We start from the raw sequence: 69,402 nt of genomic DNA, 5'->3' as shown, positions 1-69,402 counted from the left end.
CACAAGCATGAGTGTGACCTTGCACGTAAGCCTCTAATCTTCTTAGGGAGGAAGGCTTTCTCACACGACCCACTGGAGCAGAGATGTACTCTTGGGTCACAACACATCGTGTCTGGTTTCGTGCACAGGAATCTCCTGGAAAGACCTTGTTCCAATGCACGTTCCGGCCCAGCAGGCCAGGGGTGCTGTGTATGATTGGCTTCCTGATCATAGGGCTGGGGGACAGATGTGGGCATTTACGTGGCACCAACTGTGGAGCTGCCGTGGGTCTCAGTGCCTTGGTGTCCCCAGCAGCTTTTGGAGGTGGACACTGTTTTGCCCTGTATGAGCTGAAGCGGAAGGCCAGCTGTTCGTGCCTGGTGAGGGCTCCACAAGCCACCGAGCTCAGCCCAGACAGGTGGCAGGCCCAGCTTTGTGCCCACAGGGACAGCCCTGCACCTCGCCTAGGTGAGGACCGGTGGCACGCTCAGCTCTGGCAGGGTGGCCGGCCCCTTGGCTTGGGGCTGTGAGGACACAGCAGTCATGCAGCTGGGCATGTTAGAGGCCTTCCTCTGCCCCTTAAAAGTGATCCTCTAGAGCTGCGCTGGCGAGGACAGAGGTAGGGAGCTGCGAAAGGAGAAAACCACAGGCAATGGGCGTGGTGGCGCGAGCCTGTGAACCCAGCACTTGGGGAGGCCTAGGCAGGAAGATTGAAAATTCAAGCCCCGCCTGGCAATTCAGCAGCTTAGACCCTGCTTTTAAAAAAAGAAAGAAAGAAAGGAGGCTAGGGCTATAGCTCAGTGTGAGGGCCTGGGTTCAATCTTCAATACCACACACGCACACATACACAAAGGGCCCATGGACTCCGGGCCAGCTGGTATGGGTGGCTCTCGGGACCATGCTTAGAGCTCTCAGCGGCCCCCCTACTTCTGCTCCACCATCTTTCAGGGTCTAGAGCTGTTGCAATGTGTCCCAGAGCCAGGCAGCCACCCCGCTTCCCTGGCCGAGCTGGGGCGCCCGCCAGCTCAGTCCCTGGGGCCGTCCCTCCTCTCACGCTGTGCTCCTAGGCTGGGCCTGCAGCTCTCAGTGCCCACGAGGCACACATTTCCGGTGAAACCGGCGAGATCCCCATCTGGTTACAGAGAACATTCCTCTCCTGGATGCCTTGCATGCTGAGGCATCTCTCGGAGACGCGGCCTGTCCTTACCGAAGCTCTGCAGGAAGCGGCCGTGGGTGTGTGCAGGCCTGCACTGGGCCCTTCGTGGGACCCAGGTGCCCGTCCACCAGCCTGGGTCATGATGACTGTGATATCAGGGGTCCTGCGCTCCTGCAGCAGTGCCATCTCACTCAGAGGATCTGTTGCTATCTCAGCGTGTCCCGCCCTGTCTAGAGAAGGGCTCCATCCATCCATCCATTCATTCATTCATTCCGAAAGGGTTTGGCGGTGCTGGATGTGGAGGGCAGGTAGCAGTGCACAGCCTGGTCACTGTCGCTCTGCTCACTGCTTGGGGGCCCAGACGCTAACCGGGCTCCCTCTGTGCCGCAGGCGTCATGTCCCTCCCTTCCAAAGTTCTTTTGTGTATGAAGTGACATTGGCATGATTGAATCAGTGTGTGGCCAGGCAGGATGTGGTTCTGGGTGGCTCCCAGCTTCCGGCAGTCCATGGTGGTTGTTTGTTTTCAGTTGCCTCGAGCGATGCAGACTGCCCTGCATCCCAACAGTAGGCCCTGCGGAGCCCTGCAGGGGCGCCCTGGCCCAGGGAGGAGAGGCTGAGCTCTGGAGGCTTGGTAGCCGTGCTGGTTACTCAAGGCCGTGAGGCGGGGCGAGCTCTGAGCCTCTGCAGACCCCTGGGAGCACAGCCTCACCTGCAGGAGAGCTGGAGTGTTGTGGGAGAACCAGGTTTCTGGTGTGGCTGTGCTTCTGGGTCTTGGCTGGCCCGTTACTTTGCGGGGCAAGGCCAGCGGGAGGTGAGGATGTCAACGGGCTTTCTGAGACCCCGCCGTGTGCAGGAGGGAGGCAGGGGTCCAGCCATGTGGTCTACGCTTGGGTTAGACACAGATAATACTTGAAAATATTTGGGATGATTAAAGCATTACACAAACCACAAAGACTTGCTCAGACTCGTGGAGCTGTAGCCCGGGCTGAGAAATGGAACTGCGTCTTTAATTCTGAGGCCCCCAAACTCCTCCCCTCTCTCCCTGTCTGATGCCTTCCCTCCCTCCCAGAATGGCTTTCATGCAACTTCAGCATGGAGGGTACTCCTCCTCTTGAGTGTCGTGATAGTTGTTCCCATGCTCGATTTTTGCTTTAGCACACTGGGTTCTGTCCCAAGCAGTAGGGTTTGTTTTTGTGTTTCTAACTTTTATAGAAATTGGATCCAGAGTGTTTGTAGGTGCCCCCTCTCCCAGCCTAGAGCCGGGCTGGCCCAGCAGCCTTCCTCTAATGAGTAGAAATCATCAAAGTGGTGATGCCCCTGTGTGAGTAGGTCACGTGACATCATAGCATCTTCCTTACCGCTTTGCCGGCTTTGGCAACTGACACAGCTGCCATGAAAGAAGCTCCGATGCCAGAGATGAAGGTGGCCACGTACGAGCCGCCAGCACACAGCCGATGCCCTCGGCCCTCAGCCCATAGGGCGATGCCTGCAGCCAGCACCTAGGTGGCTGGGAGGAGTATGAGTTCCCACCCAGTCAAGCCACGCATGGATTCCTGAGCTACGGGCAGCAAAAGAAATGCTGGGCTTCTGTTGTCCGTCATTTGCTGTGCAGCACGAGGTACCTCGCCTGCAGTCTCCCAGGAGTTCCTGTTGGCTGAACATCATGTTCTTGAGGTTGGCGTGTGCGGTGTGCGTAGCTGGCATCTGTGCGTCCCCTCTGACGTGGTCCCACTGTGTGTAAGCAGCTGCTTACCATCCTGTACTGCCACAAACCTTGCGTGCCACCCGTGCCAGCCCAGGGTGCACGCTGTCGGTGGGAACTGGCCTCCACTCCAGCTGCTCTTCCACCTTGCCTGCTTTTCCACTGGGGGTGTAAGATGGTATCTGATTTATTTTCACTTTAGGTTTTCCTGTTTCCCATAAGCCGATGTTTATTGGCTTTTCTGGGTTCTGCTGATAGGAAGATCCTTTTCATGGTTTTGATCTATTGAATTGCAGGAGTTCTTTGAACTTTCTGGGAAATAAGCTGGTCCTAACAGCACCTGCCCATTTGTCCCTGCCTCTGAGCCTTTAAAGTCAGCAAAAGACATTCTGAATCAGTCTGTCCCGGGGCGGGCAGTGACGTGCAGAATTCCCTTTCCATGCCATCCCTGGGGTGGCCTGGGTGCCCGGCTAGGCCTATGGGCATGGCTCCTGTCTGTCTTCAGGGGACCTGACCCAGCCTTCCTAAGGCAGAGCCTGTGGCTTCCCCAACCTGGAAGCCCTTTGCTGGCCCACAGGACCCACGGCCCGGCCCAGACCCCCCTGGTGGGGTGATGAGCGGGTGCGGGCGCTTTCGGCTGTGGAGGTGGCGGCAGCCAGGCACAGGAATGTGGGTGTGGGCGTGTTCAGAACCCATGCATTCCTGGAGGAAGTTAAAATTAGAAAAAGCTGCTACATTTCCTGCCATTGAGCCGCAGAGGGCTGGTGTTTGTTTGCACAAGGATTCTTTGGTAACAATCTGTAGTGGGTTGCAGAGGAATGCGAGGTGAAGTCATGATTTCGGGATGGAGGTGAGCAGTGTCCATGGCAATCTCTGTTGTGATCATCACTGCTTTCTGAGTCCTCCCAGAATGATTCTGGAATGGAAAAATATTGAAACAATCGCTTCTGATTGTTAGCAGAAATTTTTCTTACTTGTGTATTTAGAAAGCAGCTCTTTAAGAGGAAGTACCGTGGAGTGGGCCTTGTAAGTCCGGCTGCCAGTCCCCCTCCTGACTACTCGGGAGCAGGGGCCACCTCCTGTCACTTCCCATGAGGCTGGACCTCTTGGGGGCCAGGGTTAGCAAGTACAAGTGGAAGACAATCAGGTGTATTTGGGACATATACTAAAGAGTTGCTTGTCTTGTACCCTCAATTCAAATTGAACTGGGCTTCCTGGTTTCATCGGGAGATTGCAGCCTCCTGGACTGCACTTCACGGTCCTGGGTCTCGGGCTCAGCGATGAGTCTCACCCGGGAGAGGAGGGGTGTGGCCCGATCTTGCTGGCTGGTGGCCCCGTGGGGACAGCTGTGATTCCGCTGGGTCTGTCCACTTTCACATTGGAGTGAGCTGGTGGCTCTCACTTAATGCAGAGCAGCACGTAGTTTAAGGGTGGCTGGAGTGAAGGGAGTTGGCAGGGGGTGCTAAGAGGGCCAAACTGGGGAGGCCTTCCACGTGGGCAGGGAGACCTGGCCCCGAGGGGTGAGGGTGGCAGGAAGAAGCGCAGCCTTTGTGTTCGTGCCCAGGGTACACTGCCCTGAGCCTGGGGAGTGGGACTGCCGGGCTGGTGCAGATATTCAGTAGAGACCAGCTGGGGGGCGGGCGACCAGCTGATCTGAAACTGAGCTGGATGGAGGTCTCCAGTCCTTGGTTCCTGGTCCCCAGGGAGCTTTCTCTTCTGTCAGGTAACAGATGCTCTCAGTGCAGGATGTCTGTGAGTCAGGCACAGGCCTAGGGGCTGGGACAGGTTATTGGCTGAGGCAGGTGGATTCCTGCCCCTGAGAACCGCTGAGCTCATTGAAATGACGCTGGCTCCTTGGGAAGGGTCTACAGTGACCCCTTCAAATGTTTCTTCTGCCCACCCTGCTGGGGTTTGAGGCCCCGAGTTTGCACCCTCTTATCTTCACCCGCCTATGTCATGGTTCCTCTAAACGTCATCTGTTAACACAGATTCATTGAGTGCTTGCCAGGCTCCAGCTGGTGCCAGGTGCTCAGGTGCACAGCACAAAGATCTTCCCTTCGTGGGCAATTATTTGGGCGGGAGAGAAAGGGAACAAACACGTGATAGATCAAGAGTGCCGAAAGTGGCAGGGGAAGCTAGGTCAGGAATGGGGCAGAAAAGGTGTGCAGTTTTCAGTGGGGTTTGTGGTCAGCCAACTGATCTCCCCCAGAGAGCTGTCACATCCCAGCTCCTGCGCTTTTGGATTGAAGGATCTTGATGGAGGGATTACCTGGTTTCCTTGTGCCCTGTTGCTGTAATGAAATACTGACGGCATGGTACTTGATAAAGAAAAGAGGTTTATTTGGCTCACGGTTCTGGAATATCAAAGGCATGGTGTGGAGGGCCTCTGGCTGCATCACAGGCATCGTGGTAGGAGTTTGGGAGGGTTGCGTGGTGAAACAGGAAGCTAGAGATTCAAGGACCTGCCTTGCTCTTTTTGTCATTTACTCTGGTGAGAATGCGTTAACCCCTTTCAAAGCCAGCGTCCCTGCAGCTTGGTGACTGTCCACTAGGTCCGCTGTTAAAAGTCCTGCCACCTCTGAGCCTTGCCACTGTGGGTTCCAAGCCTCCAGCACACACCCTTGGGGTTACGCTCAAGCCCTGCCCAGCCCTGGTCGCCTAAATCGGTCCTCAGTGGAATCACAAGAGTCTTCGTAGAGGGGAGGTAAAGAGATCGGACCATGGAGGGGAAGGCTGAGTGGGGCAGGAGCAGGTTGGAGTGCTCCGCTTGAGGCTGGAGGGCCACAATCCAGGGACATGTGGCCCCTGGACACTGAAAAGGTCAGGCAAAGGGATTCTCCCGTCACTGTACCGAGGCATTGGCCTGCAGGGCTGCAAGGGGTGAGGCAGCGCCGCAAGCCACCGTTCGGTGACAACACAGGAGGAACGGGGAAGCAGCACAGATTCGAGGGATCCGAGGAGGTGATGTCCACGCAGACCCGGCACGGCAGTGACACGGGTGCTTTGTGGGGGCTGCATCCGGCCTGGAGCGGGTGACAGTGGGTGCCGGGCTGGCCTCTCGGCCCCACGCGAGGATCAAGGCCCAGCCCACAGCCCCAGGTCCCCTGGGAGTAGTCCAGGCTGAGTCTGTGTACTCTTGATATAAAAATGCCCACTGGGGTACAAATACCTTTTGTGAGTTTTTCCCAGATTTAGCTGAGTATAAATGTATCCTGTTAATGGAACAAAATACTCGGTTGGCCTTCTGAGTGGGGACTTTCTGACAATGCAAAGTGGCTGGCTTTGACCACCACTGACCAAGAGGGCCCCTTCCCATCACTCAGCCGCTTGTCCGAAGCTTGGCCCAAACCCCTACTTTGCATTTACCTTCTGTTCCGGTTTCTGATCCTTAAAAGCAGAGTGGGGTCCGAGGACGGGGGTGCTGGTGCTTTGGAGGACAGGGCTGATGGCAGCAGGTGGGAGGAGGGACCGGGAGGGGGAACTGAGGAAAGAGGAAAAGCAGTGCTCCAGTGAGTGGTTGGCCACCAGGAGCTGCAGGGTCCCTCAGGACTGGGTCTTAGAACTCTCCTGGCATCAGGGGGCGCAGGGTCCTCTGCAGCGCATCCAGGACTCAGCTCCTGGAGAGCTGGGCTGGGCGCATCAGCGGGTCAGCAAGGTGACAACCCTTACTTCCTGCCGGGCCCCTGAGGGTTGTGAGACAGGGAAGTCCTTCGGCTCCATCCAGCAGGCCCTGAACAAGGGTCCACCTTCAGGACTGCCGTGCCTAGAATGTTGGGCAGGTTAGGTAGAGGGCAAGCGGAGGAGGAAGAGGCACGCGGGCGTGGTGGTGCCTCAGCTGCACGGGAAGTATTACCCGCCTTGTGCCTGGCACCCTCCCTGCCCAGATGGCTGAGCTCCCGGGCGGCCCCTTCTCCATGACCCCTGCAGGAACTGCTGCTTTCTGCGCTATTCTGTGCATGAGCAACTTGGTGTCTCGCTGTCTGCTTCATTGACGGAGTCTTTCTTGGAGTGCGGCGCTCACGCCTTTCTTAGTCGCACCAGCCGCGCTGGCTTCCTAAGAGGGGGCTGGAGGGGACTGGAGGGGCACGTGTGGCGCTTCACGGCTGTAAGTTGACATTCTTTAACCTCACTTCCCTCGGAGCCCCGCGAGCCCCCGCCATGGGAGGAACGCCGGGTTTATAGCTGTGCCGACCTTTCATGCCTCATTTCGGGTCAGACTGAATGGAGATCCAGGACGCTTGCGGGCGCAGAGGCTAATCACAGAGGCTCGGGCTCCCTTGGGTGAGGGACGAGACAAACCTCGTGTCCCCTTGTCCCCAAAGCCCGCGGGCTGGCGGGGCTGACCAGGACCCTGCTCTGTGCCGCCTCAACCTGGCAGTGCAGGAGGTTGTGCAGTCACCAGGGAGATGCACCTGCGCCCTCGGCCAGCTGTGCTCGTGGGCTAGGGGATATTTGGAAGTAAAATAAAGAATAAAGTATTCAGGTTTTGTGCTTCAGCAAACATTTTTGGCCAGTGATTCTCCTCTGGCTCAGTTTCCACATCTGATTTGAGCACCTGTGATCTGAAGGGGGAGTCTGTGGTGTGTCCTCAGATTAATGGATTACAAATCATTTGCTGCTCTTATGAAGTAATTTCCACTCTTTCTGTGTTTGTGTGATGGTGAGGATTCAACCGAGGTCCTTCCCATTGAGCTACACCTCAGCCCTTTTTATTTTTTATGTTGAGACAGAGTCTCACTAAGTTGCCCCAGCGGGGCTCAAACTTGGAATCCCCCTGCCTCAGCCTTGCAGAGTGCTGGGATTACAGGGGTGCACCTGGCTAGGCTTTCTAAACTGTGAATGTCCCCATAGTCCAGCTGTAAGAGGAGGCCCTCTGCTGCTTTGCAAAGCTGAGGAGAGAAGTCCCAGTGTCAGGCATGGGAGGAATTTGGATCCCACTGAAAAGCTGCCCTGGGTGTCCCTAGCTGCATTTTTCTTCTCTTGCCTCTTTCACTGTTCCTAAAGTGAAGATTTGACTGACAGGAGGGAGGACCCCAGCGCTCTGTCCCCGTGGTCCTGGTGGTCCTGGTCAGGAGCAGCTCTCCACGCTCTCAGGGGTGACTGTGTGGAAGAAGAAGGCAGCACCTGGTGGGCCCCAGTGAGCTGAGGGTCCATGGTGGTGTGGACCTCGTCTCATCAGCCAGCTAGGAGGTCCAGCGACTCCCCAGCTCCAGCCTGGGCAGAGCCAGGATTTGAGTCTGACTTTTCTGAATTGTTTTCAGCCTCTTCAGCCTTGGTTGGAGGCGGAAACTCTTCCCCGACTTGTGGCCATAAGCTTCCTTCATCTGCTTCAGGCAGGATATCTGCCTTCCTCCAACTTCTGGACTTGCGGATTTTGTAGTCCGTTGGGGAGGAGGGGAAGGAGGAAGGAGGCGCAGCCCTGGGCCCCAGCCTAGTGTTCTGCAGCCCGCTTTGTCTCCAGGTTGTTTCCTCTGTGGGCCATTCCTCTGCTTATCAAGGCCATGGATGCTGGCTTTACAGGACACTGGGTCATGATCTGGGCAAGGCCATTGGAGTGCTGTTCCTCTCTGCCAAGGGGGCCGGGTGACACCTGTCTCACCCACCCCACAGGTGTGTTGAGGAAAACAGTAGAGGGGCCCATGCAAAGGCACCTTATCAAAGAGCACTACAGCGTGTTACCCCCAGGGGTCCCTAGTGTCCCCAGGGCACATGTTAGAAAGGCGTCTGCTGGGGGACTCAAGGGAGGGCGCAGCAGTCCGTGCAGGAAGTTGTCCAGGCGACTTGGTCCATGCTAGTATTCGAGAACCACTTCCTTACTCAGTGCAACAAATTAAATTCCTAACCTCGATGTCACAAGAGTTTCCTTAGGGTTCTGCTGTGTGTTTGTCACCAACTGTCTGATATTTGATGTTTCAAGGAAGAAAAAGACAGTGTCCTTGCCCTCTGAATGGTCCGTGGGTGAATAGAGAAGGGAAAAGAAGGAAAACCCACACTGGATATATTTTTATAGAGATCCCTCTTTTACACTCCAAAAACCAGGGCCTGGAGACCTTAGGTAATTTAGACAAGGTCACAAGACGAGTCTGAAATGTGAATTATTGATGAACTCGAGACCCCCCCATTTACCAGGCTGCCTCCTAGCTCAGGGGCAGCTGGCTCCTCCTTGAAGGTCCCCAGTTGTGGTGCTGCCCCACTGATTCCCGAGAGAAGGTTCAGTGTCAGACTCAAAGCACACAGCCCTAGGGGAAGCATGTCTTCACCAGCTTTTAGGTGGCAGTTATCCAAATGTTAGGTCAAAACCTTCAGCCCACTGGTGGAGCCCAGAACTCTGAACCAGGCCCCATTGTGAAGGCCCAGAAGTGATTGGCCAGTAAATTGAAAACGTTAGTCTAAGCTCGGGAGAATAAATAGCTTTTTTTTTGAAACGGAAAAAGCAAATGCACCTTATCTACCGTCTTCCTAACTGCTGGGTGCAGGTCTTTCCTGAGGTGAATTTGGCTCCAAAGGATGCAGCATCTTTGGTTTCCAGTTGAAAGCAGAGCACAGAGATGACAAAGTGACAAAGCCCAAATCCAGGAGAGTTTGTTTTTTCTTCAGATGCTTCTTGCTCAGTTTGAGCACAGTTTTAAGTGACTCACCTTTACTGAGTTTTTCTAAAATTTTCCACTTGAGTTGTCATGGAAGCCACTTCGCTCGCTCATGACCACTAGTTTATGTAATAATTAATTTCATAGACATTTCCTTAACAAGTGCCACCAGCTCCACCCTGTGAGAACAGAAGCCCAGGGGGAAGGAGGAAGGAGCCACAGGTGTGGCCAGCAGGCCTGGCACCATGAGGGCAGAAGAGGGGGCACCAGTGCACGTACAGATGCCAGGAAGGAAAGGCACTCAGAGAGGGTGGCTGCAGGTCTTAAGAAGCCGTCGCTAGATCCTACCCAGGTTCCAGGCAGAGGCTCCCCACGTGCAGAACCACAGGGTGGCCATGCAGAGGAAGTGGACCTCGGCCAGTTGTTTCTTGGTATCTTTTGCCTGACTGTACTTAGTGTTCAGTATGGGCTTAATGCGAGAAAGAGAAAGATTACATCCCACTCCTCATCCCATTCTCTGTACGATGTGAGTGTAGGACAGGTGAGCAAACCAGTTCTATGTTTGAGTGTAAGAGAAATGTAACTGTGCACATCAGTTGAGATTTCATTCACTTTCTCTTGGCTGTCTCATCCATCCCTTGCATAAATACATTTTGAGTGTCAGTTCTGAGAGTGTTGATGGTTATTTTCTCAGTTTTGTGGAACAGTCTTTTCCTACGAACAATGAGAAACGTGGGGTTAAATCCATTGCAAGGCTGGAGAACCCCAGTCCAGCCTCAGATGTCACCTGCTGGTCACCCGGTTGAGCTGGCCTGCATTTGGCAAGGTGCTGGGAGCCACTGTTCTGCCCAGAGATCAGGAATGGCTCTCCTCTTTGGAGGTCAGAACCAGCTCTAGATAGAAGCTTAGAAGCGGATGTCAGGTCTATTCCTGCCTCCGCCTCTGACCTCACCCTCCATACTTTACATTCCTCCTTCCATTTCTTTTCTGATTCCCTTGGCCACCATACTTGGCCAGCCTTCTGTGCTGGTGAGTGGATACTGCTGCCCTCTGGCTTGAACCTGCAGCCGCCTGGCCCATGGCCATTGTGTAAGTGGAACCATCACAGAATGGTGCCCACAGACCTGTCTGTAAAAGGCAAGGGAGCAAATATTTCCAGCTTTGGGCCTCTAGCTCCTTGAAGCTGTTCTGGCTATGGCACAAAAGTAGCTCAGAGAAGATGCAAAACGATGGATGTGGCTTGTACAATAAACTTAGTTATAGACTGCAGTCTGAACTTTACATAGGTCTCATATTATGAATTAATCTTTCGATTCCTGTCCTCACTCTCTTACTACTTAAAAATGTACAAACAGTCCTTGTTCACTTGCTTGACAAAGACAAGTAGTCAGATTGGATTTGGCCCATAGGCCACAGCCTACCTCTGCTACAGGACAAGACTTCATTTAGTTGTACTCCAGCACTTGTGGATGGGACAGGTGGGGAGGAAGGGGACTCAATTCTTGCCACAGAGAGGTTCCAATCCAGGTGTCAGCAGATGCAGAAGCGACCTCTTTGATGGATCCGTCAGTGTCAACTGCAGTGACTGTAATCTAAGGAGTGGACCAGTGAGCTTTGCAGGTACCCAGGGCTGCCATACAGTTGCTTCATCTCTGCCTCCAGGATCTCTGGGGATCAAGCCATGGCCACGTTCAGAGAGTGCTGGCTAAGACTGGGAAGCCACCCAGGTCCTACCTGAAGAGTCGTTTGCAGAGCACTTTCCTTTAGCAGTCTTGGGAACTGGCAGGCCCATACACGTTCCTTTCCTATTTTGCAGACAGGAATGAAAGGTATGATGTATTTGTATCATAGGACGGTCTGAACAGAGAACCACAAACTTCCTCATGGCTTGGACAACAGAAATTTCCTTTCTTAGCAATCTGAAGGTGAGAAGTCCAAGATCAAGGGGCAGGCATGTTAGTCTCTCCTTGGGGCTGTGAGAGAGAATCTGCCGCTCCTGGTACATGCCAGTGGCTCCTGGTTCTTGAGCCATGGGAGCATCACCCACCGCTGTCCATGTTCATATGGTCTCCTGTCTGTCTCTCAGTGTCTGTTTTTTACCAAACCACTGAGTCACGCTGGACTAGTCCCCTATTCTCACTTCATCCTGGTCACTCCTTCAAAAGCCTTTCCCCAGAGAAGGTTCTGTTCATGCTGAGGTCCTGGGGCTTAAGACACCAACAAGAGGGACTTTTCAGGGACACAATTCAGCCCATAGCTTGGGAAATGGAGGTCCTGGCTGAGTATCTTGGTGGTCACTGTAGTGGAATGAGGATTTGGGAGTTGCCGTCTCTTTTTGTGAAGTACCTTCCTATCTGAACATGGAGGTGAGGACCCTGGCCTCCTGTCATTATCCATCCAGCTTTCCAGTCCTCAAGGCTCAGGTAGGACCAGCTCTGCAGCTTTGCATCTGCTGAGACCATAAAAGCTGGTGTTGAGACGGCCACTATGAAAGGTACACAGGGGCCATAAATGCCTCTTCCGTGGGGCTGTGGCAGAAGACACCAGTGCTTTTAGACTCCTGTAGTCTTCTTGGCAAAGTGGTTTGTGGAGAGTCCCCTGGAAAGTCTGGCTAATGACAACACAGAAACAAACACATAATCAGAGAATTAGGCATCTCAGACCATGTGCTAACTTGGTCCTCCTGCATTAAATCTCATGGTTGACTTTGGGGGCTATAGGGGCTGGTAGGGTCTCTGGGGTGTGGAGGCTTCCCGGTGTGCCCTTTCTTCTCAGGAGAGCTGGTCCCTGTCCAGCGACCTTGGACTTCAAGAGATGGAGCAGGAACTGTCATACAGCCCCATCTAACATTGAAGTCCCAGCCAGCTGTCCCACACTCCTCCAGCCCCTGCCTAAGACCTATGGGTGACATACTGCATAGGGACTGTGGGGCCATAAGGAAAGGTCTCTGCCTAGAGAACCTGATTGTTTCTATGGCCCTTGTCCAGAGATGCTGAGAGTCAGCACTTAAAGCAGCGGTGCACACAGCGTGGTAAATGCGGCTGTAGAAAGAGTATGGATGTCTCACTTTGTCCAGATAGAAGCCTGGCCACTCTTCGGACTTGAGAGCAGGTGGCACTTGGAGTTTTTCAGCAAATGCTGACTTTGAGCCTAGCCAAGGGAGCTGACCAGTCCCAGAGGAGTCTAGGCTGAGACAGCTGACCACTGTGGATCACAGTGCCATGGGGTGCTCTCCTAGGGACTCTGGCCCATCGCCCCCATAATTGATGGCTGTTGCTTCATAGAGTGGAGAGCTGGGGCTGCCGGGTGGACCCTGGCGGTGAACAGGCCTCTCTCTAGGCACAGTCCCAGGGCCATAGCAGGCTCTCCCCACCTCACACCCACCTCCTCCAAGGTTTCTCTGGGATGGAAATCTTGCGTCACACTTGCAAATGTGTTTCCTCGTGTCTGTGTTGTAGCCCTTTTCTGGTGTGCACTGACGACAGCCGTGCGTCTCCTGCACCAGTGTTGTCACACATCCTGTGTGTTTAGGAGGCTGGTCTCCATCCACTGTGAACCTTTTCCTACGGGACCGTGTTGGGGTCCCGATGGGCGAGTTCCCTGCATACCCTTCTGAGCATCCTGAAATCACTTCCCAGTTGGGCATGAGCTGCAGCCCCAGGGGACAGACTGTCCTGGAAGCTAAGCAGCTGCCCAGCACCCCAGGGCGCAGCTGTTGCCTTCTTGGGGATCTGTGATGCTCTTAAGTCACTTGTTAGATGCCTCACAGATGCGGGTCTAAGCGGACTAGGGCCTTGCAGATGGAGTGGCCTCAGGGACAGGAAGGTTCCAGAAGGAAGCTGCCCCCTTTCCCAGCCTACAAGGTCCCGGGTGCCTATGACAGCCACAAAGGAAGTCGGGCTGGGGGTTGGGGGCTCCTGGTGACAGCCTCCTTCCATCCTTCCCTGTCTGGCTGTTGGTGGTCAAATCTGCTTTCAAAATGTCAGCTCTGGAGCCGTGTAGACTTTCGGCGGACACGAGCCTTCTCCCAGGGTCTGAGGAGGGGACCTCACCATTCCCCCGGGCCTGGGTTTTGCACTAACATTGCCAGGTGGCAGGAGACGGGGGAAGCGGGCAGAATAAGCTGCTGTCACAGAGCCAACTGTGACGGACCAAGCTGGTGGGGAAGTTAGGGGATCGCCAGGACGGCGGCCACCTGGGGCGCTGGATGGGCTGCTGCAGCCTCCGCAAAGCCCTTCGCCAGCCCCACGGCAGCTCCGGCCTAGGACGACTCTGCAGAGCTGTCCCGAGCTGGATGTGGGGTGAGCAGGGACCTTGGTCCAGTGCACTGGTCATGGGCTCCGGCACTGACACAGGCTGGCAGGGCTGCTGTGCCCTGGAGTGAGGGCTCCTTCCAGCAAGGTGGGCCAGGAAGGGGCCACTATGGAGGCCGTGCTGCCACTGCACCCACCAGCGGGGCCAGGCAGGGGCCTGGGTGTCACACGGAGCGCCCTCCACCGTCCTGTATGCCTCGGAGCAGGGTCCCCTCCCTGAATCTTGCTCACGCTGCCCTTCCCTCTCACAGCACCTCCCTCCTCTCCTGGACAGACGGCCGGATCCTGGGGCTCCGCTCTGACTGACGTCGGGAAGCGACGGCGTCCTCTCCAAGGTAGGTGATGAGTGGTGGTGCCATCGTGGTGCTGGGATGTGGTGTGGTGCCCCTGCGCCCTGCCGGGCCTGAGCGGGTGACAGGTCCCACGCATGCAGAAGCAGGAGAAGTAGCTCCGGGGACACCTCGGCCTTTTACAGTCGCTGCAGGCAGCTCCCTCTTGCTATCTTCAGCCCCCGATGCGTCCCCAGCCTGGGAAGGTGGGTCCTTGCCCACGAGGCGGCTGGGAAGCCGGCACCTGCGTGTGCCCGGGGCGGCCCCTCACTTGCTTACTTGAGGTGAATTCCAGTCCTCATTCTGCTGAGAAACCTGACCAGCAGCCTGTCCCGCCTGTCCACTCCCTGGCAGCCAGGACAGGGCCCAGGTTGGCTGTCCTTGTGTGTTTGCACAAAGGAGCTATTGTCCCCACAAGGAAAGAGGTTGTGGGAGCTGCCTGACAATGGCACCCAGTGAAGAGAGAGCTCCATGCCGCCCAGCAGTTACGGGTCACCCCTGTCCCACCACCCCGGGGCTGGAGGTGGGGGGCGGGAGGACACTTGTCCTTGAAACACAGCGTCAGAGAACGTCAGGAGGAAGTGTTAGCTGGTGTGCTCGAGGAAGGTGCTGGTGCAGTGATCTTGGTTATGCCAGGCTGTTGTTGACCTTGACTCTTGCCTGGCGGTAGTGGGCACGCTGCCATGTCAGCGGGCAGGGGTAGGGTTGCCCACCCGTGCTGCGCCACCTTCATTTAAGAGCCCCCCAAGGAGCCCCTGTCCAGGTAGACAGGGTTGAGGCAGCTGAGCTCGGCACTGGGAGCTGAGCTTGGAGGAGAAGTTGAGAAGCAGTTGTGAGGCAGGTTTGAGTTTCTGAAAGCCCTTCCAGACAAATAAAGCAGACAGCCACGGGGGTTGTTGCAGGGTTTACTTTAACCCTGACTGTCCTGCTACGCTGAGGGAGACTCACTAGGATTTGTTCTCTCCCCATCTTTTACAGCTGGGCTGTGTTCCCCGGCGCAGTGTCTCCAAGGTGGGTGCCTGGAGAGGTGAGGAATTCAGGGGCTGGCTGGCACCAGGGCCAGGCCTCAGCCACAAGGCCCCTGGGGTTTGAGAGACTTGATCTGGGAAGCCACCAGCAGCAGACCCTTGCCTTATAAGTGCAGTCCCTGCCTGGAGGGCTGTCTGTTTGGGTTTCGGTGAAGCCTGCTGAGAGCCGTCCACATTCCTAGCATTCTTCTGGCCTGGCACTCGGGGCCAGAGAGTGGGGTTCCCGAAACCCACGGACAAGTGCTGCAGCTTGCTTCTCCCGAGAAACGTGGCAGGTTCCTGGACAGTGCTGCCAGGAATGGTCTTGCCTCTAGAATCTGGGCCAGGGTGGACTTCAGTGGAGCGGGCCCTGTTCTGTGCCAGGCAGAGGAGAACAGAGGGACCCCTCTCTGGCTCTGCAGTTCCCTGGGTGGCATTCTGTGCTTTGCTTTCTTTGGCCCTGTGCCAGGATTACTGACCCAGCAAGGCGCCTGGGAAGAGGAGGCTGGAGGGAGGCTCTGCCTGCTGTCTGTGTCCTGGGCGTACCAGCTTCTGGGAGCCTCCCTTGGTGCCCTGGGACAGCAGGTGGACCACAGGCGGTCTCCAGGTGCCTGTGAGGGCGAAGCTCAAGGCCTTCACTGCATTTAGAAAGACTCCCCACAGCCTTCCAAGCAATTTTTTCCCCTAGACATAACTGAGTGTGTTTTGAGTGCTTCTTAAGTTCAAGGCCCGATTTCCCCCAGTCACCTCGAGGGGCTCTCTTCTCTGGGTCTGGTTCCGCATCTGGAGCTTTGCTGGGGCCTGATCTTGGGACTGGTGTGTCATTCCTGCCGTGTGGGTTCTGGGACTCATTGGTCCCGCTGTGAGCACGACAGAAGTGCATGGATGTCGCTGGGCACAGGGATGGGCCAGGTGTAGGGATCACCTGGCTTGGTTCCCACACAGCTGGGCAGGGAGAGTCAGCCAAGGAGCAGGTGGGAGGCCGAGGCCGCAGACAGGTGCAGAAGACCTGACCCCGAAATTGTTCCCACCGTACTAAGATGCCTGGGAGGGCTGAGCTCCAGCCCAGGGTGGCTTCAGTAACCCCCCTGTGGTGGCTCAGAACACCTGCACGTCCTGCCCACTTGACAGATGAGCTCCAGAGAGAACCTCAGTCCAGTCCAGCCCGAAAGGCTGTTAAGGAGCCACGCCCAGGCCTGGACACCCCAGGCCACCCTTCCCGGGAGGGTGACAACCCAAGAACAGACACTGTGTCACCAAGTCCTACATAGCAATGATTAAGGTAGAGAGCCACAAATGTGAGCTGTGGAAACATAGAAATAAACAGGTGAAGTTATGTTTTTGGAATGGTAAATGTATTTGAAAGTTCAGTACAGAACGAAGGATTGCATTGGACAGTCTGAAAGGAGGGTGTATAAGCCGTGGTAGCTGGACTCCACACTTTTCCCAGGGGACCAGGCACCGCCTGCTTGGACCTCGCCGGAGTCACCAGCAATTCTGACTCTGCTGTACCTGGGATTTGTCTCCCTGCCCGCTCCATACACACCGAGGCTCCCGTGAGGAAGCCTGGTCCTTCGCCCACAGCACTGTGGGGTTTGGTGGGCTGTTAACAGGTGGGCCCAGTACAGGGAAGTGGGTCACTGGGGTGTGTCCTTGGAGGGGAAACTGGGACCCCAGCCTCTCCTGTCTGCTTCCCAGCCACCTTTTGGTCAGTAGCTTTTTCTTTTGCGCTCCTGCTATGCCACCCCAGGCCCAGAGCAACAGGGCCAGAGGACCCCGGGCTGAAGGGCTCTTTGAGACCACTAAGATAAACCTTTTCTTTACAAGTTGACTCTCGCAGGTGTTTTGCCACAGTGACTAAAAGCTAAAACACTGAATTTGGGGACCACGATTGGACTGGGAAATGTCACACTTTCCTGTGTGCCTCCTTGCTTGGTTTTGGGGTGAAATTCACATAATATCCAGTTAACCATTCGGAAGTGTGCGGTCAGTGGCGTGTCCAGTGTTGTGCTCTCCGGAGTCGCTGGGGGAGCAGGCCGTGCCCTAGCCCCTGGTGCCCCCCTTGGCTGACTGTGGAGCTGTGTGCTGGCCTTGGATCCCAGGGCCTCACATCTGTGGGGAGATCGGCTTTCAGACGTCCTTGGGACATAGCAGCTAAAGCTGGTGGCCTTGACAGTGTGGCCTCCAGGCTGGTTTGGACAGTCTCCAGCCAGTGACCAGCAGTATTAACCGTGCCTGCGGTCCCAGCGGGCTCCGGGTCAGGGAACCTCAGTAACCAGCAGATGGCCCGGGCAGGGAAAGGAGAACGGCCGCTGAGCGTGAGGCTGTGAGCAACGTCTCTGAAAGCCTCTGCGCCCACCGAGTGTCCCTGCAGCCCACGCTGGCTCGGTCAACACAGGGCTGGGGGTGGGTGAGGTCAGCAGCCAGTGAGGTAAAGCCTGGGAATGTGGACGGATAGAGAGGGAAACGAGCCGCATCTTCGATTCTGAAAGGGCCTGCTCCCCTCTCAGAAGGAACAGCCTTCCCCTCCTCCTCCTCCTCCTTCTGGCAGGCTGAGGACAGATGAGGCATTTTTAACATTCCTGGGGGCTGGGGGATAAAAGGTGTGAGTGAAGAAAGATTCCACCATTGTTTATTTCAAGAGCCTTTGCAGAGCAGTACTTGGACTTTGAAGACCTTTTCAATCTAATCAGCAAAGCTCTCCTTTTCCTATCTGTGCACCCGGGGCCTCTCGCTTTGTTAGCTTGTTATTTAGAGTTGACTGGGCAGACTGCCCTTCGGGACAGGGCAGGGACGCCAGGACCCCTGGGACACCAGAACCCAGGTTTTCAGATGCAGTTTGCTCATGTCCTCCCATGTACTTTACAGCATCTGTAGCTTATTTAAAGTACTAATAGCATAGGTTCTGTGTACATAGTTGTCGTGCCGTGCAGTTTAGGGAATACAACGAAGAGAAGGTCTGCTCATGTTCAGTACTCACGCTGTATTTTTTTCTCCGCATATTTTTGATCTGAGGTTGGTTGAGTCCATGGACAGAGAATCTCACTGGGACCATGTACTTCATTCTTTTTTTTGGGTCAGAAAAAGATCTATGCAAAGAGCTGGTTACTTTGATCCTCTCTACGAACAGAAACATTTCAATTCTATGGACGAATAGCATTTTGCATAAATTAGTTCCCTTGGATCTCAACCTTTCCCGGTCAGTGATGATGGAGCCAGCGTCTCCGCAGGCTCTCAGAGACGGAGACGGAGAGGGAGAGGCATGCTCAAGGAGAATCAGGAGGAGCGGGCGGGAAAGGCCAGAGCCCAAGCACAGGATTTCCGGGGAAATGAAGCTGCCCTTCAACAACTGCGTGTCCCCCCTCCCTGCGCCTCTGCTGTCACTTGGCCCCTGAATGTCAGTGAGCCAGCACACAACTGTCCTTTGTGCGACCTGCCCCCGCGAGGCTTGCGAGTTTCTTGGTTCTCAGAAGCTGTCCTGGCCAGCTGGCCCTTCTCTGAACCTGTGGATTGGTTCACCTGGACGTGGCACCTGTTGCTGACCCATCAGGGGAGAGCAGGGCCACAGGGGCGTCTGGGCTGGCATGGGCCCCAGGGACTCGGAGAGGTGGCCTGCACCCTTCCTCAGCTGGGCTCCTAGCAGGCTTCCCTCCCCTCCCCCTTCTTTCTTTCCGTCCTTCCTTCTGTCAGAATCCGCCAGAGCCCGTCCTTTAGCCCCTGGGGCTTCCCTTTCCTCCTGTATGGGTTGGAGGCCTCCAGCATGGGACTTCTCTGTGAACATTTTTGATGCTGAGGATGGGGTCTTTGACCCCTCATTCCAGGCTGTTTTCACATTGCCCTCCTGACCTCGGGCTGCCTGCCCTCTCAGACTGAAGGGCCACTAAGGTCAGAGGAGAGCTGGCCGGAGTCAATACCTTGGGGCCCCCTTTCTGAGAGGTGAGCAGCTGGCCTCCAGAAGGCTCAGCAGTAAAGCACAGTACAGGCCTCGGGGTCTGTGGGGCAGGTCTTTTGTCTCCGAGCGTGCGGCGCAGGGCACCCAGCTACAGGGCTCACGTTTCCATTGCAGGGAGGCAGGTCTCCAAGGCAGGTATGGGTGAGGCAGATGTGGGCGTGCCAGGAGGGGTGCGGAAGGACGGGAGCCAAGTGCTGCACTGGGCAGAGGAAGAACTGGCGGCCGGCCCAGGTCTCACTGTACCCCTCCTGTCACTCACCATGTGCTGCCAGCAGCTGGTTGTGCCCTCCCTCCACCCAAGGTGCTTACAGGTGAGGGTCACCTCATTCTGACCCTTCTTACTCCCTGCCTGCATCCCCAGGCAGCCTTGGACTTTGCCCTTAGCAAACACAACCTGGATTTTTTCTTTCTTTTTTTTTTTTGGACTCAGTCATTGCCCAGGACCCCTCTACCCTGTGGTCCCTTCGTGTCTGAGCCTCACCTGTGTTCAGCATTTGATGGGATGAATCATAAAAAGCACTGCTGGAGGATATCTTGATGCAGTACCACGGAACACGGGTGCAGCTGGGGCCTGAGGAGCGCAGCTTTTGCCGGTAGAAAGCCGGTGTGCACCCCCTGCACCCTTGAACCCGGCAGGCACGGCTTTCCCTGGGACTGGGAGACCCTGAGGTTCTATGCAAACCGCTACACGTGTCTCGATTGCCAACAGGGACAGCTCAGAGCCTTTATCAGATTCCGGAGGGATCCACACCCTCAAAAAAGGCAACTGCCGCTGACTTGGAAGAAGACCTAAGACAGCCCGTGAACATGGAGATAGAGAAGCGAGGACCACGGTGCTCAGCTGAAAGCAGAACACAGGTGGAGACCAGTGGGGCGCCCTTCCTTCCTCCGCCGGCTTTAATTTCTCTGCTTTTGTTAAGTGCAGCTATCGATACCCTGAGCGCCCTTTCAGAATGGGGAATGCCTGGCTTGCAAACACCTGGATTGTTGTTGAACTTGGGCTTCCTCGGAACTCTTGGGAGTTGCAGGTGCTTCCCAGATGCTTCATACCAGCCCAGGGCCAGGCCCAGGTCACTAAGAGGGAGGGCACAAAGCAGACTGGGTGGACAGACGGTCCTTGTGAGTCACACGAGTGCTTTGGTGTCTGAGGCTGAGGCGGCCTTCCATAGGAATTGTGCGCGGCGGCTCCCAAAGGAGGCCGGGCTGTGCACGATGCGGCTCTGGGGCCACGGCCAGGCTTGGCACTGGCAGAGCCTCCGCGGCGGCAGTGCCCAGTGTTTGAAGAACCCTTCTCCAGGTTCATTTCTATTTAAATTTGCACGGTCGTTTGCAGTTGGCAAAGCTGGCGAGGAGATTTATCTCCCTTGATCTTCCCAAGGACGGTGGGCGGAGCCGGTGCTCATTAGCACCCTCATTTTACAGATGAAGACACTTGTGCCTCCGAGGGGTCGAACAGCAGTCGAACCAAGGTCAGAGCTGGCAGGGGCGGGCCTGGGAGAACCGTCGGATCTCGGCACCTCACAGTGCGTGTCCAGAGTTCACGGTAGGCTCGGAGGACGGAAGGCCAAGGAAGCTTCTAGAACCATGCAGCTGAGGAAGGAGCTGCTGAGAGTGGCGGAATCCAGGCAGGGTCTCGTGAGCCTCTCACAGGAATGCGGGGTGCCCTCTTCTTTCGACCTCTTGGTTTCAAAAGGATTTGATGTAGCTGGAGGTGCATCTGCAAACGGCTCCCTGTGAAATGGGGTACCCAGCGCGGGGCACCACGTTTCTGTGGAAATCTTTCACGTGCTCCTCGTGAATAGGCTTGAAGCTGGTGCGTGGAGCCTCCTGTCGACCGGCCACTTCCCCTGTGGTCACTGCGTGCCTGTCCTGCCCTGAGTCTGCCCAGGGGCTGGGGTCCAGCCCTCAGTCGCTGGATGCCGCAAGTACAGCCCAGCTTATGCGTGGACAGCGCCTGTCTCAGTCACTTTCTGTGTCCCTGGGACAAAATACCTGACACCTGCAGCATGGAGCAGGCGAGGTTTGTTCTTGCTCTTGTGTTAGTCTGTAGTGCGCGGGCCTCTGCAGTCGCCCTGCCTTGTAGGCGACAAGGACCCGGTGTAAAGAAACAACCTGCCGCGGCCGCAACCCAAGCTGGAGGAGGCCGCGTCAGCGTGGGCACCGGGTGGTTCCCGAGACGGCCTCCTGGCATTCCTGCCACTGGATCCGGTCCCCAGCCCACTCCCGCTGCAGCTTGGCCAGTTTGAAGCTTGCAAAGCACCCACAGAGCCCCCAGGCACCCGTGCTTCCTCTTGGCCAAGACATGGGCGAACTGGGCCTCAGCTTCCCCTGGTGATGGCTCTTCCCTGCCCCGCTGACTAGCACAGTGCACTTTGTGACTCAGGACAGCGATGTATTTTCAGTTTTAAAATAAAGCGATCTTTTCCGACTTCTCCATGCTTACCCGCAGTATCCCAGGGCTCGTGGAGGTGACTCTGCTATATTACCAGGTTCGCTGTTTCATTTTTTTTTTTTTTGTACCAGGAATAGAACTCAGGACCTTGCGCTTGCCAGGCAGACACCTATGCTACTGGGCTATATCCCCAGCCCCAGTTCACTGTTTCTTCAATTGCTGTTGAGACGACGTTTTTATGCTGTAATTGACCATTTTGCAGTATTGGGATTCAGTGAAATTACGTATATTCCCAAAGTTATGTGACCCACCTCTGTCTGGTTCCAAAACGTTTTACTCCCCGGAGAGGAAGAGGAGCCGCTTGAGTAGTCCCTGCCAACCCCCGCTCCTGGCTCCCACAGCCACGAACCTGTTCTCCTTCCTGGGTTTCTCTGCCTGTTGTGAGTATTTCTCAGTACAGAAGACCCCCGACTCAAGATGCCTGATGTTGTCGTTCTTGGACCCTGTGGTGTGTTCACTGGAATGCACCCCATCGCAAATCATGGAGCATCTAGACTTAGCATGGGTCTACTTACAGTGTCTTCAGTTCACAGTGAATTTATTGGGACGTCCTAAGTCAAGGAACATCTGTAAACTGAGTCATACAATATGTGACCTTTCCTGTGTGCTTGCTTTCATATAACATGCTTTCAGAGCTCATCCATGTAGCATAGGTCAGAATTTAATTCCTTTTTATGGCTGTATAATATTTCGTTGTGTGAACAGACCACCTCTTGTTTATCTGCTCATCTGTTGGCCATTGGGTTGCTTCTGCCTTTTGGGCAACTAAGGTTGCTTGTATTTTGTTCTAATTTTATTCTAAGAGCAGCTTCCCCCATCCCTAAATTCTTGGAGAGACCCCTGGCCTTTATCCCTTGCTTCTTGCCCCGTGCCTGTCTCTGATGTCTCACGAATCTTCAGGAGCCAGGGCTTGATGTGGTGTTGGGCTCACCAGGTGTGATGAGCATGGACCCTGGCCAGCCACACGGAGTCCCTGCAGCCCCCAGGTATCGATGCCAGGGAGGCTGCCTCTGAGAAAGTGATTCCGCCTGAGAGCTTGCGGGGGCTTCCGGGGCCTCCCGTGCCCTGACCTGGCCACACCCATGGTGACAGCCAGGGTCGTGGGACATGACTGTCTGGAGATAGAGGAGGCAGAGGCAGGTACCTCCCTGCCCTGCAGAACTGCCTTGGGCTGGACTCCAGTTATCTAGACAGGGGGTCTCTGTCCCCCATCTGGTTTTTGCAGCCCCCTCCCTCTGCCATTCCCCCAGAGCATCCCCACACCCACCCTTGATTGGCCCTTTCTGTGGCTACCCCAAGTGGTCTCTGACCTGTCCCTACCAGCCCGTTCCAAAGCAGAGTCCAGGACCTGCATCCCACAGGCTTCGGCCCCCTGAGCTCCTGTGCTGGGCTGCGCTCCCTTGGGTTGGCACGCCGATGGCTTCTCTTCGTGTTCACGCTGCCCTAACAAGCTTCGAGGAGCGGGAGCTTTGCTGACCCCTCCTGGGATGTGGGAGGGAGAAAGGGGGTGAGTGAGGGCCAGCTGGCTGGGGAAGGCTGAGCCCAGGGGATGGGAGCCAGCGCTGCGCCTCCGGCCTGCCTGTGGGCCCCTCGCACCCGAGCACTTAGCTCCATTTAGCCCCACAGTCTGAAGCCTGGCGCTGCATCCCACTGTGCTGCTGGCTGTGGGGGCGCCTGGGTGACAGTCTGACCCAGGAGGGTGGGGAGCGGCTCCGCCCCACAGCTGCTCAGCCCTCTGGCTCCACCGCTAATCCGGGCTGTGGCCACCTGTCCCGCCCTTGTGCTGGGCCAGCCTGACCTGTCCCTGGCAGCATCCAGCGTCTCTCCAGCTTTTCTCTCCCTTATGGAGGAGCAGCCGTGCTCAGAAAACCTCAGAGGGCGGCTTCCGGCTGGAGATGCCGCAGCCGAGCTCCAGGCAGGCTGGGACGGGCGTCCACAGGCACTAGGGACTGCGGGGTGAGGAGAACCTGCCGCCAGTGCTCGGGGGCGAACCCCTGAAGGCCACCACGAGAGAAAGCGGAGGGGCAGGCTGCTCGCCCAGACAGTGCGCTTGGAGCACAGGGTCGGCCCCCCTGCAGGCTCAGGTGGGCACTGAGCTGGGCGCCGGCTCCCGGGCAGGTGGGGAGGAGGACGGCCTGGGCTGCGTGGCCGGAGCTGAGCAGGAGCCTCCAGGAAACAGGTCAGAGCGGTGCTCGAGGTGGCGCGCCTTCCCTCCCTTCGCTTCCCCGGCGCCTTTCCTTCATCCCATGGAGAAATTGGGGCTTTGTAGGCACAGAGAGCGGTGAGGGAGCTGCCCTCGGCCTGCCCCGCCCACTGGCTCCAGGTCGCACTTGGCTGCCTCGCCAGGAAGCCCCACCTGTCGGCTGAAGGACCCGTCGGGGGTTGTCTGCGTTCCATCCCTACTGAGCCCGGACTCGCAGCAGAGGCTGCGCGGAGAGTCAGGGTTCGCGGGTTTCCTGTGTGATGTCCACGCCATTGCCCCCATGCAGAATCAAACGGCTGTGAATCTGGGCGCCTCCAGCCTTTTCCGGGAGGTGGAAGGAGCTTGTGGTGTTCTCCAACTAAACTGATTTGCAGAAGAATGCCTCTCCTAGCTGAGAGCTTGATCTCATCTCCCACAACTGGCCTTTTGTTGGGTTGTTTTAGACAGAAGTCGTTCCCGGTAGGACCATTACTTAAGGTGGTGGGCTGGCCTTCCTGTTTCCTCCGCAGTCCACACCCTGAGGTGCTCTCCAAGACCTGAGCTCCTCCCTGTGCACCTGCCCAGTCCCTCTGCACACAGCCCATCAGGGTCAGGTGGGGTGGGGTGGGGTCCGGGTCCTGAAGACCTTGGACAAGTGGGCTTGACTTTTCCAAGCCTTGGTTTCCTGTTTTGTTCTCGCTATGCAGCTAGCCCATGCTCGCCGCAAACTCAATGTGATCCTTCTGGCTCAGCCTCCCAAGTGCTGGGATTACGGTGTGTACCACCAAGCCCAGCCGTTTCCTGATTTGTGAAGTGGAGGCAATAATCTGTCACACACGATGGCTGGAATATTTCGATGAATTAACATGCAGAAGCGGTCCCCACCACATGGCTCGTTTTCTTATTTCCTAGGGTTGCCATAGCAAACTACATATAAAGTCAGCCCTCCACATCCACAAACCTGTGGCTTCAACTGACCACGGAAAGAAAATAATTTCAAAAATTGTGTGCACTGACTCTGTACGCGTTTCTTGTCCTTGTTCACTGAACAACGCAGGAGAACAGCCATGGACACAGCGTTTAGGCTGTGTCACGTATTGGAGGTAATCTAGCGGGAGGTGTGAGTGTGTGTGAGGAAGTGGTAGGTTCTGTGTAAACACTGCACACTCTTACGGCTGGACCAAGGATCGGCGGGTTCTAGTACCGTATCGGGGACCATCCTGGAACTCATCCATTCAGATCCCGAGGGACAGGGGATCACCACTGGGTGGCCTCAGCCCAGAAAGGTTTATTCTCTTTAATCTGTAGCCTAGAAGTCTGGAATGGAAGCATCGGTGGGGCCGGGCTCTCTCCAAGGGCTTCACGGAGAGAGACGCCTAGACCAGGCGCCTGTGCTGAGCAGGGGAAGCCGGCTCATGGGAGGCCACGCTGCTGCTCACCCAGTGATACTTCCCCTTCGGGCTGGTGCCGGAGGACCCGAGGCCAGACACAGTCCTCGGCTCGGAGACACACGCAATCAAATAAGTAGTCTAAGCAAGAGATTCGGTCCGCCACAGGAAGTGCGCCACGCGCTGAGCCCCGACCACGGACTCTGGCAGCCTGCAAACTCGGCAGCGTAGCTTCTCCACAGCACAGGCGGCACGGGTGCTCAGAGCGCCTGGGGACATCCGGCCACGAGGAGACGGAAGGGCCCTAGCGCTCCCTCTGTTCCTTCGCACAGGTCAGCGACTGACAGCCACAGCAGGTGGCCCTGAGTGCTTACAAGAGAGGAGGACATCGCTCACGAGCCCCCTTACCTGGACCAGGAGGAGGGTGGCTGTGGCCTTGTTCCCTGGGGACACCTGAGCCGTCCACGGACCGCCCCTCCTCGCTGTCCCCACTTTCCCACACACCGGTGTCTACAGTGCTGCCCACTCCAGGTGTGGGCAGGGAGCAAGAGTGGGACCCCTGCACTTTGTGCAAAGCCTCTTCCTTTTGCTGCCTGTGACCCGGGGCACTCACGCCACACTCCAAAGCCCGGGTTCCCTTCCTGGTGCCATGCATGTCCCCGGCTCGGACTCACTGCGGTTCTGAGGACCAGCAGGGGCAAGACACTGTGGATGGCACGTTGACCTTTCACTGGGGGTCAGACGAGAGAGCCCAGGGCCACAGCACTGTCCAGACGGGACTCGGAACGGGGCTGGTGGCCATCCTGTATCTGTGCCAGGCTGGAGGCAGAGCCGAGCACGCAGACTGGCGTGTCTTCACCAAGGCCACGCCAGTGGTGACACAGCCTGTTTATCTTCCGGGTGGCAGGGACGGCGGCCTGTCGCGCCGAAGACAGGCGTGTGTCTGCTCACAGTGAGAACATGTTTCCAGACATCTTTGTGTTCCCTGGTCCTTTTCCACAATTACTGTCCCTTGGTGGATGGGTAGAGGTGAGACTCGGCTTAGTGGAGAAGACACATTAAGACCCTGGACGTTGATTGGCAGAGCTTCCTGGGCTGGCCTGGGAAGTTGTCCTTCACAGGCTCGCTGTGCTTGTGGCTTGCTCCCTGGCCTGTGCGCTTTGCTTCTAGCCCTTGCTCCTTCCTGGGCAGAAGGTTTGTGTTCGATTTCAGTGCCGTGTGGATGCTTAGGGCGTTCGTTTATACTGCAGCAGGCTGGCTGGGCTCCCCTGGAAGGACCTTAGTTTTCTAGCAGGATCGGGAGAAGAGCTTCCCCTGCTTGTGCCCGTAGTGCTGGGGCTCTGGTCTGTATCTGTGGCACCAGCCTTGGACTCATCCCAGAGGATGTTTGCTCATAGGACCCGCTGAGGGCTGACGGTTTGTGTTGAGAAAGTTGAGGGCAAGATGCAGTTTTGCCCGCTGTGTTCAGAGCTTGACTTTTGTATGCATCGTGAGGCCTCCTTGGTGTTTGGAGTGATGTCAGGGACGAGGAGGGGCACTCTGGCCAGGAAGGGGGAAGGCAGTTCTCCAAAGACAGGCGGACCTGTGTCTAGACCTTTGCCAGCTTTAGCTTCCAGGCAGAGGTGCTGGCTTCCTGGGGCCACAAAACAGCCTGGCCATGGGTCACCTAGTGACCAGCATGGCTCTGAGAAGTGAGTCACTGGGCGATTTCTTGTGTAAACATCTTAGAGACCAAGATGGCCACAGAGTCACTGGGCAGTCCAGTCCCCTGGGACTGCCGTCGTATGCGCAGCCATGGTGGACTGTGATGTGACAGCACACACCTGTGCTGCACACTCCCCTCAGAACTTGCTCCCCTTGGTTCCTGAGGCTAGAAGTCCAGAATCACGCGTCAGCATGGCTGGTCCCTTCACTGGCTGAAGATCCTGATGTATCGGGGCTCCCCTAGGCTTGTTCTCGGTCACATTTTGGAGTGTTTGTGCTGTCTTTCCTGTGTAGCTGTCCGCGTCCAAGCTTCGTGCTCATAAACAAGAATGCCAGGCATTGTGGGCCAGTGCCTACCCTAACGACCTCATCTTTAGTGGGTCGTCTATCTGCAAAGACCCTGTTTCCATAAGGTTGCATGGCAATGCTGGGTTTAGGACTTCATCTTCTAGGGAGGCCACAGCGTAACTCCTAACAGAAGGTTAGGAGTGGAACGAGGTGAACCAGGTTGGCTTCTCACAACTCTCCTCTCTGCCTGGGGGCACTGCTCGGTGCACCCCTGGCTGTGTTGCCATTTGCCCGAACCCCTTCATCGGGCCTTACACAGCTCACTCCAGTGGACAGATGGTTCCGTGGATGTCCCCAGCTCTTGACTACTCACGCCCACAGCGGCAGGACTCCCAGAGGAGTCGTACGCACAGAGTGACTGGTGGTTTTTAAAGAGGTTAGACTGCTCCATTGGGTGATGCCTGGTAGACCCCTGCACTGAGTGTGTTCAGGGAGGGTCAAGCTGGCACATGAGCTCACACTCCTGACATCTTCCAGGGCTTGATGCCCAGCCAAGCATGGCTCAGGGCTACATTCCCTGAGCCCCGGCTCCTCCTGCCACCTCAAACTAGAAGAGGCCTGACCCCAGAGTGTCTCAGGAATCACATCCTTCACCACCACCTCGTCACATGACTTCTAGGTACTGAGTTTAAAATGCCCAGGTGGAGAACTCTATGATTCCCCTGAAAATATAATAGGAGAAAGAAATGACATTCATAGTTGGGACAACACCAAACTCAAATCTAAAAGTTTTAAGTGTTCTGGAAGTGTTTCCTAGAAAGAGTGAGTTTTTTTTACTAAGTCAGCAGCTAGGGAGTTGTGGTGGGTCCCAGGCTCTGAATCTGTGAGCCAGACGTTAGTCTAGAGAGAGCTTCACTTGCTCCTAACATTAACCCTATTGACCCACCACTTCTGTTTTATAAATAAAGTTTTATTAGAACATGGTTATAACCACTTGGTAAGTATCATTTATGGCTCTTTTCATACAAGAACAGAACTGAATCTTTGTGACAAGGAATGTTTGGTCCTGAAAGTTTAATGTACTCTGTATCTCTTCAAAGAAAATGAAATAAATGGAGACCTACCATGTCTCTGGAAGTATGAAGATATCAGTCCTTACCAATGCAATACCAAAAAAATTGTAATCAGATTACTTTTTCGAGGGAATTAAGTGGTGGGAAATCACTAGAAATCATCCTGAAGTTCATTTCGAGGAAAAATAAATGCCTGTCTTGAACAGGAGCCTCAAATAGAAGATTGCTGGTAGGACTTTACAGGAGACTGGTCCACTGGAACTAGTTCTCTTACTAGTAGAACGGCTGTGGTTAAGTAAGGGTTGATAATATGGAAGTTGGCAGACTAATGACACAGAACAGACCCTCGTGTCTGTGACCGTTAAAATGCGTGAAGGTGACATAACATCAGCGGAGAGGGACGTGTTGTTTCGGAACTCCCTGCGGGAACAGCTCTTTGCTAATTAATTTTGTGAAATTCCTCTCTGAGAAGCACAATAAATTCTTTGTACATTAACATCAGCACACAAACCAGTTTTTTAAGTAAAGGAAAATGGACGGGAATGTTCATCAAGCTTTTCGTTTTCTGTGTGTGTGGAGACGGCATCACGTCTGCAGACAGAGCAGTGTGAGCACCCGAGTGGGGGCGGGATGGGCAACTGATGAGCCGCAGTTTGCAAGTGTAATTGAGCAAAAGCGGCAAAGTGAGAGTCCACAAGGTAGAAAATAAGAGGTGGATAACGTCATGCACGCATCGCTTGGCAGGATGCATCTTGAGAAACATGTCTGGAGGCTATTTCGTTGTTGTTCAGAAAACCAGGAGTGAGTGGAAGACTCGGCTAGGTGACCTGGCCATGTAGGTCTCATGGGACCAGGACGGTTCACGCATTTGGCCCCTTATGGGCTGTTGTGTGGGACGCAAGCATTTGGGAAATCTCTAAAGGAAAGCGAATTTACACTGTGACATCCTGTTCCCTGCTTGTCAGGTTGACCAGGCTGAGAGTCTGAAGGGCCGCAGCCTTCCAGGAAAGCGTTCAGTGAGACTGCCATTCTGCTGAGAAGTTGCCCTAAGAAAATCATCCTAGATTAGGTGTAAAGACCGTCATTGCCCGGCCGTTTATCGCAGTGAATGTGGGACGCCTGGGGAGGAGGGTTAGGCCGGCTTGGTCTCTGCAGAGCAGTGGGGGAGACCCAGCCGGCTTGGTCCTTACTGCCAGTGCTGACACTGTCTGTTCTGACTTTAACTTCCTCCCTTCCCAAGTCTCCATTCTCTCAGGCTGCCCACATCTCCCAAGTAGAAGGATCAGGAGACCAGGGGAAGCAGGTGTGAGGAAAATGTTTCACCCCGGATTGCACAGCCGTGCCTGGGAAGCTGGGGACCCAGCCCTGGGAGTTGTACCTCACTTCAGTGCTCCGGCGAGAGTCAGCGCCAGGACCGAACGCCAGCCCGGGAAGGGGGCCTGCGGAGCTGGAATGGGGCTGGCGCAATGAGAATGAGCACAGGGCTTCCTTACATAAAATACATTTTTCTATAAAGAAGAAAATTGAGAACGTCTCAAACAGCAGGAAGAAGCTTGCATTTGCTACCTAGTACTAGTGTGAGCATTCAGAATAGAATTTGCTTTTCTTTGCTGATCAAATGATCCTTTTTAAACACAAAGTAGAGTACAACGTGTGAATTTAATTTATCCCAATAGTACACTGTATGGGCTTTCCATTCAGTTAAATAGTCTAAGAAAGTGCATTTCAGCGCTGTTTCCCATCGAAGAGGTCCACACTCCCTCCAGTGTCGGGCGGTGGGGGGTTCCGCTTCTGTCTGTAAACACTCTGCGCACGCTTCATTTCCCAAGGACAGAGGTGTTTGAGGGGCGATAGAGAGGCAGGACGGTACTGGTTCAGCCCTCCTTCCTTCCCCTAGTAGATGTGGGTGGTGTATGGATGTGTTCTTAGCGTACTGCTCTGCGCATCTAGATTAGCAGCTCGGGAGCATGGGGCTCGTCAGCACAGAGATCCATTCCCTCATTCATTCGTGGCAGGAATTGTACGGACTGCTTACTGTCCGGGACGCCAGGTTCTCAGTGATGTGGCACAGGGCCCTGAGACTGCCCTTTGCCCTTCTCCAGGAAGTGAGGAAGGAGGCCCTGACGCCCCGTCCCGCCATCGCCCTTCTCGGCAGCTCCCTCGGGGTTTGCACGCGGTAGCGTTGCTGGTGTCCCGGGGACAGTGTTGGTCGAGTTCCAGCTGTTCCTGGTGAGCTGGTGCTCCTTGGTCTTCATTCCCCTTGTCCTGTCCCCATTAAATGCCTGTCTTGAACGGGAGCCTCAGACACGGCACGTGGGAGTCACTGATGAGGACCCTCAGGAAACAAGGGACCACATTAGAGCCTAGAAGCTGCCGCCACTCCAGCCGCTCCAACCCCACACTTCAACCTGAGCTCCATAGCGGAGCCTCAGGACGGGGCCGCCACTTCCAGTGCAGGCCGCCTCCATGCCTTGCCTGAGTAGGAGTGGGGCCGCCAGACCTGCCCTCCCAGAGAGGAACCTGAGGTTGGCTTGAAATGCTCAGTTGAGTTCTCAGAAAACACACTTCAGGTCTGTCTGAGGTCGTGAGAGAGAGATTCCCTTTGAAATAACAGTTGGCAAAAGTGGACTGATTTAAAGAACTGGATCTATTTTTGTATTTCTCTTTAAGGAGAAATATCGGGGGCCAGTGTGTGGAAGTCACACGCCCTCCTCATGCCGTTCTGTGTCTTGGGTGATGTATCCGTGGAGTCCTATGGAGTCAGGAGCCCCAGGCAGCCCGGTCAGATGAATGGGCCTCACGGGCGCACGGCTGCTGGGACACTGCGGAGATCTTTGTGCTCCCCGCCTGGCTGCGCACCAAGCTGGGAAGCGTGTCTGGCCCGGCTGATCACAAGACCCTCCTTTCCGCCTGTCTATGGGAGGCTGTGTCACAGGATGGGTGACTCGGGGCCGACCACAAACCACTGTGGACATGAGCAGCCTCTTTATCCCACACTGGGCGGGCGCTCGAGTGGCGTGTGTGGGTTCGTCTCTGAACCCTTCGTGGTTTTCAGTAGGAGGGTGAGATGGAGGGCGACAGATGAAGGGTACCCACCAGGACACACATGGCACAACCAGTACACGGGGTGTCTCTGGGCATCCCGTTCCCCCATGTCCCAGAGACATACAGGAAACCCTGCCTATTCTTCCCAGCTGGTGACAAGCAGCAGGGTGAGGGTGCAGGACCCGTACTCTCTTGGGGTGGTGTGGCAGATGGCCTGCACACCCGCCAGGCTGGGCTCTGTGCTTGGTGCCCGGTGCCGGGTGCTGGGAAATCACAAGACAGAGCTGCCAGGGAAGCAGCTTCCAAGGAAACGGGAGGTAGAGGACCAAGGAGAAACAGCGAGGAGAAAGCAGGTGATCAGGATAGGCACAGGGTGGAGCCACAGAAACAGAAGACGCTGAGGGTCCTGGAAGGGCTCTGAGCAGAAGCGGGGGTCCACCTGCAAAGGTACTGATTGGAGGTGTCCTTCTGGAATGGGAAGATTGTTCTGTAACCAAAATAGGGAGCCCTGGAGGGCTCTCTCGAGAAAGCAGGGTCCTGAGCAGTGCAGAAGTCTTGAAGGAACCAGCAGCCATACTGGACACTGGAGCCATGAAGTTCCGGTTGTCCCCTGTGCTTGCCGGAAGCGAGGAAGTGATGGAGTCGGTCTGCTGCGGAGATGATCACGCGGCCCGCCTGGCGTAGACCAGGGGTGGGGGTGGGGTGCACCCGCTGCAGTCCAGTTCCTGTCCTCCCCGCAGCCCCGGTGCTCCTGGAGCAGCAGCCCTGCAGGACGGTCAGGCCTGACTGCGGAGCTCCCGGCCATCGGGCTTGTGTGCCGTCTGTGTGTCTCAGATACCCGTTTCCCAGAAACACACTGCTTGGTTTCTGTCCCCAGCACAGACCTGGTTCCTAGAACCTGGGGCTCAGCACTGCTCACCAGGGTGACCCAGTGCTACCATCCAAGCAGGTGTGGCAGCTGGAGATGCCCTTTCCTCGGGCTCCAGGACTGGGGTCTGAACACACCCTGAGGGGGCACTGGGAAATGGGTCTGATGTCCATGTGCACGCATGTCCCACCACAGGAGAGGGTGAGATTTGAAGTCCCTGCCGGGCCACTCCTGGACATCCCACCATAGGGCCGTGTGGCACGTGACCCACCACGGTCATTGTCCGGGCCAGTTGGGCCCGGACTTGAGGGGAAATTTCCGTGGCTTTACCCTCACTGCAGGAGATAGCTGGGTATTCACCCCTTGGTGGTCAGGGTGGCCCCGTAAGCCTCCCTAAGGTGACCCTGCAGAAACCAGATGTTCCTGGGACACCCTGTTTCATGGGAGTCATGGGGAGACAAGTGGGCAGTGTGGTAAGGCTCCTTCGACGGAGGCTGGAGACGAACGGAAGTCGCAGGAGCCCATCGAAACTCAGTTTCATTAGGCTGTCGGAAATCTGATGAAGCCGAGGTGGTGCTCCAGAAATCACAGTCAGGCATGGAGAGGGGTCATGGTAGGGCAGGACCGGAACTGGTGAGGGAGACACCGAGAGGTACCGAGAGCAGCGTTTTCAGGCCACGCTCCTGCCAGCGCGGCCCGCTGTGCTGTGCGGCGGATTCCTGTGCACACAGCACTCCACGTGAGACCTTGCCCCACACGCGCTCCTGTTCTGGGCGGGTTTGTGGTTCACTTGCTTCCCGGGGCAGAACACTGGTAGGGGCCGCCCTGAGTGAGGGTGGCTGTGGAATCCGCAGAGCGGCACGTTGGCACCAGGTGAGAGGCGTGTGCAGGTGCCTGGTTTGGCACCAGAATCCGACAGTCATTCTGCCGTGTCCAGCCATGCGTCTGGGGCCTGGTGAGCAGAGGGCAGCCGTGCTTATAGGGCCAGGCCATCCTGGGGCATCCAGGCAGCCATCTGGGTGACCCGCGTGTAATTAGGTGTCGAGCAGAGCAGGATTCCAGAGTTTGGCCTGCTGTGTATAATCCAGTCCCGCTGGCCACTTTGCTCCAGGAAGATGACCCCAGAGATCCTGATACCGCCACACCGTTCCCCTGTGTTTTGTAGCGCCCATTCCTTTGTGTCTGAGAGCCAGGTATACACAGGTCCACCTCAGCCCAGCAGGAGAAAGCAGGCTGAAAGGCTACATTTCATGAGGGAGTGGGACAAGAGGTAAAGTGAAAGGGGAGGAGGTGGGGAGGGGCGTCCTGGAGCGAGAGACCTGAGTGAATGAGAGGTCGAGTCTCTGAGCTCGCAGGCAGCCTTTTCTAGGCTACTGGGGACAGTGTGTGCAAGGGCTCTGTGGCAGGAGGGGCTCGGAGCCTCCACACTGGGAGGAGTGGGTGCAGGGAGGGGAGACTGGCAGGAAATGGGATCTGAGAGACAGCGGGGGCTGTAGCACAGCGCCCAGAGGCTTCATAAGCACACTCTGAGAGCTCAGAAGTCTTGGGGTTTAATAGAGGCCTGGGAGCGTCTGGCTGCTGATTGAGGGGTGGACTGCGAGGTGCAGCGCTGGACTGTGGCGGGCCGTAGGAAGGCACTGATTACTGTAATCGAGCTGTGATGATGTGGGTGGAGGTGCTGGGAAGGGTCAGGTGGAGGGTAAGCTGCAGAGGGTGTTGTGCACGCGTGTATGTGTATGTGTGTGTGCATGTGTGGTGTGTGCATGTGTGTGTGTGTGGCTTTTCAGCTGGCTGAATGGAGTTGTCAAGGACAGAAGTGAGGGGCTGGGCATGGAGGCTGAGGCAAGCCGAGGAGCTGGCTTTGGACCTGGGAAATCTAGGCACCCCTTTGGCACTGAAGCAGAGCTCCTGGTGCCGGCAGGTGTCCGCATCAGTAGTTCAGAGGCCCCTCGTCCTCATAGGGGTGCAGGGTGCCTGAGGGGTGTGGCTCCTGAGGACTTTTCCCAGCCACACCCCACCCACTCCTGGCACAGGGCTAGGAGGGCAGCCAATTTTGGGTTTACTCCTATTGTCCGCCTGGTTTCCAAACATGGCTAATTGTGGCCATTTGGGGGCATGTACGCAAATGCAGAAAGCAGCAGGGCGAACCTCAGCAACTCTGTGAAACGGATCACCCAACAGCACTTCTCTAATAAAGCCAAGCACAGTCGAGGGCATGGTGCCTGGCAGCAGAGACCAGAGGCCCCGGGGTGATGGCTCTGCAAGTCCTGGCCAGCTCATAAATTACGTCACATCACGAGAATTCTGAAATCGAGGCCTGGGGAGGCGGGCGGAGCATGGGGGAGAAGCCCGAGGTTCCTGGAAGCACAAGAGCGCAGACACCGCATGGCTGGGGAAGTCGATTCTGACGTTTGAGGGAAGCCGGGCACAGGCCTGGAAGGTGCGGGGGAAGCCAGGTGCAGTCGTGTGGAGAGCGCGCCCGGCCAGGGAGGAGCATCCGGACTTTTTAGCAGGACAGTGGCGTGACCTCAGAGGACTCTCCTGGAAAACTGAGGACCCATGAGGGCCAGATGGCAGGAGATTCAGGGACCTGACAGCCGCTGGCATCAACACTGAGCTCCAGGTCTGGGAAGAAGGGGTCAGCAAGGCGGGCAGCGCAACCTGTGTAGAATGGCTGACGCCTCTGCTTTGTCCAGCACTGGCTCAGGGCAGCGGCTCTGTCTTCATCCGTAGCAGACAGATCTGTAATTCATCTCCAGACTCTGCCTGTCTGTGGCTGCCTGGTGAGGCAGGCATGATGTGGGTGCAGGTGCTGGGAAGGGTCGATCTCCAGCACCCTGTGGCCCTGGCCGGCAGGTGTCCAGCACAGCTACGCCGGGTCTGTAGAGCAAAGCCAGGGCAGAGTGAGGCAGCCCCGTGGAGCACAGCCAACCGCCTGTGATTGCACCCGTTTGGGCTTGTTTAACCCCATCTCCTGGCCGGGAGCCAGAACCCTGTGAGGGATTAAGGCTGGCAGAGGGGGCAGTTCCACTCTGGCTGGGGGGACGTGGAGGACACCGGAGGAAGATCACGCATGACAGTGAACAGCAGCACCCTTCAGCAGGTCCCATCCAGAGTCCTCCATGTCCTCAGGAGTGTAGCCTTCTGGGTCTTGAGCTCAAAGCAGAGCTGGGACTAAGGCTCTGCTCCATGGTGGTGGCGCTTGGCATCCTCTATGACATTGCATCGCCTCCCGAGCACCTCTGTTGGCTTATCCTCCTTGTTCTTCACACTATGTGAGCCCCATTATTTTAGGGTGACAGTTACCCCACCCTCAGCTCCCGTGCTATGGGCCGGCTGATCTGCGTCTGCCTGTTTCTGTTGGACAGCATGGGAAATTCACCACTGGGAAGTCAGCTCAGCTCTTCCTGTTTCCTATCCACGGGCCCCAAGAAAGGGTCCGGCCCACATCAGTCATCCCCCAGTTACAAGTCCTGAGCGCCCTCCCCCGAGACCAGTGGTCTCCCACGGAACCCTTTCCCACTAGTCTGGTACCAACACCGGGGTTCAGTGCACCCTGAGATCAGTGCCCGATTGCTTCTCCCTAAGCCACATCGAAGACACCGAGCAGCCATGCGTAATGCATTGATGAGGGAGCGTCCCGGATCATGTGGTCAGGGAGCATCCCTCCAGCAACTATGCCTAGGAGCTAGTAATGTGGACCATACAGCCCTGGGTTGTCCTTGTTGGCAGCCATAGCTGGGCTGCCAGGGGCTGGAACACAGTCCACGGACCCAGCTGTGCCCAGGAAGAGCAGCTGTGTGTGCTGCAGCCTGGCAGACAGTGCAAGGGGCTGGCATAGTGCAGCCGGCAACCACACTCTGATCCTGGCCAGGAGGAGCAAAAAGAGCACCTGGCAGAAAGCTGCCCCCTCTTCCCATAAAGCGCTCTGGAAGCCGTGCTCAGGGAAGTCCTTCTCCCCCTCTTCTCATTTCAGGAGAAGTACACTGCCAAGTTGACACCGCCGTGCAGGAAGCTGCCGCCAGCGTGGATAGAGGGAGGAGGAGGCATGAGACCTTAGCGCCTGGGCAGGCAGGCGGTCCGGGATGGCGGCCCAGCGGATCCGGGCGGCCAACTCCAGCGGCCTCCCCCGGTGCAAGTCAGAGGGGACCCTGATCGACCTGAGCGAGGGGTTTTCAGAGGCGAGCTTTAATGATGTCAAAGGTGAGTCACTCCCGGGACCCCTGGCCGAGTTGGGAGGCTGGGACTGCAGGTCCTCTGTGCTTCACAGTGCCTTCAGGTCATCACACTTGGGCTCTCTAAGCCTCTGTGTGTCGTCAGTCTCAGTGTTTGCTCTCTGAGGAGGAAGGAGGTTTGAATGCTCCCCTCGGTAGTGAAACCAGCCCAGTGAAGAGTCTGTATTTTCTCTTGAGTTCCGGTGATAGTGTCTTAGTCACTTGCTTCCTCACTGGAACACAGTACCGGACACTCATGATTTAAAGGAGGAGAGGTTTTCTTTAGGCTTGCAGTTTGTGGAGGTGTCTGTCCACAGTGGGCTGCCTGCGGGGCCGGGTGATAAGCACAGGGGCTGGCAGAGAAAAGCTGCTCCGCACATGGTGGACAGGAAGCAGAGAAACCAAGGGAGGAGCCCGGGCGGGTGATAAACCCCTCTAGGCCACGCCCCTCCAGCCACGCCCCTCCCGACCACAACCACTGGACTCGCCTCTGTCACCGGGCTGCGGTGCCTGCACAATCCCATCCCTTCCGAAAGCCCCCACCTATGAGCACATCTAGATACACACCTTAACAGACAGTAAGGGAGGGAGCAAGGTGGTGGCGAACCCTCCGGGGTAGGAGGATGTGAAGACATCCTTAGTTAAAGCACAGCGGAGCAGTAGAGACTTTGCCTTTGTGTCCTTAGTTAGACCTCGGCATGAACACAGTATGAAGTAAAGGTGTCCGGAACAAAACTGCAGTCCCCCAGACAAACGCATGGCCCTCTGCCGTGTCCAAGTGCCACGTTTACATCTTTCTCATTGATTAGCTGCTCCTAATCCTGCTGTACCCCTTGCATCTTCCCCTTCCTGTTACTGGCTGAGCATCATTTTAAATATTCTTCAAGAGACCAGCAAAGAGTACCACGGGTTTTCTAAGGTAGCCGTGGAGTCTGTGGGTTGCTATATATACCGGAACCATTTCTTTCTTATAGTCTGGTAATGGGCAACCTTTTCTTTACCCAATGAGTCAGAGAGGGTGAGCATGAATTGTGCAGTTTGGACCAGGGTCCTCAAGAGAGCAGGGAGCTGGATTTTACAAAGTAATTCTAGTGATCAGAGGACAGCAAGGAGGGCTGGTGCACTGGTGGAGAGGGTGTCTGAGACTCTGAGGACCCCAGGGTCAAGGGACCTCAGGCTCCGCCTGACCTTTGGACTCTGATGCCAGGGTCCAGCGAGTGACCAGGCCGCATCCCAGCCTGCACCTTTACGGGCATCCTCCTGGGACAGACTTGAAGGGGAGAATGTCTCCTAGCCAAAATAACCTGCTCTCAAGTCTTCTACCCTGATGAATGTTTTGCCTGCATGAAACTTAGGCAGATGGGTAGAAAATATACTATTCAGTGCAGGGAGTCCAGGGAGTTTTTGTATTAAAACCAAGGTAGCTGAGGATTTGAGCAGTGCTCCCCTGAACTGGAATTCGATTCTGTGGCAGTGCGGGCAGAGGGCGTCACATCACAGGCCACCCCCCTGGGATCCCGGAGGGAGAGAGGGCTCTTTACCCTCCAACGAGCTGGTCCTTCAGAGGTGAGATACAGGAACACTTCTCTTCCTAGGAAGGAGCTTGAAATTTTAAGTGAAACCATTCTTATTCTTTGGTCTGGTGAAGCTGAAATGATAATCTGCATTGATACATTTTAGGCTATGCACAAAGCATGCTTAATTGCTTTGGGTTTTTAAATTTGAAGATAGTACTGTAAGAGAATTAATTATTCTGGGGGAGCATAATAGGGATAATGTAGGGAGCGTAATAACAAGATTTTAATGGCTGACAAGCTTATTTCATTCTCGCTTGGTTTTTAATTTCTATTTCTGGTAGATGTGTCAAGGAAACCAAGCAGTTATGTGACCAGAGACCATGACCAGGCACAAAAGCAGAAGCACAGGGCCTGTGTTGTACCCACTCACCCCACCTGGCCCGGTCCCTTTCCCCACTCCTCCCTCAAACCCCTTCTTGGGGCTCAGGAAGCAGCACCCCAGGATGAAAGCCCCTCTGACCCTCTCCTGTCCCTCCCTTCACCTGCCGCTCACATCATGGAAGCTAGAATTCTGCTTCCCAGAGTGGGTCAGAGAGACCAGAGGCACTTTCCCTACAGCTGCCCTGAGCCCCCAAAGCCTGCTCTATCTTTCCACCTTCCTGGGGCACAGCCTTCCCTACAGAAGTCAAGGCCTTAGTATAGAGGGCTCTGCCCCACGCAACGGGGTAGGGGGTACATAGGTCCAGGGGCCCGGAAGAGCCAGGGCAGGCAGCCTCCTGGACTCGCCCATGGTTCCCACAGGCCCACACCCTTAATCCAGGTTCCTTGCTGCACGGCTGTCCGTGCTCATTGAACCGAAGCACAGAGATGGATCACTCACCGCAAGTGTGCAGGCCTCGGACCTGAAGGCTTCGAGCCTGAGAAGCTGTGGTTAGCAAATCCATTCGTTGTGCCTTTCTCCCGCTGATCTGTTTGCTGCCAGTTGATCTCAGCAGACTCCAGTAGTGGAGCTTGAGCAGGAAAAAGCTGGAACCGCCCCACGCTGGCCTCTTTCGCTGCTGCTTCGGTTTCCTCTGCTGTAGTTTTACAGCAGAAGGGCACAGCCAGGGGACTCAGCCTCTGAGGGGAACCTGCCCCTCTTTCCCAATACCAAGCCTGGGCACCACCTGTCGCCGGCCTGGGCACACCACAAGCAAAGTGGGCTCTTGGGGCTCACGACCTAATGGGGAGGAAGCTGAGGCCGCCCTCCCTGCACAAACAGAAAGGAATGCAGGAAGTGCGCCCGAGGGCCGCTCTTTTTCTTCTGCCCTTCTTGGCTGGGCCTATGTAGGTAACAAAGACAGATTAGCCGCTGGTTTAGCAGGTGTTCCTCTTGACACGGAGCCTTCATAAGGGAATGACGAGCCACATTCAAGGGTGAAGTGGGTATGTCCACCCTGGGATCAGTGGGGTGTGGAGAGTAGAGAGTGATGTGGGTCTGCCGTTAGTGGCAGGACCAGGGTGTCCTGAACAGATCCCCTGTGTCCCAGGATGGGGTGCTCTGCCCCAGGGGCTTTGAAAGTCCTGAGCCTCAGGTTCCCACAGCTGAATTTGGAGTCCCATACCCTGGGTCCCACCAGATACAGATGAGGTCTGGGACCCACAGCCAGTGTGGTTGCCTTAAGGGAAGCTAGAGGGAGAGTGGCGATTGAGGAAAGACTTCCTCCCCACCTCCGGCCTTCCCCTGCGTGGAGCTGAGCGTCACTGGCTGAGCTCATGTGGCAGGAGGCAAGGCTGCTGACACACCCGCAGGCCTTTGTCACACATTGCTGTCCTGTCTCCGTCCAGCAGAGCATCATTTACAAACTGCACACCAGACACAGTCCCCAGCCGTAACGTGTTCTCCAACCCAGTGGGGCTTCCCTGAAAATCACTCGCTGTTTCCCTTCAAGTAGATGTCCTACATTCCCATTCTCCTGCTTCTCCACAGCAAAGGGGAGTGTACATCTCTGAGTAATCTCAAGCCACCCTGTGACCTTCCGCTTTTGCACATCAATAAATTTGTGTGCCTTTTTGCCTGTTTACTGTTTGTTTTTTCCAGAGAACCTTCAGAGTTGGAAGGAACATTTCCCATTGCCCCTACAGTAAGAGCTGTGGAAAAAATTAGGAGGGGTGGAGATGTTTTGTTTTCAGGTACATTTTCTGAGTCATCACCATAGGCTAAATACCAGTGCCCTAGACACCTGACCCACAGCATTTCAGCCCGTGAAGGATGCCTCAGCATGAAGAATCACAGGCTCCCGCGGCCACACAGCTCTTAAGGACCTCGACTGTGGTCCAGGTCTTGTGACTGCAGAGCCAGAACCGAGGTGCCCAGACCAAGGGCTGGGGTGGCTCCCCAGGAGGATGGGGTACGCTCTCAGCCAGGTGCATCTCTGTCGCCTCATGAGTGGAAAGGCGTAGAAACTCCCTGTGTTGTTTCCTTAGACTTTACCAAGGACTTAAAATTTAGTTTTTTGTTATTCTTTTTCAAAGAGAAAAGGAAACTAGCAGGTGTGGTACATGCTTAAGGCCAGCCAAAGTGGTAGAATAGCTATCGACTTAACCACGCATTAGAACAGGTAAAGGTTCAGTTCAATGAAAAAGGTACTCCTTTGCTCATTTATATGAGTGACTGGGGAAAACAAAAGTGTCCTTTCTTTCCCATGCTTGGTCCAGGAAGCCAGGATGTCTGCAGACACAGCCTCGGGGAGAGAGGCCGTTTCTGGCAAAAGGGACTTCCATCTCAAAGACTCACGCTGGGGAAGGAGGGAGAACACGGGTCTGTGACACGAGCCCCGTTTCTGAAAACACGCCCCTGTAGATGGCTCATTTTTGCTGTTGCCCTTGCTGCCAGCGTTGGTGGTAATGGTCACAACTTAACACCAGGAAGCGCAGGTTGACCTGATTCGTTTTTGAAGGGTTGGTGTTTTTCGGCTGCTCAAACCGTCCTGTAATCCGTGGATGGTCCATATCCGTATCCACGGCCCATATCCACGCGCAGACTTAAACCATGCGGTGGCGTGGGGCGGGGGGCCCTTTCCCTGCTGTGCCTTTGATCACTTAGAACAAGTTGAAAGAGACTGTGCTCAGGCGTCGTCATTCATCTCAGAAACACTGTGGTGAAGAGCTGTGTCCGCATTCCTGTGTTCTCCATGGGAGGAGAGCAGGGAATCGGCTTGCACAGCCACTGTAAGGTGTGTTTGAGGCCTCTTTATTTCCAGTCCCAGCTACATGCAGTGGGTGGTTTAACTCCTGATGTCCCTGTGTTTTCTAAGAATCTCACTCTCAGCCTCTCTTCCACCGTTCTGGGAGGAAGCTGGATAAAGAAAAAGCGATGTTCTAGCCAGGCGTGATGGTGCACTCATAATCCTAGCACTCGGGGAGACTGAGCAAGAGGATCACACGTTTAAGCCCAGCCTGAGCAACTTAATGAGACCCTGTCTCAAAATTTAAAAAATAAAGATATTCTGAACACAAAGAAGCATACACTGTCCCTTAGTGCTGATCTGGCTCTCTGTGGGAGGTGGACAGACTCCATGCATGGTCTTTCTGCCTCAGCCCACTGACCTGGAGAGTGACCAGGTGGCATAGTGGTGGTGGCACTCCATAGTGAGGCAGGTTGCTGGCCAGGTGACCCTCACCTGGAGTTTCATTTAGGTTTGCTTCTTTTGGGCAGTCGCCTCCCTGGCTTAGCCCACTCATTGCAGAAGTGACCTCACCCCCTGGCCCTTTGTGTCTTTCGCAGTGCCTTCTCCCAGTGCCTTGCTAGTGGACAACCCCACACCTTTTGGAAACGCCAAGGAAGTGATCGCAATCAAGGACTACTGCCCGACCAACTTCACCACCCTGAAGTTCTCCAAGGGCGACCATCTCTATGTCTTGGATGCATCGGGCGGTGAGTGGTGGTACGCACACAACACCACCGAGATGGGCTACATCCCTTCCTCCTACGTGCAGCCCTTGAACTACCGGAACTCCACCCTGAGCGACAGCGGCATGATTGACAATCTTCCAGACAGCCCGGACGAAGTGGCCAAGGAGCTGGATCTGCTCGGGGGGTGGACGGATGACCAGAAGGAATCCGGCAAAGCCTACAGTAATAACCCTTTCTGGAGTGGGGTACAGACGAACCCCTTTCTGAATGGGAATACGCCAGTGGTGGCCGGCTTGGATGAGCTACACCCCAAAAGTACTGTGGATTTGTTGCTTTTCGACACTGGCACATCCTCGTTCACTGAATCCAGCTCAGCAACCACCAACAGCACCGGCAACATCTTTGACGAGCTCCCAGCCACAAATGGACTCCATGCAGAGCAGCCGGTCAGGCGGGACAACCCTTTCTTCAGAAGCAAGCGTTCCTACAGCCTGTCGGAACTCTCCGTCCTGCAAGCCAAGTCAGACACTCCCGCGACATCAAGTTTTTTCACAGGCTTAAAATCACCTGCCCCCGAGCAATTTCAAAGCCGGGAGGATTTCCGAACTGCGTGGCTGAACCACCGGAAGCTGGCCCGGTCTTGCCACGACTTGGACCTGCTAGGCCAAAGCCCCGGTTGGGGCCAGACCCAGGCGGTGGAGACGAACATCGTGTGCAAGCTGGATAGTTCCGGTGGCGCCGTGCAGCTGCCGGACACCAACATCAGCATCCACGTGCCCGAGGGCCACGTTGCTCCTGGGGAGACGCAGCAGATCTCCATGAAGGCCCTGCTGGACCCCCCGCTGGAGCTCAACAGCGACAAGTCCAGCAGCATCAGCCCCGTGCTGGAGGTCAAGCTCAGCAACCTGGAGGTGAACACCTTCCTCATCCTGGAGATGAAGGTGTCTGCCGAGGTAAAGAGCGACATTTTCAGCAAAAGCACGGTAGGCCTCCAGTGCCTGAGGAGCGACTCAAAGGAGGGGCCATACGTGCCCATCCCCCTCAGCTACAGCTATGGGGACACGGTCCAGGTGCAGCTGGACAACCTGGAGCCCTGCATGTACCTGGCTATCGTTGCCCATGGCCCCAGCATTCTCTACCCTTCCACCGTGTGGGATTTCATCAATAAGAAGGTCACCGTGGGCCTCTATGGTCCCAAACACATCCACCCATCCTTCAAGACCGTGGTGACCATCTTCGGGCACGACTGTGCCCCCAAAACCCTCCTGGTCAGCGAGGTCACCCGGCAGGCACCCGGCCCGGCCCCCGTGGCGCTGCAGCTGTGGGGGAAGCACCAGTTCATCCTGGCCCGGCCCCAGGACCTCAAAATCTGTATGTTTTCCAACATGACCAACTACGAGGTCAAGGCCGGCGAGCAGGCCAAAGTGGTGAGAGGCTTCCAGATGAAGCTGGGCAAGGTGAGCCGCCTGATCTTCCCCATCACCTCGCAGAACCCCGGAGAGCTGTCCGACTTCACATTGAGGGTGCAGGTCAAAGACGACCAGGAGGCCATCCTGACCCAGTTCTGCGTGCAGACGCCGCAGCCACCCCCAAAAAGTGCCATCAAGCCTTCCGGCCAGAGGAGGTTTCTCAAAAAGAACGAGGTGGGCAAGATCATCCTGTCCCCCTTCGCCGCCACCACCAAGTACCCCACCTTTCAGGACCGCCCCGTGTCCAGCCTCAGATTCGGCAAGCTGCTGAAGACGGTGGTGCGGCAGAACAAGAACCAGTACCTGCTGGAGTACAAGAAGGGCGACGTGGTGGCCCTGCTCAGCGAGGAGCGAATCCGCCTGCGGGGCCAGCTGTGGACCAAGGAGTGGTACATCGGCTACTGCCAGGGCAAGGTGGGCCTGGTGCACGCCAAGAACGTGCTGGTGGTGGGCAGGGCCCGGCCCAGCCTGTGCTCGGGACCTGAGCTGAGCACGTCGGTGCTGCTGGAGCAGATGCTGCGGCCCTGCAAGTTCCTCACCTACATCTACGCCTCAGTGCGCACGCTGCTCATGGAGAACGTGAGCAGCTGGCGCGCCTTCGCCGACGCCCTGGGCTACGGCGGCCTCCCGCTCACCTTCTTCTGTCGGGCGGAGCTGGACAGTGAGCCTGAGCGCGTGGCGTCCGTGCTGGAGAAGCTGAAGGAGGACTGCAACAACCCCGACAACAAGGACCGCAAGTCCTTCCAGAAGGAGCTGGTGATGGTGAGTCCCGGCTGGGGCCCGCGGCCGGGGGCGCTCGCCCGTCACACGGCACAGGTGGGGGGGGGCATCCGGCCCCTGGGGTGGGTCCGGGGTGAGGTGCTGCTGCCTGGCATCCGAGTGGTCAGCTGGACGGGGTTGGAAGCAGCACACCCACGGCAGGAGGTCGGTTGTGTGACCCTCAGGGACCCCAAGGAGAGGCGCGCTTGGTCTGTCTTCCTGTTGCTTGCTTGGCGGGAGCCGGCTGGGCTGGGGGCAGCAGGACCCGCACTCATGGCTCCCTGGGAAGCAGATCTGTTTGATCGCATTCCCCGCTGGCTCTGTGGTTCCGAAGGGTGGCAACGTCTGCGTCTCAGATGTGAGGCCTCCAGCAACTCCCTGTGCCCCTGTTCCCTCAGCCTCGTCGAGGGTCTGGTGACAGCGGCCTTAGCGGGACAGCACCCCTGGGAACCAGAGCTCTAAGACGGGAGGGGGAAGGGAGGGTCCCACTGCAGGGGTAACGTGAGACTGTCCTGATCCCGAGCCCTTCCCGTGTCGCGTGCAGCCTGGGCTCTGCAGTCCACTCCCCGTGACGCTGCAGTCACTGTGCAGTCAGTGCTGATGGCACCCTGGAGGCCTCTGGGGCAGACATCGCCCTCTGTCCATGGCGGAAGCAGGCTCAGCCCGTCTCTGGGAGTCCAGGACCCGCCTGGTTCCTGTGGGAAGCCTGTGATCAAGTCGTGCTCCTCCTCCCGACCCTGGAGCCCTCATCACTCCTACTGATCACAGAAGGTGGTGCTGTCCTCCCGCAGCGTGGCCGCTGCTGTCCTGCTCTGCCCTCACCTCCACTGTCTCCTATGTGAGCCCCTATCCACGTGGATGAAGGGTGACCAAAGAATACAGTGAATCTTTACATTTAAAAACCTTACTACAGTAAAAGATATATTGCCACGAATCCCTCTCAGTAGTTCCCCCTCGCTTTGCCGTGAACACACTCATCCCAGCGTTCTCACCACTGTCAGAAGCAGCTCTGGAGTCCTCTTTCCTGAGTGTCTTTAGTTGGGTTGTCATGGTCGCCTGGCTGTCCTGAATCAGTTCAAAACATTGACCTTTCATGGTCACCTGGACTTTGGGGAAGAGCCAGCCTTTGCCTGGGGCTGGATCTGGTGAGTACCACGGCTGAGGACACACTGATGTTTTCACGAGCTGCCTGTCTCCTGGATGGCACCAGCCAACAGCATTCACTGCATTTTCGATCACACCTCATAAAGACATTCGGGAAAGAGGACTGCCAGAACTGCTTCAGGAAGCGCATGAACGATGGGATTGGTGTGTTTGCAGCAAGGGTGGGTGTTTTGAGGGGGGCTTGTGGCAGGGTGTCTGACTATAGTGTACGTAGTTTTAATTTAAACATTCACCGTATATTTTGATCACACCAGGTGCCTTTGTGAGAGCTGCGGCCAGACAGCACCTGAGGCTCACACTCTGCACGCCTGCCTGCCACCAGCCGCGTGCCACCCCTGAGCGGGGAGGCAGCGTGCGGTCCCGCCCAGGGGGGAGAGGGGCTGGGCAGGAGGCCTCAGACAGTGGCCATGGAAATGCGAAGTGTAGGAGCTTGGAGCCAGCAGACCTCAGGTCACCCAGAGTGGGTGACGGGAGCGATGTGGCAGAGGACGGGCGGCCGGGAGGGGGGAGCCGGCGGACCTGGAGGCTGGGACCCACCCGCAGGACAGACCCAGGAGCTTGGGCCAAGCCCATGCCGGTCTCCCGGCCAGCCCTGGCTCCCCTGTGGGCACTGGCCGTCCTCACTCTCCATTGATTGTGGGATTAGGAGTTTTCACGGAACATAAACAGTATTGATTGTTCCTTCTCCACAGCTGAAAAAAACGCTCACCTTGAGCAGGCAGAGGTGAGAGGAACTGCCTGAGCCAGCAGGGACACAGGAGGCGGTCTTTGTAATCTTTCCCTCCCAGTTTGTTTTTAAATGATCAAGCTCTCCTCCACTTGCCTATTCGTCCAGAGAGGATTTCTCGGTTTCCTTGGGTTCCTTCATTGCAGGGACGGGCTCCTGCAAACCCTTCCAGCCTCCTCTGCCCAGTGGAGGAGGAAATGAAACTTGACTTTGGCTGGAACTGGGCCCCAAGGCAGGGTTGGTTCTGCCAGTAGTAAAGCAAAACTGGTTCTGCAGCCTGGGTTCCCCACCGCAAAACCTGCTGGGAGCAGGCAGGTTTTAGCTTCCCGCCCCAACCCAGGCTGACTGTCCCAGCCCTTGCGATGTGTCCTTTTCCAAGGATCTGTCTCCTCTGGGTAGTCAGGTGTCTTACAGCCTTGCCCATAGCTCCGCAGCTGAGAGGAGGTGTCGCAGTCAGAATCCCTGCTTGGTGAACCAGGAGGGGGAAGGTTGGGGACAGGTGCCTTGGCAGGGGGCAGGAGGTGCCTCCAAGCCCTGAGCTGGCCTTCTCTCCACGGTCCTGCCCCTTGCATCCCATGAAACGTGCCTCCCACCTCACTGCTGGCCTGGTGTCCGTCAGGTGGTCCCAGTGTCCCTGCACCAGAGGCTGTCTGGCAGCCCTCGATGTCCCACCCAGGGCCCTGGTTACTCTGCTGGGTGTCTCCTGGGCCTGCTCATCCCCAGAGCCCTGCCTTGTCCCTGCCTGGTACCTGTGCTCTCTTGGGGAACCTGGCCCGCAGGAAACACTCAGAGCCAGCTCCAGGAGAGTGGGCAAGCAAGGGTCTGGGCCTGGACTCTGTACCTGGGCCTGACCTGGCCCCTTGGTCACACCACGCTTCCGTCCTCTGCTTGCGTTGTCTGCTTCCATCCTGTTTTGGTGCCTGTTTTAATACTTACAAGGAGCCACTTGAGGGAAGGCCTCTGCCCACTCCTCTCCGGGGGGGTCCTGTCCTCAGGGGATGGGACCAGGTGACCCCGAAGAGCTCTGGAAGCTGAGAACGCACACGAGCTGGAGGGGATGGTAGAGGGTTCCCTGCGACTTGAGAGAAACACCCTCTTCTCTGGAACGCTATTGCACCCTCAGTTACCTGGTGACTCTGCCTCACACAGGAGGCCCTAAGTGGGCGGTGCTACTGGCTGTGCTCTTAATCCGAGAGTAGGGCAGCTGGCTGCTGGGTGTCAGGTGCAAGAGGGCCCCAACATGTGGGCGGGGGTGGAGCAAACATCTGCAGGACCGGATAGGAGACTCACTGCGCTCCCCTAGGATCTAAACGGTGGGCGGACACCAGAAGCCCATGGACACCTGTCCTTGAGAATGCCCTCCCGGGACACAGCCGCGCCCATCTGTCCTGTGCCGCTGCTTTCAGGCTACATCTGCAGGGCTGAGAAGTCACCCAAGACTGTGGCCCACAGCCACCACGTTTGCAGTCTGCCCCTGCAGAGATGAAGTTTGCTGGCCTGACTTGTCATGGTTCTGTCAGGTGCAGGAAGTTCCACCTGAAACCAGGACTGTGCCGTGTGGATTGGGTGTTTGCTGGTGCCCCTGTGGGTACCGCGTGCTCCAGAATTAAAGAGGTGGCTGCAGGGGAGGCGCCCAGGGCTCCCACCTCCTGCCCCAAAACACTCCCCTTGCTGTTGCCGACACTTGGCGAGCACCCAGCACTGGCCCTGTGAAAATGCAGACTCCCCCTTTGATCATACATGAGGCTTGGGAGCACTGTAAGCCAGCGCTGGGCTTCCAGGAGCTGAGGTGTGCAAGAACACCCTTGTCTCTAGGTCGGACCCTCCAACCTGTGTTCCTCCACTTCAGGTGGAACCGTGGCTGCCCCAGTAGGGGCCAGAGCAGCAGGAGTTCTCAGGGCCTTTGTGTGCGTGCCCAGCTCCCCTGGGGAGAGAGCAGTTTTGATCGCCTGTGCCAGGAGTGACTTGAATCAGAAGCTTGTGACTTGGACATGTTCTGTTGCCTGAAAAATAAGGCTGCCTTCAGAGCCAGGCAGCTGCACACGGGCACTCGCGTTTGTTCGGTGCGGGTCAGTGATTCAGCGTCAAGCCCTGTGGTCACCCCCACCTTCCTCCTGGAACAGAGGTGGCAGAGGGGACCCTTGGGCCTCCGTTTGTCCCAGGCCCACACTACACCAAAAAGACTGCAGCCCGGCACTGTGCCCATGCCCCCACCCCGCCCCCACACACAGAATCGCATACAGACCGGGCCTTCTCTTTTTCCTTAGCACAAACCCAGGCATTTTATTTTCTTAAAACAGTGTCTTTTTGACTACATCAAACTTCAGCTTGAAAGGACTGGAGCATAGCCCACTCAGACTGGTGTTCGTTTGGCTCCATCCCTGGTGTCCTGCAGCGCCCACGGCGTTGGGGGGCTGGGCCTGGAGTCCCAGGAAGCCGGACAGCCTCCACCTCTGCCACCGTGCACCTACACAGGCCACCCGCGTTTGCGGTGGCTCAGCCGCACAGCGAGGACAGCTGGGGCCAGCCACCCACATGTGGGCCACTGCATCTTCCCTCAGCCTCACGCACAAGGTGCAGTGGGCTCGGCACTGCTTCCTGAGGGGACGGCACTCACAGGTGGCCCCCACGACCTCCCCTAGCTCGTTATGTCAAGGGCCTTGTGGTCCCCTTTGGAACCAGGCCCGGCCCCGCCTCACACGGTTCCGCTTCCTCCTCAGGCCTTGCTGAAGATGGACTGCCAGGGCCTTGTGGTCAGGCTCATCCAGGACTTCGTGCTCCTGACCACGGCTGTGGAGGTGGCACAGCGCTGGAGGGAGCTGGCGGAGAAGCTGGCCAAGGTCTCCAAGCAGCAGATGGACGCGTACGAGTCCCCCCACCGCGACCGGAATGGGGTGGTGGACAGTGAGGTGAGCAGTCCCTCGGCTGCCCCGCCCTAGGGGGCGATAGTGAAAGGCCTGCGTTGTTGTAGAGGGTCCAGGGGAGACAGCCGGGCTCCTGCACCTGGAATTGGATGCAGGAACTGCTCTCCCTTGCTGATTCCCCACGACAGTGAATAAGGTGCGGACAGTGACCACTCACGGCCAGGCCCCGGGCACTGCGCCGGCTCAGCCCCTGTGCTGTTCTCTGACTGTGGGAAAAGCTGTCATGGGGGAGCCTGGCTCAGCCTCCACACTGTCACCGAGGGTGCTTGCTGGAAGGTGGCGTGGGCTCATGAGACCCAGGGAACAGGAGGTCCCAAGAATAATGAGCGTGACCTTTGACATGTGCCATGGCCGGAGGACGGCAGGGATGGTCAAGGAGCAGATGTCCTGGCTGTGCAAACGCACACGGTGTGCTCCCTGCTGCCTCTGTGGGCCGCTCTCTCTCTACTTCTCTAGTGGAACTGGGGGTTAAACCCTGAACCTTCACACTGAGCTCCATCCCCAGCCCTTTTTTAAATTTCAAGACAAGTTCTCCCCAAGTTTTCCCTGCCTGGGCTTGAACATGCTATCCTCCTGCCTCAGCCTCCCAGAGTGTAAGGATTATGGGTGTGCACCGCCCCGCCCAGGGTGTTCACCCTGAAAGAGTCCTGGTGGCCAAGTGAACAAGGTAACTGGAACAAACCTCTCGCCCCCACCTAATCTTCTCCACTCTATTTCTGTGTTTTGCGGCTCCACCCCCAGGCCATGTGGAAACCCGCGTACGACTTCCTACTCACCTGGAGCCACCAGGTCGGGGACAGCTACCGGGATGTCATCCAGGAGCTGCACATCGGCCTGGACAAGATGAAGAGCCCTATCACCAAGCGCTGGAAGCACCTCACGGGCACACTCATCCTCGTCAACTCGCTGGACATCCTGCGGGCGGCCGCCTTCAGCCCCGTGGACCACGATGATTTTGTCATCTGAATGCGGGCCCTGCCCTGCTGTGCCTAGGATCCCGAGCCCTGGCCCAGGCACGAGCCTGAGCATCTCTGCTGTTGCCAGGGGCTGCACAGCCGCCCGACAGGCCGCGCCCTGCGCCCCGGGCCACACCTGGGGCCTGGGACCCGGGACCCAGGTTGCTCTGCCGTCCCAGCCAGGGGGTTTCTACTGCAGGTTATTGCCAATCAATAGCTTTCTATTTGTTGAAGTGTACATTTAAATTTAAGATCACTTAAAAAAAAAAAAGACTGGGGAGGGGTCGTGTGAAAGGTGATACCTAATTTTATAATGGACCGTGAAGGCTAAGAAAGAAAAACAAACTTAGTAGGCAAATGCTGTTGAGTTTTTATGTTGTTTAAAGAACTTTTTAAATTATGTGACGATGTATATAGGTATTTAAAGGCCATGGGGTATTTCTGACTCTCAGCCATTCTGTGCATTTCCACACTTGGTGGGGCAGGAGAGGCGCCGCTTGGTGTTGGGACCCCACTCCCGGTATAGACAGGTAGATTGCGTGGGCAGAGCGGTGCCCCCTCCCCAGAAAGGCCCTGGTCCCCGGCCTCCCCTTACTTTTCTCACCTTCCTCCTCCTGCCTCCTGCTGTCTCCCTGACCGTCCACAGAACACGGGAGCTGTGGTGAGATTTTGTGGGCAGCTAAATCCACAGCGGCAACACCCGGTGCGGGTAGCTTGTGTCCGCCGCTAAAGTGAGAAAGCGGCTGGGGCTGCTGCCTGTGTCGGGCATGGGGAGGGGGTCCTGCAGTGCTAGGGTGCTGGGTGTCCCCCTCGGGCCAGGAGGGCCGTTCCAAGGCAGAGCACAAGCGCCTGCCCTTTCCTTGCCAACACAGAAAGTGTGGCTGATGTCATATGCCACATGCAAGGGGCCCTTTTCATCTCATCCTTCACCTCTGTCCTCCTGGTCCACCCAGGTCTGCTCAGAAGTGAGCCGTAGCAGGGAGACCACTTACTGCAGAGAAAAAAGATCGTCTAGCAGCTTGAATGTCTTCTGCAAATGAAAATGCTGCCCATGTCACATCGGGAGCTCGGTTGCCTTAGTAACCTGTCGGGGGGAGTCAGCTTGAATCTGCTGCTGATCCAGTCTCCCAGCGGCTGTGGTGTCTGGGAAAGGGAGCCCAAGGCTGGACCTGTGACCAGCAGATCAGCAGAGCCAGGCGACCCCAGTGATGGGTAGAACGCATGTGTTTGTCTGCAGGGCTGTTGGGTCCTTGGGAATCCCCAAATCTTGCGCTCTTAAACTGCTCCTTTGCAACTTGTTAATACGACTTGGGCAGATCGGTGGGTGTGTAATCCCTTGGGGGCTGAAACATTGTTCCATAGCTTCTGATTCAGACACCGAAGACCAACCAACGAGAAGCAAAACACTACACATCTTATGCTGCAAGAACCGAGTCACTTGGTCCCCGTCATCACACAAGATCACATAACTCGCTTCTCCTGTATTCTGCCCAGAGATCCTCCCGCACCTTTTCCCCAAAGAAGAAACCAGTTGCACCTTAAACCATGGATATTTTTTCCTCAGGGGCTTTAAAATAGTTTCCTATGCAACATGTCTTGTTACACAAATTAAATTCTACAAAAGTTGCAGTAAATTTTATTGGGATATTTTAACCTGTTGAGTGTGTGTGTGTTTTCTGTACCCAAACTTTAAAGAAAACGTAGTGGAAGCCTCTATGTGTAGACCATTGGCTCTTCCCAGAAGCAGTCATCCGGTGGCACAGCGGCTGTGACTCTCACTGCTCTGGGAACATGGCTCACGATGTCATAGGGAAGCAGGCTGGGTCGCCTTGTTCGTGGCCTCGTGCATCTGGAACGGGCGATCCCCACCACGGGATGAGATTTAGGAACAACTGGGTAATTTCTGTGTGCACTGGGTGTTGTCCTTGAGGTACTGATTGCAGCCAGCAGCAGAGACCCTGCCCTGGGCATATAACTCCTGGGAGAGAAAAATGGGGTGCAGGAGCTACTTCTAGAGACCAACCCCAGCTGGAGGTGGTGGGGGAATGGGGCTCATGGGAAGCCCACTTGAAAAAGTGTCCTTAATCCAAGCCAGAGGCTGAGTAGGAAGCAGCCAGACCAGTGACAGGTGTCACCTGGGACCTGTGTGTGTGCAGTGCTGACACAGCACAGGCGACAAGGAGAGGCTGAGCCCTTCAGCATGGCTCCCTCCCCGAGAGGGATCCCCTGCAGGCTGACTCTCTACTTTGTGAATTCTGCTGTCTTGGGTTGGATGGGGAGTGTGTTAAAGACCCGGCCCCAGCTGGTGGCGCTGCTGGGAGCTGAGAATCTTTGAGATCTGAGGCCCAGTGGGATGAAGTTCGGTCTTGGAAATGAGAGTTTGCAGGGCATTGTGGGTCACCATCCCTTCCTCCTTTGGGTCTCCTTTGCCACATGGTCCCACCGTGTTGGACTGTGGCCACAGGCCCCATCAGTTGTCAGCTGAAACCTACGAAGCTGAGCCACCGTAACCCTTTCTCTTTATAAGGTATAAGCTGCTTGCCTCAGAGATTTCCTACAGTACCAGAACGCGGACTAACAGCAGTACTGCCAGCACCCTCTCGCTCACACCCACATTCATTTTGCAGTTGAGGACCTGCTCAGTGGGGTCTCAGTTTCACACAGCTAATAGGGAAGGCAGGGATTTTAACCCAGATGGCCTTCACAAAGAGCCACAAACTGAGGGTGGCTTAGAACACTGGAAATAGATTTCCCTCAAAGTCCTCGAGGCCAGAGTCTGAAACCAAGGTGTTATGTGGCCACCTGCCTGTGTCCAGGTCTTTGTGTCCTTATAAGAGCGCCAATCATTGGATTCAGCCTGATCCAGTTCAGACATCATCTGAACTCAATTGCAAAGTAAAGATCCTGTGTCTGCACCAGGTCGTCTGCACAGGTATTAACGGTGAGGTCCTCATCGTGTGTAGGCCACAGTTGAACCACCCCACTTCTTGCCTCATCCTAGGAAGTTCAATCAAACCCTACCGTCACTTACTGATACCAATTTTGATATTGATATTATTGATAATTGACACTGAACATAATGGTACTTGTAGGTGTGCCTTAGGACCACATATTTAGGGGAAAATACTTGGTTGAAGAAAATTTGTGCTCTAGTTTCCAGGCAAAAAAGATAATTTTGTCCCCGATTAATTCCTGCTTTGATCTTCTGGAGAGCATTGTGCCCATTCACAAAATGTTTCCTAATCTTCCAGCTCCCACCCCCTTGGAGACACCTATCAGCAGGTAACTATCACCACCTGTCACCTCGTAGCAGTCCTCAAACTCAGGCTCTTGTCTGGTTCCCCCCTCCACCTGTGGTCACCAGACTCCAGCAACTTCTGGGTCTCCCAGCCATCCCCAGTGCTGTGACCAGACAAGACCTTTTCTTTTTCCTTTACCCTCACCCCATTCATTCATTCATTCATTCATTTTTGGCCAAATATTCCAACCACCACTTCCTTCTGTCTCTGTCCTCCCGCGCCCATGGCACATGAGATTCCTTCCTGTTCCCCATCTGTGGCCCCTGTCCATCACCTACAGGTTGCACACTGAGCTCTGATGACAGCAACCTTGTCTTTGCGCATCCACAATGCCCCATGATCTGGTGCAACCCATTTGTTGCATGAAGGAATTGATCTTCCCTGTGACAGAAATGCCTTCCTAAATCTGAGATGGCCTCGGCTATTAGAGTGGACAGAAAGGGCTTCATGCTGTGTTTACTACCAATATAAAAATAAGTAAAAATATGTCTATTATAGACAGATGAGTTAGGTAGAAATATTGCAGGCAGTCAGACAAGGCTGGGCCCTTGAAGGAGTCAACACAAAAGCTGAAAAACCCACTAAAGCTGTGGCCAGCTGTGGTGGGAGATGCATTAGTTGGAAGCCAGGCCTCAAGATAACAACAAAGGGACCCGCCCTACATCCTTCCAAGAGGTGAGATTAGCACCTGGTGTGGATAGGCATCAGTCACCTCAGTGGGCAACCAAGACCCCAGATTCCTCACCTACCTGAGGAGTTCTTTGATCTTTCCATGCCCACTCTCTGACTTGCTTCCCCATTGGATCAATGTTACCTAAGCAGCTATGCTTATAACCTTATTAGTTGAACATATGCTTATAACCTTATTAGTTGAACCTTATTAGTTGAACAAATTTCTGTTCTTTATAATTGTTTGGCACTATAAAATATCCCTGTAGAGTGGGGTCTCTGGGCAACCCTTCTGTTTCTCCAACAAGAGCTTTCTATGACTTAATAAATATTTCCTACTCTTAACCTCCATTGTTCTTAGAATTTATTTTTCAATTTTTAGAGAACTTGAACTCAGCATATAGACATCTAACAGGATGGGAGTTATAATACTTCCCTTATAGCATACTTGGAGGTTCTGATAGCATCCGTATAACATGTCTGCTAAGGAATGCATCAAAACCAGCTTAGATTTTAAGAGGTCAAAGAGGAACATTACAGAGATGGTGCTCAGCGAAGTGCATACCAAACACAATCGGATTTCTTAATGATTCGTGCTCTGGCACCAGGGAAACATTTTCAGTTCAGTCTGTGATTTATGCAACAGTAAAACATGGTTGTATGTAAAACACATTGACATAAACTCACTTCACTCTGTTTTGCATAGCAAAACCCTTTAGCTATCTGATGCAGGCTATAAACACCTCAGAATTATGTAAAAGCATAAAATAAAACCTGAGAGAACAAAGAGATGCAGTCATAGATACTTAAAAATTGTGATGCAGTAGTATGTGTGCCTCTTTATATATTAAATAACTCAAAAAATCTTGCAATAAATCTCACAACCACCAGAAACTCTATGTGATGAGCATTTAGATATCTGCAGAAGCATTAACAGGTATTAAAATGTGAGATTCACAGGAATGTCTTTAGCCTTAGAGAGGTTCCTTACCTACATGCATTGTGGAAGGAGATGCTAATGTTCAGCTAGACATTCATGAAAATAAAGATGGAAGCTAGGAGTTCTAAAGATGTGATTTCTTCACATGGAGACATGCTCATCCTAATGAAACAGGTCACCTAGAGTTGCTATTCATGGTGTTTTGGCATCTTCTGCTCCATCCTAGCAAGGATGGTACTTTTAAATCTTTGCTTCTCTGATTTAACATTTTGCCTAATTGAGAGGGCAAACCTAAAGAAGTTAGTTGGTTGAGCCTGTGACTTTTTAACTATGTAAAGTCATTTTTCTTATTTTCCATTCCAACTGGCTTACTTTCTTGAAAAACCTTGTACTCATATAGATGGATGAGAGAGAGAGAGAGAGAAAGAGAGAGAGAGAGAGAGAGAGAGAGAGAGAGAGAGAGAGAGAAGATAGAAAGAAGACAGAAATAAGTAGCTATGGATACAGATGTATCTTGGGGTCTTCAATGTGTTCTTTATTTTGGGGAGCAGTAGGAGACTAAGGGTGCAGCACGTGCCCTGGGAAACTGCAGGCAGATGGGCAGAGTGGACACTCTACTCATCAGCATGTGTTCCTGGATGCCTATTGTGGACACACTCGTGGCCCAAGGGATGTCCACAGAGGAGAGAGCCAACCCCGGGCCTCCAGAAGTTCATCCAGTTGGGAGGATGAACATCCACAGGAGCAGGTGCCTGAAGTTCACAGCAGACTCCTATGCTGTCAGCAGGGTGAGCCAAGCAAGTGGCAGAGCAGGAGGTGGGAGCCCACTGGCAGGTGACAGGCATGCCAGGAGTGTGACAGGAGACAGCAGAGCACAGGGTCCACCCCAAGAGAATCTGAGAGGGAGGGCCAGGTGCTTATTAGTGACAGGTGTTGACTAAATATTTCCTATTTGCCAGGCCCTGCTCTAGGCCCAGGGACCCTCTGTGCTAGGAGTTCTAAAGCCATGGACTCAACTAAACACAAATTGAAAGTATTCAGGGGTAAAAATCATGTGTGTACTGTCAGATTTGTATTGTCATTCTTCTCTACATTACAGTGCGACAACTATTTACATAGCATTTACATAATATTGTGCATAATCAAGAGGATTTGAAGTATCTCAGGGGATGAGGGTACATTACATGTAAATACTGTGCCATTTTAGAAAGGACCTGAGCATCCTCGGATTTTGGAATCCTCAGGGATCCTGGACCAAGTTCCCCACAGATACTAAGAGATAGTTGTGCAGAGTTATCCAGAAAACCCCCAAATGCTTGGAAATTACCCAAGCACTGTAAATCTCCAGGTCAAAAAAGAAGTTTCAAGGTAAATTTGAAAATGTTAGAGTGAAATATAAAATCAATATATTAAAGTTACAGGATGTAATGAAAGTCATGCTCACAGTGAAACTTACAACATTAAATGCTATAAATGTATTAAATGTATTTATGTTGTGCATTAAATGTGAGATATCCTCATACCAACACCCTCTGCCCCATGGAACTGTTGTAGTTTAGAGAAGTTTGAGTTTAGGATGTTTAAAAAAGGGCAACAGGGGAAAAGGAGAGAAGTACTATTGTGTGAATGTGTTCCCTCAAAAGTTCATGTGTTGGAACTTAATGACCAATTTTGTGGTATTAAGAGGTGAGCTGTTAAAAAGTATGAAGACTTCTCCCTCAAGAAGAGGCTTAAGGCCCTTGTAAAAGAGTTAGAGACCTTCCTAATATTTGGTTAGCTTGGCTTCCACCGTGTAAAGAGTATTCATCCCCTCTGGAGGGCACAGTGTTCGTGGCGCCATCTTGAAAGTAAAGACCAGACCCTCACTGGGCACTGAACTTGTTGGTGACTTAACCTTGGACTTACAGCCTTTAGAACTGTAAGGAACAAATTTCTGTTCTTCATAAATTGTCCACTCTTCAGTATTTTGTCAAAGCAGCTTAAGCAGATCACATGGGAAGCTGGGCCCATGGTGAACAGCCTCCAATGTCAGGCAACACTTTGTAGAGTCTGTTCAGAGAGAGGCGGCTTTGGGGCTCTTGAAGAAGATCATGGGTTGGCCCAAAGGCATCCAGGGATAAGGAGAGTAGTGGGGAATGTGTAAAGCAGGAGGAGAACCAACTCCATGTGTCTTTGATTGGGCGGGAGTAGAATGACTAGTTGGGTGGGTGGCTAGTGGCCTCTGAGAATGTGGTGGGGCCTCAGGAATGGAGGCCTCAGGTGTCAGCGGATGGCTGAACTAGAAAGTGTGAAAGGAGGGTGAGAGGCTGTGGGTGGGGAGAAGAGCTGAGCAAGATGCAGATATGGGGGGTCAAGAGGACAGATTTAGGACTTTAGTTCTAAATAGAAGAATATGAGGAGCAGCTGCAAGACTTTGGACCTGAGTGCCCAGCCTTTGGGAGAAGGCCAGAGAAATACTGCTGATCCCTGGACAGTGTTGCCTTTTCCTCTCCCGTCTCCCCCCACCATCTTACTGGCCACTGAGCTCCTGAGGAAGCCACCTTTCCTGTCCTCTCCCTCTCCAGGGCTGTTGTCTTAGTCCCAGCCTCCACCCCTACCCCCATCACTGCACCTCCAGCCCTGTTCGTCCACCTAGCCTCCACATGGTCAGCAGTTGGAGCTCCTGAAACATAAACTCCTGTCCCTCTCTGCTCACCTTCCACCTCCAGCAGGCCCCTTTCTCCAGCAGATGAGTGGATATCCCCAGTGAAGCTGCTGGTTATCACTGGCCAGAGAGGCTTCTGTAGAGACATGAGGGAGACCAACAAAGACAGCATGCTGGGGTTTTCATGAACCTATATTTGTACAGATGGAATAGCCAGTCCTGAGGCTGAGATTAAGCCCTTCCTTTCTTTTGGGGGCTGAAACAGCCTCTGTTTAGAAGACAGTAGACTGAGAAGAGGTGGTAGTTTTTCAGTGCCTTTCTTGGCAAAGTGGAAGGCAGCCAACAGCTAACACCCACACATCCTCTGGGATGACTTGGCTGTGAATCATGGGGAGACACAAGTCACTATTGCCTCTTCCTGTGACCCCCTACCCCTGGACCATTTCTACTACACCACCCCGCCCCCCTGTGAGGATAGCCTTGATCATGTCTTCTGGGCACTCTGTGTTCCAGGAACACTTGGTAAATCTGGAATACTCAGAACACAAACTGACAGCTTCCCTTGCAGCTAAACATACATGTGTGACCAGGCTCCACCAGTGTGACCAGCCTCCACCAAGTGGCACTCTGACTCTGGGGTCAGCAACTTGTAGAAGGAGATGAGGGTCTTAGCAGAAGCACCCAACTTTAAGGACAACGGTGGTCACAAGGGTGAGCTCCAGGCCCAGCTGTGGCATCAGTGGCTCCTGTGGCCATGGCCAAGTGCCCTGGTGCTTGGTGGACGTGGCAATTGCATTCCTCATGAGGACAACTCTGGACACTTCCTGGCAGCTTAGCACTGTGTAGGGGCTTCAACCTCAAGTCTGCTGTGAATTTCCCAGTGGTCCTGTCAGAAGCTCTTTTTGTGGCAAATGCAACTGTGGAAATCAGGCTCTTCTGGGGCTGCCTTGGGCTCCTATCTGGGGTAAAATCCCTCCCTTTGATTTCATTAGCCCTCTCCTCTTGCCGCCACAACACCTTGACTTTGTGCCACAGCGGTCTGTTTGCTTGGTGTGCCCTAGGCTGGGAACTCATATCCAGTCAGCTCTTGGATAAGCGACAAGTGACCTCAGCAGGCTATTCTTTTGACCAGAGATTCAGAGGCCAGCCAGGTGTTAGTGCTCAAGTCACTTTTTGTGTATCTCGTGGTATTCTTTCTTTTAGTGTAAACAAAGGCAAGGTTTGTGAGGAACACTAGAAAGTTTCCCAGGAAGTTCTGTATCTGCTCCTTTTAGTTCACTGGTATTCCCAATATAATATTATGTATGTTTAGCTCAGCTGAATTTTACACTTTGCAATAGCAAGTGCTTGCTTTACTTTTCACACACCCACGTGTGTTTTTGCACCCAAAGTGCAAAATCTGCTCGCACCCAATGTGTAGATCACCCCACCTAGGTGCAAATAGCAGATGTGGGTAACTGCAGCTCCAGGTGACCAAGTCTCCCCTCCAGCTAGACAGTTGCCCTGACACCCAAGCCAGGCAGGAAGTGGGAGGAGGGGGGGCAGGTAGTTGCCCGGCAACTCCAGGATCACCATACCCTTCCATCTAGGAGAGAAGAGATCTAGAGAACTGAATCACTTTCATTTTTGAATCTAAGCTTCTTTGGAACCTACCAGCACACAGAATGAGGTATTTATAGTAAAATCCATGCCAACTCATCAGCATAACAACCTGTAACGTTAGAATGTCCCAACCCGACCTTGTGTGCCTGTTTGGAAGTGTGTGGTGTGGACGTGGATTCTTTGTGCAGCTGGTGAATTCATCACAACATAATTATGCATTGAGAAAACCCATTAGGAAAGTCAGATTACAGCCCTCTGAGGCATTTTGCACAACACCTTTACATATTTCCAATTATCACTTTTTCTGCAGGACAGATGAGTTGAGAAACGCAAGGCAGAAAAGGTGATGAATGTGCGTTGAGAGGCTAGGGCCACTTGACCCAGTTAAAAATAATGCACTCAGACTCTGGAGATTTATGTGTGTTTCCCAGGATCTGGGAGACAGCCCTCATTTTCCAAATATTAGATTTGAGCAAAATGCAAAGAGATACACTGTTGGTTGATGTCATTCTGCTGTATGCAGGCCACTCAAAGTTAGCCAATCAAGAATAAATGTGTTTTGAATTTAGAAAATCAGACCCAGGTACAAGTGACTCTGGTTGCTCTTTGCGACATGCAGGTAACAGATTCCAAAATTCTGCTTAAAGTATTAGTGGAGACCTCTGATGTTGTTGGGCAGTTTTCTCTCTCTCAGTGAAGGAGCTTGAATTGTGCTCTCAGTGTCACTATTATCGCTATTTTCAAAATGCCTTTAAAGTCTCATCATTTTCCTTGCATTATTCATGTTTTTATAATGTTCTGTCTGACTTGGGTACTTTGCAAGTCAATCCCATCACAACAAAGCTCTTGTAAAACATAATTATCACGGTGGGTTCTCATATATTTTCCCTCATTCACAGTCCTGGGAGGAGGAGGAGGACTTGGGCACCAGCCTTGCAATCTGGAGAAAAGGAAAGAATTAAAATAAGATAATTTTTTAAAAGGTAGTTTTAGTGACTACTGACCTGTTTCTTTACATGTAGTCCAGGGATTGCTTGAGAAAGATGCACCAGAGGTTGTGTGAAAATGCAGGTCCCCAGGCCTTGCCAGCCTTATTGAATTGGATACCTGTGGAGCCCAGGAATCTGCATTTTAGCAAGCTTTCCATCTGATTCGTAAGTGCCCCAAAGTGTTGCACAGCTCATTTTGGATTTATGGTGAGACACTAGGCAGAAAGCAACAGCTTTCTGGACAGGAGGGTGGGTGTGGATTCTGGTTAGCGACGCCCTACATTGCAGTAGCAATGGCTACAAACCTCTCCCTGCTGCCATCCTGCCCGCCTTGCAGTGACCTCCTGCTGGGGGTAACTAAAATACAGGCCATTGTTTTCCCGAGTCTTCCCTGAAACAACAGGGTCATTGCTGGGAAGGCTGCCCTGCACAGCTGGAGGGACGAAGGCGCCGTGCCTAGCAACAGACCTGCCTCCCTGCCCCTCTGTCTCTGCCTGGCAAGATGTCAGAGAGATTGATGTCCCTCATTGGACAGTTCCAGGCCAAGGCAGCAGCTCACCCGCAGGATGCACTCAGAGAGTAATGTCCATGGCTCTCGGGAGGGCAGAGGCCTCCTGTCCCCACAGAAAGAGCCATGCAGCAGATGCACAGCACCCATCCTTGGCTCCTGCAAGACCCTACAGAGCTGTGTCCTGCACACTGGGCAGCCACAGCGGCTTCCATGAGTTCCCGGGCAGCGGTAAAGGCAAGGGAGAATGCTTGGGTGTTTGTGCATCTGCACCAGAGGTCCCCCTCAACCCAAGTCCTATGCCCAGGAACCTCAGATGCTTACTTAGTACTGATGACCGTCAGAGTCCTAGCACTGAAGTACAGATGTTGATTCATGCGATCCTGGGTATCCATGGCCAAGTGAGGTTTTTCTGTGAATCAAGAGCCCCAGAAGAGGAGGCTGGGGTGTGCTGGATGGTATAGTGCATGCTGAGTGCGCTTGCAAGTGGGCCCTGGGTTCGAGCCCCAGCCCCAGGGTGGCCGTGGGGCCCAGGAAGTAGAGAAAATGAAGACTTGCATAATGAAAGGGGATAAACAGAAGGAATGTAACCTCTGACTTTGGGATGTGTTGCGTGAAGATGAATAGAGAAAGGTCTGGCTTTAATTTCCTTCGGTCGAGGGGTTTTATCAGCTCCTTCACCCTGGACAGGCAGCGCAGGGCCAGCACAGGGGCTCGTGAACCAAGAGTTATTTCAAAACTGGACACAACATAGGTGTCCATCAAAAACAAGGCTGCTGGGTAAACTGGAGCACACTTACACGCTGGACACTGTACAGCTATTAAAAGGAAAAGGGCAGGTCTATAAATACTGCTGGAAACAGATCTCCAAGACATAGGGAAAGAAGAAAACAGCAGTGCCTACAAAGCTTCTCATTTATAAACCAGACGTGGTAGTGCACACCTGTTAATCCCAGCACTCCTGGAAGCTGAGGCAGGAAGATTTTGAGTTCAAGCCCAGCCTAGACAAGTTAATGACCTAGCAAGACCCATCTCAGTATTTTCAAAAGGGAGGGGGTCGAGGATTCTGTTCAGTGTTTGAGGCCCTGGGTTCAATCTCCAGTACTGCAAAAAAATAAAAATTAAAAATTCTCATTTATATTAAAAGAAAAAACAGTGTGCTATAGGAAGCATTTCCAGAATAATGTTCAAAAAACTTGATCCTAGGTCTAGAGGCCAGCATTTCGAGGGGACACGTTTTCCCTCCTACTTGTTCAGATTCCCACTCTGAGTCACTGTTACTTTCATAATTCTACATATATTTTTACTGCAGTTCACAATTTATGAAACAGGGGCAATTTGGAATTGGGTGTAAGCACCCAGGGAATAAAACGAATACCCTAATTTGCAAAATTAGAAATCAAACAAGCACCTACTTCATATGTCATTAATCAACAAAGTGGGCATATACCAGAAGCTAATCAAAATTGATTGTGTATGCCGAGAACAAGATTTCTTTTCCAACCGGGGCCAGTGGATGGATTGCCGGGGCTCTAGAAATAAAACCCGCAAAAAGGTGCATCAGTGTTTAAACGTTGGTTTGTGCATCTTCTCAGGAAGCTATCCAAAGTTTTTCGTAGATTGTCACACTGGTTTGTAACCCACAAAGGCTTGACAGTTAGCCAAGAGGCTGGGGAAAATGCGACTTTCGATTCCCAGTCATGGAGAACACTAGAGAGGGACCAGCGGCGCACAGCGAGTCGCGTCAGGCGTGGGCGACATCTCCAGGGGCAGGGCCGCTGTAGCAACCTGCAGCTGCAGGGCGCCGGGCCTCCTCCCACCCCTCCAGAACCTCCAAGGCGGGATGCAGCCAAAACTTTGCACAAGAGCTGTGTTGAGAAAGGCTTCCTTTTTCCCTCGAAGGAGCTGTCTCGAGTGGTAAGTGATTCCACGGATAAGGGATCGGAGTTAGGCAACCAGCCTTCTCTCTCCCCACACGGTCGCTCTGAGGCTGTGGCTTTGTCCTGCCCTTGACCTGGGGGTGGTACCTTGGGGGGCATCAAGCCCGTTTTCCAGACAGGAGCCTGTGCGCTGTTTGTCTGCTCCCCGCTGCCCCAGTCTTCGGGACCTGAACCCAGGACACCCTGAGCCAAGGCTATCTACCTGAGACAGGGTCTTACTAAGTGGCCCAGGCTGGGCTCAGACTTGCGTTCTTCCCGTCTCAGCCTCCCAGAGTGTGGAGATTACCCAGCGCACCACCACACAGGGCTCTCTTTACAAGGGAAACGAGCTCAGCGCAATTCTGCTGCCTTTCATCGGGCAGCACTGGTGGCATTCATCAGCCTTGCCCTGGTTGTTGTTGTTGTTGTTTTTCCTTCCGGTACCAGGAATCGAACCCACGACCTTGTGCTTGCCAAGCAGGCGCTGTGCCGCTGAGCTAAATCCTCAGCCCCTCCCTGGTTGTTTACGAGCATGAGCGTCAAGGAGAACTTGGCTAGTAGGCTGACCTTGATGTGCAACCATCAGCCACTAAGGGCTCTATTAATAGAGAAAGAGTAGGGGCTGCTGGTGAGCAGGGAGCCCCAAGGGGAGTCCGCCTGCTGTCACTCTGGGCAGGCTTCTGCTTCCCTCCCTGAGCTGCAAGCATGGATGAGAGGATCAGTTGGGCCTAAAAACTGGTTTAGCCCCAAGCAGTGCAAGTGCAGGCAGCGGTCACAACAGCGCCTCATCCGGAGGACCGCTGGAATCGCAGGTGGAGGTAGTTACATAACTTTTAATGACCAGCGTTCAAGTCAAATTCTGATCAAACCGCAGGGATGGTGTAAAGGAATCCTGATAAAAGCAAACTAAATTTTATTTATTTTATTTTTATTTATTATGGAGATGAGAGTCTTCCTGCTTTGCCCTATGCTGTCTCAATAATGATGATAATGATCCTTCCAAGTGCTGGGGCTACAAATGCACCTGCCATGCAAATGCAAAATGCATTTTCCTGATACTACTGAGAGACAAGAAAATAACAAGTAAATAGCAGCTGTACTTATCCCTGGAGACACAGCCGGAGTTCCTGCCATGGGCACAGATGTCTCTGCCCACCTGGCTCGAGGGCAGGTCTCTGCCCGCTGCAGCACCACAGCAAGTCAGGGAGGCCTTTTCTCTGAAGCTTCTGGACACCACTAGGACACCACAGTGATGTGGACCGGACTCTCCTGACCAGGGACACCGGGCTCAGCTGCAGCTGGGGGAGGGGAGCTGGCCCCCTTGAGAAGGTGGGAGGAAGCAGAAGTAAGGGGGAAGAGAGTGAGTCTTGCATGTGACCAAGCAAGTGTTTAAGGTACAGCGTGACTGACATCATAGGAACAGGTCTCCACTTAGAGTTCTTAGCTAATGGAATAAGTCTGCTGGCTATTACATGGGGTCACCAATTCTAACTGAAAGCTCCTCCCTCCGTAACAACAGTGAGCCACCTGGGGTCCCACCTGATGCTGTCACCCCGACATACCTGAACATCTCAAGGGCTATCCTGTGCCAATCAAACTGCCACTGAACTTCTAGGTTGAGAGACCTGTCCATGAGGGTATTTTGCTAGGAAACTGGTGCCACGTGACATTTCTCAAAGGTCAAGAGCTCACTAACTGATGGTAATGTTTCACTGGAAACTATTTTGAATATAAACTTAAAAGCACTCTCTCTCTTGAAAATATCCCTGTGTTCTTCGTGCTAATTCCAGATTTTTAACTTGAAAAGCTTGTGTTTGAAAGAGAAGCCACTGGACAGGAGGTACAGTCTTTAACTGTCCTCTTCTTTGTTACAGTAGGATGGCTGTCCTAAACACAATGGGAGTTGTCTAGAGCAGAATTTAATGTGCGAAGAAAACATTCTATATCTTTGAAGAAATACCAACAGTCTATGAAAAAGAGTAACAAACATTTCCTTAGTTCCCAAAAGAGAAAATGCAAAAGATGTGAATACTTGCTCAGCCTTTAATTAGAAATGATTAGAGAATGGCTTTGTACCGTAGGCTCTCTTTTATGATTATACAAGGTGATAATTTTTAAATCATTCCAGATACCTTTATGTTTTCTACACACCGACAAGAGTCACTGTCAAGTCTTTCAAGTGCAATAATTCTGGGAATTATCAGTCCTGGGAATTAGCAGTCCTTTCACTGAGGTCCTGGGGATAAAGTGAAATCCAAGTTTCCATAGTTAATTCTTTGCTTATCACAGCTCTATGATATCTCAGAAGTGGAGTGTTTCATGTTCTCCAGCTCTTCGGAACATGCTGCAGTATCTTATGAACAGCCCGAGGATCTTTAGAATGTCCCTGTGGGAGTTGCATCAAAAACTTAAGGAGATACCCAGTAAAAAGTAGCAGGTGCACAAGTGCTATTGCGGATACCAGCCACACATGTTCCGTACTGGGCATCTGACCTGGCCCCCACTGTGGTAAGGGGCAGCAAGAATCTGCTCTCAGGACCCCACAGAACCTCAGTCAGTTTCATTGGTGAAATCATCACAGGACTAAGACCCTTTCCATCCCTGGGGGCCTGGGTAGGGGGCAGGGGTCGGGACACTAACCAGGGTGAAAGGGAAGAGGGGGAGCGCAGGGAGGGAGGACACTACCCAGCTCGGAAGTGGAGCTGAGCTCCGTGTTTATTTTGCTGAACACGTCGTAGACCTTAGAGCATTCTGAGCAATCCAGGGGAGAGCGCTCCCCCAGTACTCAGGGCATTCAGAGCAGAGCTCAGAAAGGTCACACCTTAGTCTCACTGTGCTGAGTCAATTCTGTTTGACACCTGCCCTAAGAAAACCTTTAAAACAATCTCAGCAGGGTCAGTCTGAGTCAAACATCATACAGCTCCTAGCACAGAACGCTGTATCGCTCCTTGAAAGGAAGACAGTAGAATCTAGACATGCATGTATATGTAATATGCAGCATTACATATTTGATATGTCCAGTAGCAAATCTAGATTAGCTGGAGGTGGAGATCGGAGGACCTGCAACCTACAGGGCAACAATCAGCCACAGAAACACCAGAAGTGACACCGATGATGGAGAAAAGACAGACGTAGCAGAGGAGGGCTTTAAAAATTGTTGTTACAGGGCCGGGGATTTAGCTCAGCAGCACAGTGCCTGCCTGGCAAGTGCAACGTCATGAGTTCGATTCCCAGTACCAGAAAAAACGCCCCCCCCAAAAAATAATTTAAAAAAAATAAAAATAAAAACGGTTGTTAGAAGTATGCTTGCCATAAACAAGGCACTGATGCTTCCCCTCAAATTAATATACCGAAACCTAATCTCAGCAGGGTGGAACCCGGAGGGGAGGCCTTCGGGAGCTGGCTCAGCCTGAGAGCGGAGTTGTCGTGAATAGAACTGGTGTTCCGTTAGAGGCTATGTGGGGGAGCACGAGGAAACAGCTCCGGGAGACAGGAAGTGGCCCTCACGAGGGATCACACTTGCCGTCACCTCCATCCTGGGCTTCCAGCCTTCTGCAGTAGGGGAAATAAACATCTGTTTTTATAAGCGACTGGTATTTTTCATAGCAGCCCAAACAGATTGAGACAATGGTAAGAAAGTCAAGGAAAATGACATAATGAGGAGAGAAATACAACATAAAACCAGAAAGACATCTAGAGCTAGCCAGTGGGCTGCAGTGGCACTGCCAGTTCAAGAAGTGAATCCTTCCACGAGGCTAGGGAAGACGGTCCCAGTCCTGTTTGTCATCCGATGTGGAGCTGGCGAATGCAACAAAATTTTGCCAAATGCTTCTGTTTGCAAACCGAATTGTTAGAGAACAGAAGCATTTGTGAACAGAGGTACTCCTGTATGTGAAATTTAAAAATTCACCAGGTGAGTCATGAACAGATTAGATGTCTGGGAAGAAGGGGCTAGGCAACCTAGAGATGCAGCAGCAGCATGCCCGGTCTGAGGCCAGGCGGCAGGAAAGAACGTGGGGGAGTGCCAAGCGGTCTGATGTACGGGTCATCAGAGCCCACCAAAGGACAGGGAGATGAGGGCAGAGGTGCCTGTGGTACAGTGATGGCAGTGGTGAAGAGCGAAGAGATAGCTACGGACTGGGGGAAAAGCTACCAGCTAGGCTTCTGACAGAGGGTTAATATCTAGAACATATGAGGAACTTCACTCTAAAAGAGTAAATAATCCACTTTTGAAAATGGACAGGTGAACTGGATAGATACTTCTCAAAAGAAGAAATACAAGTGGTCAATAATTAGATGAAAAAAAAAAAAAACATCTTCAGCCATCAGGGAAATGCAAATGAAAACTACATGGAGATTCCATCTCATCCCGGTCAGAATGACTGTCGCCAAGAACACAAAAATAATAAATACCAATGAGGATGTAGGAGAAAGGAACCCTCACACACTGTTGGTAGGAATATACATGACTAAGCCCCTATGGAAATCAGTGTGGAGTTTCCTCAAAGCACTCAAAACAGAGCTACCATTTGTTCCAGCCATCCCACTCCTTGGTACGCACCCAGAGGAATTAAAGCCAGCATACTACAGAGAAACCTTCCTACCGATACTCACTGCAGAACAATTCACAATGGCCAAGATAGGAAGCCAGCCTACGTGCCTTTCAGTGGATGAATAGGATAGAGGAGAGGTGGTGTCTGCATACAATGGGGCATTATGAACCCGAAAGAAGAATGAAATCATGCCATTTGCAGGAAAATGGATGAAACTAGAGGTGCTCCTGCTAAGTGAAATAAGCCAGGCTCAGAAAGACAAGCACCCTCCATTCCCTCTATTGTGTGGATGTGGAATTCACAAAGATGACAGGAAGGCAGAAGGGAGACTGTTAGGCAGAGGAAGGACAGCAGGGAGATGGAGCCTATGGAAGGTAATGAAGGAATGGACATGATCAAAATACGCTATTTGCACAAATGACAATGCCGCAGTGCATGCCAATTTTTGTAAAATTAATATGCACTACTGAAAACATATACAGGGGAAATAACCAATAAAATCCTTTAAAAGTCCTTGAGGAAATATGACTGAGGTATTTCTAGATGTTTTGAAATTCTCACACCCAAGACACTTGATGAATCTGAGTCGTGATGAACAATGGAGTCACACCAAGATCTATGCGTCTATACCATTACATCTCTATCTGTGAAATAGCTTAAAGGTAGACATAAGGAGGCCCTCTTGAAAGCAGTTAGAGAAATTAGTTGCAGTAGGGCAAAAATAAGAACGCCACTGGCAGAGTAAGAGTAATTCCAGGAATACAAGCTTGCGTGAATTTTTTGAAGGTCACCACTGTGATCCGCCAGATTTACAGAATAAAGGGTCATTGCCATTGATACACAAGAAGCATTTGACAAAATTTTAAAGCCCGTTTGAAAGTGCACTTTGATCTGTTTGAACAATCGACATGCCATGTGAACTACCACATGGTCAAGATACACAATAATTTCATCTCCGCAGAAGGGTCTGCTCTGCCCTTTGCAATGGATCTCATTTCCCTCCTCTGACAGCCACGGATCCGCTTCTCACTAACACAGTTCAGCATCACCATTCTAAAAGTTTATGGGAAAGAATCATTATATTTGCTCAGCCAAAAGGTGTCTGGTTTCCTCCCTAGTGCTGTGTGCATGAGTCGATTCTTTTCCTTTCGATTGTTCCGTAATGTCCTGTTGCAGGGATACACTACACTGTGTTGATCTGTGTGTCAGGTGACTGACATTTTAGAATGTTTCCACGGAGGGGCTACGGTGGTGTACACTGCTGTGAATATTCATGAGTAAGGGTTTCGGGGGACAAATGCTCTTCTCTGCTTAGACTAAACACTAGGGGTATGATAGCTGGGTGAAGCTGTTATTCTAACCCCGTTTTCCTCTTTGCCTTATGTACGTGCTGTATGGACCAAATATCAGTTGCTTGAAATGTTAGCCTCACAGTTAGCATGTCAGCATCAATCATGATTCACTTGCTGAGAGCTCATAAGAAAAAATTCTGTTTTTCCTACTATCTCCTCCATAGTGCAATCAACACAGAACAGTTTGGGGACCTCTGGCCAAAAAAATGTGATTTCTCCCCACCTCAACCAACCCTGCCACCTGCGCCATGTAGAGTATCCTCCAATTTCCTTACTTCAGATACTATCTGGAGATGATGTCAGGTCCCACAGGCAGAAGGGTCAGTCCCAAAGGACTGTCTCTCTCTTCAGGTGCCAGGTGAAGCAGTTTGTGGGCTGTGCTTCTGACTGTCCAGATGAAGACCGGGGCTCCCATAACCCCCTTGTATGGCTCAATTCATTCATCTCGTTGACTGGCTTATCATAAAGGATCTGGAGGAGCAGCATGGGCCAGGCCAGTAGGAAGGGTGAGGAGCGCCCCTCTTCTTACGAAACCTGCATGTGTCCCGCAGCCCGGAAGCTCCAGACCCTGTCCTTTGGGATTCTACTGGCAGCTCCTTCAATAGGCACGTTATTGGCCATTGATTAACTTACCTTTCAGCCCCATCCCTCCAGCAGGTTGGGGGTGTGGATGAACATCTTAGGGGCCTAGGGGGTGCTTTAGTGGCCCCTGTAGCCTGCCCCCATTCTGCAGCTACCTAGGGCAGTCAGCCACTACTCGTCCACTCAGCACAGTGGCAAGGACACTCTGGTCACTCTGGACCCTGAGAGCCTTGGGAGGTGTGTCGGGAACTGAGGGTGGAGATGGAGGATGAATCCCCAGGGTCACACTTGGTTTCAAGAGGCAGACTCCCGTTCAAGCAGCTGGGCCAGGAGAGGTTGACAGCACCCACAGGCAGAAGGCATCTTTTGCAACCCAAAGGCAGGAATACTGTGAGGGCACAGGGAGGACTGACCGACTGGCTGGAAAGCCACCAAGAACCAGGCAGCCAAGGCCTCCACAGTGCCCGCTGGCTGGTCATCTCTGCTGCCCTACTTCATTCTTCCCCACTGCAGAGCCCTGCTCTGCATGCTCCCCTACCATGGGAGGAGCACAGGGTCCCCCTCTAACCACCCATGGGGAGGGACCCGCCTCCACCCAGCGGGAGTCTCCTACTTCCTCTCTGGTTGATCATTTAGACTTGGTGGCCACAAATCTGGAAGAAGCATCGGATGGGCTCAGCTTCAACATCTGCTGC

General features: G+C 54.0%; 2 protein-coding genes across 4 annotated transcripts; one reads left to right on the top strand and one right to left on the bottom strand.

The window, feature by feature from the left end:
• Positions 1 to 13,988: 13,988 nt before the first annotated feature.
• Sh3bp4 (SH3-domain binding protein 4) lies at positions 13,989 to 51,303 on the top strand. 3 transcript variants are annotated; one of them, XM_005395328.2, is made up of 6 exons: positions 13,989 to 14,072; positions 15,045 to 15,077; positions 36,002 to 36,228; positions 41,523 to 43,882; positions 48,491 to 48,679; positions 49,436 to 51,303. In XM_005395328.2, exons 3-6 carry the CDS (start codon positions 36,111 to 36,113, stop codon positions 49,658 to 49,660), a joined length of 2,892 nt encoding a protein of 963 aa, XP_005395385.1. In that variant the 5' UTR covers positions 13,989 to 14,072; positions 15,045 to 15,077; positions 36,002 to 36,110; the 3' UTR covers positions 49,661 to 51,303. The 3 variants fall into 3 exon arrangements, with proteins under 3 accessions (XP_005395385.1, XP_005395382.1, XP_005395386.1); XM_005395325.2 differs by lacking the exon at positions 15,045 to 15,077; XM_005395329.2 differs by lacking the exons at positions 13,989 to 14,072; positions 15,045 to 15,077 and adding an exon at positions 19,735 to 19,883.
• Positions 29,753 to 41,513, bottom strand: LOC106149792. The gene is made up of 2 exons (XM_013519954.1): positions 38,637 to 41,513; positions 29,753 to 34,905 (listed from the first exon to the last, which is right to left on the bottom strand). Exon 2 carries the CDS (start codon positions 31,748 to 31,750, stop codon positions 30,812 to 30,814), a length of 939 nt encoding a protein of 312 aa, XP_013375408.1. The 5' UTR covers positions 31,751 to 34,905; positions 38,637 to 41,513; the 3' UTR covers positions 29,753 to 30,811.
• Positions 51,304 to 69,402: the final 18,099 nt, after the last annotated feature.

The sequence above is a fragment of the Chinchilla lanigera genome, unplaced genomic scaffold (assembly GCF_000276665.1).
Source record: "Chinchilla lanigera isolate Chin_1 unplaced genomic scaffold, ChiLan1.0 scaffold00052, whole genome shotgun sequence".
Taxonomy (NCBI): Eukaryota; Metazoa; Chordata; class Mammalia; order Rodentia; family Chinchillidae; genus Chinchilla; species Chinchilla lanigera.
Note: the sequence above shows the minus strand (reverse complement) of the source record. Positions and strands in the feature narration are given on the sequence as shown.

What these genes read in the sequence shown, in the direction of transcription:
- Sh3bp4 (XM_005395325.2), top strand. Translation starts at nt 36,111, where the DNA reads ATGGCGGCCCAGCGGATCCGGGCGGCCAACTCCAGCGGCCTCCCCCGG. An exon ending in GAGCTTTAATGATGTCAAAG is followed by an intron (nt 36,229 to 41,522) that starts GTGAGTCACTCC and finishes TGTCTTTCGCAG; the next exon opens with TGCCTTCTCCCAGTGCCTTG. An exon ending in ATGGGGTGGTGGACAGTGAG is followed by an intron (nt 48,680 to 49,435) that starts GTGAGCAGTCCC and finishes CTCCACCCCCAG; the next exon opens with GCCATGTGGAAACCCGCGTA.
- LOC106149792 (XM_013519954.1), bottom strand. Translation starts at nt 31,750, where the DNA reads ATGGCTCCAGTGTCCAGTATGGCTGCTGGTTCCTTCAAGACTTCTGCA.